The following is a 72089-nucleotide window of genomic DNA, read 5'->3' on the forward strand; positions in this document are numbered from 1 at the left end:
ATCCGTACCTAAAGATTGGAAAATTGCTCAGGTCACACCAATTTCTTAAAGTACTGCCTTTTGTGATGTTTAACAAAACTGTTGGCAAGCGTACTTGTTATACAAATGGGCACGGCAAAAGGCTAAATGTCGTAAAAAAAATTTCAGCGTTAAACTGGAAATAGTTGTAGGAGAGTATCAGAAGTAATAACCTAATGACATCTTTAATTTCTTGTACATTAGGTTTTTGTGTTGGAGAAGATTCTCATCAGTAATTTTAATAGTCTCATAAATGTGAATGTTAACAAGTAAATTAACTACGTTAAAGGATACGGAATTACCATCATCAGAAATGGAAAAGTTTTTAATTTTAGCTGTTAGTTAAAGGGAATTTTTGACAGTGTAGTTTTCTTCAAAAACATAATATTCTTTAAATGGTGTATATAATTTTTTGCCGATTTCGTAGAAGCGCCGTCTGTATAGTTAACACTGTGGACAGGAAGCGAAGGCGGCGTGCAGTCGGAGTCGATGCTGGGCACCAATTGTCGGCTACGACGGGACTTCCCGGGAGGCACACTTACACTCCAGAGGCCGCACGAGTCACGGTGGATGCAGCGAAAGGTCCGCAGCAGCAGTGATACTGTCGCGGTTGTGTGCACCACCTGTTCTAGTGTCTCGTGTGCACCAAGGACCTCTGCAGACCGAGTTGCAACTTTCTTAGCTCGCTGGACTGTGCAGTTGCTAATTTACAGGGGCTGTGCCCGATGCAGCCCGCCTGGCAGTAGTGTGTTGCAGCGTGGCGTCAGCGCCTGACAGCTTCCGCAACTGGACGAATGAACTGGCGGTAAAAAAAAGTCACAACTACTTTCGTTTTCTGACAAAGGCTATAGCCAAAAATTTAGTTATAGAGTTTGATGGTCATTTCTATGTGCCTGAGCGATCATCCTTACGGTGAGTTGCTGACTACTCTCAGAGTATTTGCTCGAGTTACCCGTTGCGTGTGTTATCGCCGCGGTCTCATTTCATCGATGTGGTGACTGTGACATGTGAATGGCTGGCCACATGAATGGACTTTCGTGGCGGGCCAAAATTGCAGGCCATTTCTGTGGGTCTCTCTAACGGATCGGGCCTGCCGATCCAAAGCCCATAGTTTGCCACTAATGTGCGGGTACTACCATGGACCTAGGACTGTGGTGCCCCTCCTCGGCCCCAGGCGATGTATTTCGGGCATCGTGACTGTCTCACAGCAAGTACATTGTACAGTGCGGCGTTTGATACAAAATTTATTTATTATAGTATATTTTGGCACTTCGAAAGTAGTTTATATATTTGAAAGAATGGACGATAAGAAAAAAAAATTTGTGGCAATCGCAGGCAGTTTGTACACTATGAGGTCATGTATTTATTGAAAGAAAAAGAATCACACAATACCTGTAGATAATAGACATAACTCAGTGAGTAATAACCGACAATTACGAACATAGAAGCATAATTTTATTAGCAGTCACCTACAGTGTTGGTTGACACACCTCTTCCCCACCTTGTACATTTATTTCGAGAGGCCTACTTTTTTTCTGAGATTATTTTAAATACCATCACTGCTTTCAGGAATGTGTCTCGCAACTCCAAGAAAATGCATATTTTCGTCACCAAATAGGTTTCGCTTTATGAAAATAAAATCAGTGATCTTAATTAAACATATCTACCATTGGGCTTCCTTTCTCCATCTACAAGCAGTTCATTACACAACATTTTGATGTTAGTACTTAAGATTTTTGTTCACACGTTCAGAAACACAGAGGTCATTACTTTTTTTTTTTTTTACAATTTAGGTCTTTCACTTGGGGGAAAGTTGTGGCAACCCTGTAATAGGTTTCAATTTTCAGTCTCATTGCAGCATTGTTATTTAATACAAGGCATAAGAATGTAATGGGTTTGAATCATTGCATGTCAGTCATCCATGAACTGCCAAATCTTACACGTCATTAAGACACATTTTCAAAAGAGAAAAAAGGTACATTGCATAATATACAAAAAAAAAACGAAAAAATGGACTCGCTCGGTGAGGATGTTATACAAACTTAATTATGTATGTAGACAGTTCATACGTTCTGGGAGTAGAGAATCTCGACTATTTTCACCCGTTATCGACATTGATCCTGGCAAGATACCGATCCCACGGATTAAAAGATTTTCGAGAATGTTTTCATTTTAATAGTATAAATGTGACAAAGTCATGCAGGAAGCAGGCGACCAGTATTATTATTTTAATAATGAACAGCCTCTGTTGCACCGCTTACCTAGACTTTACCCAGGTTTCAGTAGGGATAACTCAACCTTCTTCAGAATAACAGTGTTTACTATGTGTTCATAGTGGAGATCCAGTACAGCACTCGTGGCTGCCGTATCGCGGTCGCGAAGTGGGGCCGAGGCAGTGCCAGATAAGTTTTACAGTCTGGCGATAGTTTATGAATTAGTAGTATTAACTTGGCGATGTCCACTATGGACAGACAGTAGATATGTTATTGTGAAGAAGGTTGGGTTATCCCGACTGAAACACAGGTAAATTCTAGATAAACGGTGCAACTGAGACTGTTCATTATTAAAATTAATGTTTACACAGTTGGTGACAGGACCGCGAAATGTTGAAGATATTTAAGTATTACTGTTATTAGAGTAATTAGAAGTTTTGCATTGAGGCTAACTGCGTCTATTCTGCGAAATTTTGCTTCACATGCAACTTTGAACGACATATGCATATGGATATCTGATGACGGCTACATTCCGAAACACAATACTGCCATTCCTTGCGCGATATTTGACGTTTAGTATTGGGACCCAGTCAACATGAACGCAGAACTACTGATGTTGTAATTTGAAGTTCGATGTTGGATAACAATTTCCGTGTGATATAATAACAAATTGCCAGTTTTCGGATTTTTCCTTTACGTGTACTGTAAAACCTTGCTCCTTGCTAATTTTCATTAGTGTAGGTCAACAGAAAGTGCCCTCTAGGTCTGTATATTTTACACCGTGAAGGGAACACGACCTCTGTATGTGAAAAAAATTTCAACTTGATACATCTCCCCATTCCCGAAGCAAAGGATCTGCAACAGACAGACGAAAACGAGGGTAAAAGATTAAGTGGTATATTTAGCCAAAAACATGGCACACTGCACTTAAAAATACAAAAAAGAAAGGCACCGAGATTCGAACTAGCGACTTCTACTGTTCCTGCACGCTCATTATCGCTAGACTACCAAGCCCGACATTTGCTTTTTTATGCTTATGGGGGGGGGGGGGGGGGGAGGATTTATTTTAATTGGTTGTGATGCCCAGATAACATACACGTAAACGCGATCCTGTTGCCAGTTACAGAGCAGTAAAACGCCCAACTCGCATCAGTATATTGCTTTATTTGTATCACATATTCGAGCACAATTTCCATCTGTACTTGTGTAAACTTTTAAGAAGCGAATCGCCATAACTACGCTTACGTCTTTGGTCACGAGATATTTTTTGTACGCCTACTGTCAAACTCTGTATTACCTTTTGCGTCAGTAATCACGTGCTGATTACCAAGTAGCAGCCGACAGTTAATAAATGTTTTACTTTTTATCAGCGCACCTTGTATTCACGCATACGACTGTGTACAGTTCTCAGAGATTATCAGCATTAACTTCCAAGCTATCCACAAGGAATCAAGAGTGGCATTAGAGCCACCCTGAAGTCTAGGCTGGTCTTCACGGTGGCACGAAATCTTGGTCAAGCAGAAAATTTATAATTCTGAACTCAGGCGTAACGAGTTACCTCAGACTGAATGAGCTCCCCCCTGCTAAGCAGCATGGATTCCGAAAACATCGACTACGTGCAACCCGACTCGAACGACAGTCTGAAAACCAGAGATCAAGGCAGACAGGGGAAAACGGTGTTTACTGATTTCCGAAACGCATTTCACTCACCAGGACAACTGTGCTTTTTAAGTGAATTGGGTTTTGCATGATTTATATTCTCGAAATTCATGCTGGCTCGCGTTGAGGTCGTTCTGTTTGACCTCAGAATATGTTCTAAGGTACTACAGCAAATCGATAGCGAAAAATAAAACTGTGCAGTTAAACAGGCGAAAAAATGCCGTACCCTATTACCGTGATGCCAAAGAGTCGCAGTTGTAACAGCTGAAATCATACAAATACATTGTTGCAACACTTAATAGGTACAAGAAATGTCACGACCACAATAGTCTGAGTTGTAGGTAAAGCAGCAAAACAGTGCAGCTGACAATCCCCGCGAATTTCCGCTAGCCCCTTGTAACTCAGGGCAGGCTGCCGCTTCTTGTGGTCGAACAGCCAACCCCTTACTGCATTCCACGGTTACGCCGATGGCGAAGGCTGTGGTACTGAGATGAGAAGAATTTAGTGCACGAAGGCTGAGGGCTTAGACATCCACACTATGTTCGTTTAGGACTTAAGCTCACGTTCTCTAAACACTTCCATAGTGGAAAATGATGAAAGGTTTCTGTTCCAGTAGTGTGCTGCAGCGTTGGCTCTTGCTATACCGTGCCCAGTTGGCTGTGTTTTGCCTTGCAATGCATAACACACTCATCCACTCGCCACTTTTATTTATCATCATCCCAATGAACCATGAACCATGGACCTTGCCGTTGGTGGGGAGGCTTGCTTGCCTCAGTGATACAGATAGACGTACCATAGGGCAACCAAAACGGAGGAGTATCTGTTGAGAGGCCAGACAAAGGTGTGATTCCTAAAGAGGGGCAGCAGCCTTTTTAGTAGTTGCAGGGCAACATTATGGATGATTGACTGATCTGCCCTTGTAACACGAACCGAAACGGCCCTGCTGTGCTGGGACTGCGAATGGCTGAAAGCGAGGGGAAACTATGGCAGAAATTTTTCCCGAGGGCATGCACATTTACTGTATGGTTAAATGATGATGGCGTCCTCTTCGGTAAAACATTTCGGGGGTTAAATAATCCCCCATTCGGATCTCTGGGCGAGCTCTACTCAGTAGGATGTCGTTATCAGGAGAAAGAAAACTGACGTTCTACGGAACGGAGCGTGGAATTTCAGATCCCTTAATCGGGCAGGTAGGTTAGAAAATTTAAAAAGGGAAATGGATAAGTTAAAGTAAGATATAGCGGGAATTGGTGAAGTTCGGTGGCAGGAGGAACAAGACTTTTGGTCAGGTGACTACAGGGTTATAAACACAAAATCAATGAGGGGTAACCAGGAGTAGGTTAAATAATGAATAAAAAAAAATAGGAGTGTGGGTAAGCTACTACAAACAGCATAGTAAACGCATTATTGTGGCCAAGATAGACACGAAGCCCACGCCTACCACAGTAGTAGAACTTTATATGCCAACTAGCTCTGCAGATGACGAAGAAATGTATGATGAAGTAAAAGAAATTATTCAGATAGTGAAAGGAGACGAAAATTTAATAGTCATTGGTGACTGCAATTCGGTAGCATGAAAAGGGAAATAAGGAAACGTGGTAGGTGAATATGGATTTGGGGGGGGGGGGGGGGGGAGAAATGAAAGAGGAAGCCATCTGGTAGAATTTTGCTCAGAGCATAATTTAGCTATGATTAACACTGGGTTCAAGAATCATGAAAGAAGGTTGTATATGTGGAAGAGACCTGGAGATACTGCAATATTTCACATTATATAATGGTAAGACAGAGATTTAGGAAACAGGTTTTAAATTGTAAGACATTTCCAGGGGCAAATGTGGACTCTGGCCACAATCTATTGGTTATGACCTGTAGAAACTGCAAAAAGGTGGGAATTTAAGGAGATGGGACCTGGATAAACTGAAAGAACCAGTGGTTGTACAGAGCTTCAAGGAGACCGTAAGGGAACAAATGACAGGAAAGGGGGAAAGTAATACAGTAGAAGAAGAATGGGTAGCTTTGAGAAATGAAGTAGTGAAGGCAGCAGAGGATAAAGTAGGAAAAAAGATGAGGGCTGCTAGAAATCCTTGGGTAACAGAAGAGTTATTGAACCTAACTGATGAAAGGAGAAAATATAAAAATGCAGTAAATGAAGCAGGCAAAAGGGTATACAAATGTCTCAAAAATGAGAACGACAGGATGTGCAAAATGGCTAAGCAGGGATGGGTAAAAGACAAATGTAAGGATGTAGAGGCTTGTCTCACCAGGGGTAATATAGATACTGCCTACAGGAAAATTAAAGAGAACCACTTGTATGAATATCAAGAGCTCAGATGGAAACTCAGTTCTAAGCAAAGAAGGGAAAGCTGAAAGTTGGAAGGAGTATATAGAGGGTCTATACAAGGGTGTTGTACTTGAGGACAATATTGTGGAAATGGAAGAGATGTAGATGTAGATGAAGATGAAATGGGAGATATGATACTGCATGAAGAGTTTGACAGAGCAGTGAAAGACCTGAGTCGAAAACCTTCCATTAGAACTACTGACAGCCTTGGGAGAGCCAGTCCTGACAAAACTCTACCATCTGGTGAGCAAGGTGTATGAGACAGGCGAAATACCCTCAGACCTCAAGAAGAGTATAATAATTCCAATCCCAAAGAGAGCAAGCGTTGACAGATGAGAAAATTACCAAACTATAAGTTTAATAAGTCACAGCTGCAAAGTACTAACGCAAATTCTTTACAGATGAATGGAAAAACTAGAAGCCAACCTCGGGGAAGATCAGTATGGATTCCGTAGAAATATTGGAACACATGAGGCAATACTGACCCTACGACTTACCTTATAAAGTAGATTAAGGAAAGGCAAACCTACGTTTCTAACATTTGTAGACTTACAGAAAGCTTTTGACAATGTTGACTGGAATACTTGCTTTCAAATTCTAAAGGTGGCAGGGGTAAAATACAGGGAGCGAAAGGCTATTTACAATTTGTACAGAAACAAGATGGCAGTTATAAGATTCGAGGGACATGAAAGGGAAGCAGTGGTTGGGAAGGGAATGAGACAGGGTTGTAGCCTCTCCTCGATGTTATTCAATCTGTATATTGTGCAAGCAGTAAAGGAAACAAAAGAAAAGTTCGGAGTAGGTATTAAAAGCCATGGAGAAGAAATAAAAACTTTGAGGTTCGCCAGTGACAGCAAATGACCTGGAAGAGCAGTTGAACGGAATGAATAGTGTCTTGAAAGGAGGATATAAGGTGAACATCAACAAAAGCAAAACAAGGATAATGGAATGTAGTCGAATTAAGTCAGGTGATACTGAGGGAATTATATTAGGAAATGAGACACTTAAAGTAGTAAATGAGTTTTGCTATTTGGGGAGCAAAATAACTGATGAGAAGTAGAGAGGATATAAAATGTAGACTGGCAATGGCAAGGAAAGCGTTTCTGAAGAAGACAAATTTGTTCACATCGAGTATAGATTTATGTGTCAGGAAGTCGTTCCTAAAAGTATTTGTATGGAGTGTATCCTGGTATGGAAGTGAAACATGGACAATAAGAGAATAGAAGGTTTCGAAATGTGGTGCTACAGAAGAATGCTGAAGATTAGATGGGTAGATCATATAACTAATGAGGAGGTATTGGATACTATTCGGGAGAAGGCGAGTTTGTGGCACAACTTGAGTAGAAGAAGGGATCGGTTGGTAGGACATGTTCTCAGACATCACCAATTTAGTATAGGAGGGCAGCAGGGAAGGTAAAAACGTAGAGGAAGACCAAGAGAGGAATACAGTAAACAGATTCAGAAGGATGTAGTTTGCAGTAGGTACTGGGAGATGAAGCAGCTTGCACAGGATAGAGTAGCATGGAGAGCTGCATCAAACCAGTATCAGGACTTAAGACCACAACATCCCAATGATCAAATTTGTGCTGTATTCATATTAATTTATCTCATTTTTAATACAAAATACAACAAATAACTGTTTTTATGACACAAGAAATTATGTGCTGGACAGACCTATTCCTTGAAGTTGTGATTTCATTTGCCACATCATATATTTTTCTACAGTTGAGCAGAGCTATTCACTTATACTTTAGTGACATTTGTTAAGCATGTGGTTATTGATCTTCTTATGGGCTTGCCAGACACATTCACTGATGAAATTTTGTTCATCACATGAAATTAAATCCTTATACATTTGTGCACAGCTATTCACTTATGCTGTAATAACATTTGTCAAGCATGTTGTTCTTTATAACAGTTTTAAATTTATCCTAATTTTCCAGCTCTTTGATATGTTTTGGTAGTGCATTAAAAATTTTGATGCCTTGATTACATACATGTTTCTGACTTTGGGTCCTTATTACAGCCTGTAAGTGGAGATTTTTACATTGCCGTGTATGGTAACCTGTATTGGTTTTTCATTTTGTCGCGATTTTGTTTGATCACCGACAGACATTTCAGAATGTATAATGATGGAATTGCAAAAATTTCCAATGCTTTAAAAAGGGGCCTACAACGTGTTTGATGTGGGCTCTGGGTGATTATCTGAATAGGGTGTTTTTGTAATTTGAAAATCTCATTTAAACAACAATTTGTTTTTCCTCAAGGATACTATCCCATAGGCCTCAATTGACTGGAAATAGCGAAAATATACTAATCTGGTACAGTCATTACTACAAACTCTTGAAATTATTCCAAGTACAAAACATGCTGAATTGGGTTTTAGTGCTAAGCTCACCACATGGTCCTTCCAGTTTATCTTCTCATCAATGTGCATACCCAGGAATTTTGCTCACTGAACTCTTTCAAGTTTTTTTCCTCCATAGTGAGATGTAGGTCGTCATGTTCACTTATTCTTCCATATTGCACATAATTAGTTTTTTTTTTTTTTGCATTCAGTGTTAGCTTGTTGGCACAGAGCCATTTTTGTGTATCTTGTAGGACATGGTCCACAATAGTGTGCAATGACTGCTTCATAAAACAAACAATTAAACTAGTATCATCAGCAAAACAACTTGATTCTAGCTTTTCTATCTGGCACATGAATATAATTAATGTAAACGGGGAACAGCAAGGGGCCTAATAGACTTCTTTTGGTGCTGTAATTCCAACCACCTGCATCCTCTTTTTCAGATACCACTCAAGCCACTTTTTGGTCCGGTCCTCTGATACCTATAGCTTCAAGCTTTCCAAACATATGCTGTGGTCAACAGTGTCAAAGGCTTTTGAAAGCTCTAGATTTATCCTGACAACACTTTTTCCCCTCTCCCAATTTACTAATTATTTCCTTTGGGTTTTTTCCAGTACAGCTGTTTCGCTACTACTCCCAGCTAGAAATCCATGCTGATTACTGTTTATCAGATTCCATAATTAAGATAATGTGTCACTCTATATTTGATTAGTATCGCCAAAACCTTAGAGAAAGTTGGGAGAAGTGAGACAGGTCTGCAGTTTTCTGTTTCAAGATTATCACTCTTTTTCAACAGGGGAACGAATTTAGAAATTTTCCGTTTCTGTGGAAAAAACTTGCATATTTTTTGACAAAATACAGTTGATATGCTACACTGGGTTTTTTCTTTATTGTGTAGATACACGGTCTGGTCCATAATATTAATGTGACCACTGCCTGCAATCAAAATCGACATGCAGTAATCACTCACAGACAACACCACTAGCAGTGAAGGGTATACAAAGCATGTTGGGAGCCAGAGAAAATAGTGCAGTTGTCACTGTAAGGAGGAGACAAAATGTGCACTGTCATTGGCTTTTGGGGAAAGGGTGGAAGCATTTGGGAATGAGTAAGTCTGTAAACTGTTCGCATGTCAGTGTGGTTAAAGTATACTGTGCTCAGCAAAATGGTGCTATTCAGAATTGGTGCCGTGGATACTGTTGTGTAGTCATGGGCCACAGATGACAGGGGTGAGTGTCAGCTGCAGAGACGTGCATCTGTTAAACAACTGACCACCCAGATGAACTGAGAGGCATTTCAAATGACAGATGGCTATTGGAATGCACATTGTTAAATGTCTGAAAGCAAAACACACTGCAACAACTGTCAGAATGGAGCACGACAGGGGAGGGAGTCTGTGGCATTCCCTGGGTGGTGATGATATTCTGGGAGGCACAAAGGATCAACAGATGTATCCGTCTGTCCTCGAGGGTCGTGTCCACCCGTACACACAGTTTGTTTTTATTCAGCATAGTGACATTTACCAGCAGTACAATGCAACACAGCTCGCAGCTCATGTGTGGTTCAAACAGCAACAGGACGAGTTTATCACATGCCTCTAACCACCAAAGACTCGGATATAAACCAACTGAGAATCTGTGGGAACCCCCCTGCCAGGGTGTATTGTCCGTGGATCCTCACATGAGAAACCTAGAACACCTGGACTTGGCAATGAAATCGTAATGGCTCCACACCCCTGTTAATACAGAACCTCACAGCCACGTGGGGGAGCCCAGTTTGATACGGGATTTTTGTGTCCTTGGAAAGTGGGCATTGTGTTGTTCTTGTCATCAACAAGCATGTCTCAAAAGCAGCATAAAATGAAAAGAATTGCAGTAGGCAACTGATCGAGCCTGGATGGGGTCTGCCAGTCATTAATGCCATATGATCATTTCCATGAATCTCTTCCTGCATGTCTCGCAATGGTGTGCACTGCAAAAAGAGGTTATTCGAGGTCTTGACGGGTAGTCACATTAACGTGTCTGCTGGACAGTGTATTTTCAGAAGAAATGAAGGTAACAAACTAAATAAATCATAATTACATTATTACTTTGCAGTGAGCCACAGGAGACCAAGGTCCATTGTACCAAAATACTCATAAAACATCTTTGAACCACCAACTGAATTTGATAAGTGGAGTTCATCTCACCCTTTATGTAGGAGAAAGTAAAAAACCTCCATAGACAATTTCAGAGGAGCCTCATATCTGATAGTACACTGATAAGATATCTTTTTTCGGTTGCTACTTTGGACTTCTGATCACTGTATGTTTCTGAGGAAAGGCCATAATGTTCAGACTTTGGTGACCAAGGTAGACAAAAGCTTTTAAATTTTGAAATAGTATCCTTGTTTGTTTATAGCCCAACACATTTAGCATATTTGGTCACTGTTCCTCTTTGGTACGTTTCCCTTTCTAATGCTCTAGGTGGAATGAAGTGGTCATATGGACATTGATACCTGGGAGTCACTTGCTGGGTAAGTTTGGCTGACAAGTTGCAGGTCTTTTCTGTTGACACCACGGTGGGTGACTTTCATGCTGGCGATGATGAATCAATAATAAGGACAACATATCACCCACTCCCTGAGCAGAGAGAAGGTGCGACATGACTGGAAATGAACTGCATGGCAGTCAGATATGCTGACCACTCAGTGAAGTGGGTCGATAGATGCTACTCAACGTTATTTGCCTCCCCTCATCACATATTTTATAATGTGCGTTTTACATGCTCTTTCCTCAATCCTCCTCGTATGGGATTATTCTCTCCCAAATGCTTGTCTACAAGGAATGTTGTACCACACAATGTGGCCACATTAAGATCCTAACTCGTAGTTAGTCATCGAGATGAACATTGTAAGTTGCCATTGACAGTCAGTCTCAAACACAACAGGAATCACTGCAGACCCATGTCTACTATTTTTCAACCAAATATTGTGATGGCAAGTTGCATGCAGTAGGACCCTTGCTGAAGACTATTGAGGCATAAAAATGTATATGTTGTCAGTGGAGCAAACACCACATAAACTGGACAGCAGGTGACTTGAAATGTGTGGTGGTTTAGCCTCTTTCTGAGAACATATCAAGGGCTCTGAGAGCACAATAAGGTTTTTAACCTGCCATGGGCAGAGGATAAGCAGAGTGTCTCAAAAGTTACAGAACACTTATGTTGTGTAACAGAATGCAAACAAATTAGACCTAAGGTATTGTCACAAAGTTTTATGCAGTTTAATCAATTTCAACATGTGTGCACCAGTGGTGGTGGGCACAATTTCCAGTCTGTTATCAGGATCGATCCACATTCAGCACATTATATCTGCATCACCTGTGGCAAGGACAGAAATGATTTTGTTCATTAAATTTTTGATGTGGTTGACAGCTGCTTGTTAGACTCTGTCCTTGGTATGTGCTCATAGAAACAAGCCCAAGTTTCTAATGCCTGTTGGCCTAGAACACCAGGGAATAGGACCACCCCTGCCATTTCAGCATACCTCGTAACACCTGGTCCGCAACATCTGCCACAGTGCACCATATTGCTGGAAAAAGACTGTGTCTCGGGAGTCAGCCAGTCATAGTAACAGCCTGAGCATATCAAGGTAACTGTTTCTTTTCTGAGGATAAAATGGTCCCAGAATACCATCAACCATCAAACAACACAACACATTCCCTGTCATGTACCTCTTCCATCACAGTATGTGGATTGGTAACATATCATTATCTTCTCACAGGATATGTATATACTCTGAATTGCCAACAAAACTGGCTTACGCATGCGTATTCAAATACAGGGATTTGTAAACATACAGATTATGGCACTGCAGTCGGCAATGCCTATATAAGACAACATTTAACTGGCACAGATGCTAGATTGCTTAGTGCTGCTACAATTGCAGCTTATCAAGATTTACGTGAATTTGAATGTGGTGTTATAGTTGGCATATGAGCAATGGGACAAAGCATCTCCAACGTAAGAATGAAGTGGTTATTTTCATGAGCATTCAGTGAATATCCGGAATCTAGTAAAACATAAGATCTCCGACATCATTGCAGCCGAAGAAAGATCCTGCAAAAACAGGACCAACAACTGAAGAGAATCATTCAAAGTGACAGAAGTGCAACCCTTCTGCATATTTCAATGCTGGGCCATGGACAAGTGTGAACCATCACCGATATGAACTTTTGTAGCGGAAGGTCCACTTGTGTACCCTTGATGACTGAACGACACAAAGCTTTATGCCTCACCTGGGTCCATCAACACCGATATTTGACTGTTGATGAGTGGAAATGCATTGCCTGGTCGGACAAGTCTCATTTCAAACTGTGTTGTGCAGTTGGACACGTACAGGCATGGAGACAACCTCTTGAATCTATGGACACTGCATGTCAGTAGGGGACAGTTGTAGCTGGTGGAGGCTCTGTAATGATGTAGGAGGCATGCAGTTGGAGTATATGGCTAGGTATGACCCTGAAAGGTGACACATACATAAGCATCCTGTCCATTGGGAATTCTGATGGACTCGGTCAATTCCAGCAGGACAATGATACAGTTGGCAGGTCCAGAATTGCTACAAAGTGGTTCCTGGAAAACTCTTCTAAATTTAAACACTTCCACTGGCCACTAAACTCCCCAGATTTGAACATTGAGCTTATCTGGTATGATTTGCAATGTGCTGCTCAGAAAAGACACTCACATAGCCCTCTATGCAGCATTCAAAGTGTCAATTCCTTCCATCACTACTTCAGACAATAGTCATGCCCATGAGGCACAATTGATTACTAAACTTAGCCAGCACTGTACAACTGATGCGTGTTATGAAGATATAACATAGTTTGCTCAGAGACAATAAAAGTGTGTGGGTAAATACTTTTATCAAAACTGAACATGAATGCCCAAAAATAGAGTTAAGTTCCAATATTTGCAGCTCTTGCTATGTAGATGAAGTTTACTTTTAAAAACAAGAGTAGAAGGCTTAGATATATCATGCAAGATTATTTATAGTGATATTAATGTAGGTAAGATGTAAAGAGAGATTGAGGGGGGGCAGGGTTTTTTTTATTTAATTATTTTTGAAATAGGAAGTCTTCATAGTTGTGAAGGCAAGATTTGTCATTTAGCAAGTAGACTGGTGCTGTATCTGTGTTGAAAGATATTTCAGTTCCTTCAAGAAAGTCAGATATCTTGCCTGGTTCTTTTCTACACTGTTTGCCACAATTCTTGCCCAGTAACTCATTCTGAAAAGTCGGATTTGTTCTGGATGTTAGGACAGAGTGAATCCCTGTGCTTCTACCAGTTTGTTTATTGCAGAAGTTTGGACATACCTGACTTGTGATATTCTTGCTTAGTGCTTTCAGTATTGTGTTGCTTGTGAAGAAGCTTATTTTTATGTCATACAATTTGAAGAGGTTGGCATGAAATCTTCCTTGAGGAAGGTCAGCTTATTACAAAGATGGTCTTTCTGTTTGTGGGTGGTTGTCCAGAAACTGGTTGGTTTAATTTATGTATTACAGCGGGAATGTATTCATAACTGGAGGCAGCTGATTTTACAATTTGTGTTTCTTTTTGTCTTTCACTTGTATCCATTGGATCTTTACGCATGTGATTAAACATTCTTCTGAAGAACACATTTTTATATTGATATGGATGGTAACCCTGGTAATTGTTGGCTTCCTGGAAATTTCAGAATTTTATATAAAAAGTTTTGTTAATGTTTCATTCCTACAGTGACATGAAATGAATTGAATTTTGTGGTGTAATTTATTAATTTCTTCAGCTAGATTTTCCATTTCCTTTGGTTGTTCTGTTGAAAATAACGAAATGAGAGTGTCGCAATTTTCTGTATTCTCAATGAATAAACTTATTCTAGGTCCCTACAGCTGTTGTGTGATAATCTAGTGTAAATTCCTGCAGATAAGAAAGGGATTTTGAACTCATGTCCATAAGCTGCACTCATATGCGATACTTATAGAAATGATTCTGGTTGTTATTGAGTACAGTGGTTCTACCTGACAGCAGTTTCTAGTGATTTAATGCATTTGCTGTCCCAATAGTAATTTTTGCCACACTGTGTGTGTTTCAGGACCTGCCAAGAATAACACTGCTGCCTTCCGACAGTTCTCTCAAAACCCGGTGATGTAAGCACGGGCATTAGAATGCTTTTGAGTCTCACAGCGAGACCACTAACAAGGTTTTGCCCCCTGCTGAACACCAAACCCACAGACAGTCTGGTTTTCTTTTTGTGAAAGTGAAAATTGAACCATTGTGGGTGCTATGATTGTCAGTTTCCATTAACATGACACAAGCAGAGTGGCAGGTATTATAAAAAATGGTGCCTTATCTTGGCTAACTTCTTTGATTTGTTAAGCACTGCCCTAAAAACAGCAGAATGCCAAAGTTATGAGATATTATGCTTGATATCATTACAGCCCACTATAAACTAGAGATTGCTTCTCCCAAGTGATCAAAATGTGGTCCATAAAGATACTTTGTTATTCCAGTAGGCAGCGGGTCATTGATGTTTAGTATGCTTGAGAGCTGTTCTTTGTTCACACAGTGTTACTCATGAAAAATGACATCTTAGGCATGTATTGACCTAACCAATGACAACTGGCTTTGGCGAAACTTATTACTAGTCAATACCTGTTATGTGTTCAGTTAATGAATTTACACATTTGTCTATCTGGCATAGCAGTTCACAATATTTTTCCCTTTCTTCTGTGGTGGTTTGTTCTCTCACACCCCTAGTCAAGAGGACCAACTGTCATGGTCTTAAATAGTCCTTGATTGGCATTTATATCAGAAAAGGAACACAGTTCAAATCTAGACATGACCTCAGTACAGTAAGTGAAGACAAACACATTGAAATATCAGCTATTGAATTATCAGGGCTCGATATCACCAAGAAATTAATCATTTTGTGTGTGTATAGATCTCCCAGTGGTAGTGTGGACACTTTTTTCAATAAATTAACAGAAGTTCTAGATAAAGTCTCAAGTACAAAGGTCAACATAATTCTGTGTGGGGACATAAACATCAACACTAATATCATAAATGAATCCAGCAGCACCTTCATAAATATCCTTCAAAGTTTTGGCATGTCCCTATTGGTCAATAGTGCAACAAGGGTTACTACAATGACTGCATCAGTAATTGACCATGTGGCCACAAATATAGACAGGGAAAAATGTGATGTAGCTGTAAAAGATCTCGGAATATCAGACCATCTCTGTCAAATAACAACAGTAAAATCAGGCATCGAATCATTCCCTAAACTACAAGCCTATAAACGACATCTATCAGAAATCAAAATAAAAGATTTTTCAAAAGAACTAGAAAAACAAAGCTGGGATGAAGTGTATAAGGAAACCAATGTGAATATGAAATTCTCCAAATTCTCCACATTGTTTAAATTGAACTTTGAAACAGCATTTCCAAAAGTATGCATGACTGTATCAACATCTCACAAAAACAGATGGATAACAGCAGGTATTAAGAAGTCCTCCCAAACACTTAAACAACTCAGTTCCATGAAAAAGATTCACAATGATCCAGAATTTTTAAATTTCTATCATAGATACAAAAAGATTTATAGGAAGGTGCTGATTGCTGCAAAAAAGTCATTTAATGACAAAATAATATATAATGCAGAGAATAAAAGCAAAGCAGTCTGGGATGTTATAAAAAAGGAAACGGGGAGAGGCAAACAAACGCAGAATAACATACTGCTAAGGGAGGGGGATAAGGTAATAAATGATCCACAACACTTAGCAAACTATGTAAACGAGCATTTTTCAAGTATTGCAGAGAAGTTACAGCAAAAATTCCCCAAAACAAATATAACACCTGCAAAAATTGTTGCACTAGATACAATGATGTTACTTCCAACCACAGAGAATGAAGTCAATAAAACTGTTCAAAAGCTAAAAAATAAAAAGTCAGAAGGCTTAGATGATGTACCAATGTGTGTACTGAAACAATGCATAGGGATTATACAAGGCCCATTAACAAATATAATAAATGAATCCTTCACATCAGGGACATTTCCAGAGCAGCTAAAACAGGCAAGAGTTGTACCTTTGCTTAAGAAAGGTAATGCAGAAGACATAGAAAATTACCGGCCCATTTCCCTGCTGTCAGCATTCTCAAAAATAATAGAAGCAATTATGAAAGACAGATTAATGAATTATCTGAATAAATACAATCTTTTAAGCAAATCACAGTTTGGTTTTCGAAGTGGCAAAAATACGGAGTCAGCCATAGTAGAATTCACAAAAGTTGTACTTAATGCTCTTGATAAAGATGAGTGTGTCACAGGCATATTTTTGGATCTTTCTAAGGCTTTTGATACAGTCGACCACAAGATTCTATTAAATAAATTAGAAGCATTAGGAATAAGAGGGGTAGCTAATGACTGTTTTCGATCATACCTAACAGATAGGGTACAAAGAGTAGAGATAACACATACTTCAAATAGATCTAAACATTTAGTAAAATACTTATCAGAACCAAAACATATTAATATAGGGGTTCCACAAGGTAGCATATTAGGACCAATACTATTCCTGATATACATCAATGACTTTCCCAGTAGTGTTACTCATGGTGAGAAAATTCTCTTCGCTGATGACAGCAATATTATAGTCACTGAGAGAACAAGAGAACTCCTTACCGAGATAGCAAATGAAACTCTTAAGGAAGTTTACGATTGGTCAATAAGCAACAAATTGACATTAAACATAAAGAAAACTAATGCCATGAACTTCAGTTTGAAGAGGAAAAATGACAATGTTAAATTAAATGTAGATGGCACCTCTATAGACTGTGTAACAAATGCAAAATTTCTAGGAATGAATATTGACTCTCAGCTGAAGTGGTGCGAACACACAAAGGTACTTGCAAACAGAATGTCATCAGCATGTTATGCCCTTAGAATTCTATCATCTGTGTGTAACATGCAGTGTCTTTTAGTTACATATTATTCATATGTACACTCAATTCTTAGCTATGGCATTCTTTTTTGGGGAACAAATCCACAAAATATGAACACAATTTTCAAACTCCAGAAAAGAGCCATAAGAATAATAACCAGAAATAGTAGTCGAGCTCATTGTAAAGATCTGTTCAAAACACTGGGAATTTTAACTGCTCCATGTGAACACATTTACCAGTCAGTTGTACACATCAAAAGTAACATTGGCAATTACTGCACAAACAGCTCTGTCCATGACCATGCAACAAGAGATAGACTCGACTTACATTTACCAAGAAAAAATAAACATAAAACGCAAAACAGCATTTTCTACCAAGGAATAAAACTGTACAATAAATTACCAAAAGAGATTAAAGAAATTTCAAAAATACACTTATTTAAGAAGGCAGCTAAAAAGTACCTGTTATGCAATACATTTTATACATTGAAGGATTACTTAGATAAAGCAGAGTAGGGGTTTGATAAAAAAAATGTTATACAAACAAATAATAATAATAATAATGATTATAAAATATCCAATATTCCACATAACACCTTCACTTTATTATTTTTCTTCTTTTTTCCTTTCTAGAGACACTCTCCCCTCAAGCTATGCATAGCACAATACTAACACCTCTTCCTCTTTCTGAGCTCAACATCTCACTCATTATGAAGGGATGCTGACTCAGTTTTTCAGGATAGCAAATGGGAACTTGCAGTACAGAAAATGGCCCAAGGATCACCTGTGTGTGTGTGTGTGTGTGTGTGTGTGTGTGTGTGTGTGTGCATGTAGTGAGTGAAGTGTTATGAAACAATGTGTGTATAGTGTGTGCAGTGACTGATAGTGAAATATGAGTGAATAGTGTGGCATTACATTATTTAATGAGTTATTTGTAAATAAATTATTGTATACCAGGAGTAAAATCTAATGATTGTCTCTAACTAGAAGTCTGTAAATATATGTGTATACGAATTAGCTTATTGTAAATTGATCTAAGCTTGTAAATACTTTGACATGTCATATATCCTTGTAAAAAGAGATCTACGGATGAATAAAACTACTACTACTACTACATAATCCTTCCTAGTGTCTCTAGATCTTTCAAAGGAACATAAACATCTCACTTCATTTTTCTGTCTCTTCTCAGCCTTGAGAACCCAGTTCCGTGCACCACCAAGATTATATAGCCACTGGCCTAATTGGAGTGATTCTCACACATTCTAATTTCTCATTTCATTTCCTTTTAGTTTTTTCTTTGCTTTCTGCTAAATCACAAGTTCTAGAAAACTTGTCTATTAAGTAAAACGTATGCTCCCAACATAAAGAAACTTGCAGACCACACAGAAGACCTGAAAATTTAGTTTGATTTTGGAGCAGAACAACTGATGTTGGCAGTAAAAAATTTTATAATTTTGGTGTGCAGCAACCTTACTTACCTTCTATTGTTGTGACAGAAATACTAATAAACATTTAACATGTATTTGGTCCAAAGAAGTTTATTTCTACAGTGTCTGCTAGGATGCCATTGTTTATCAGTGAACAATGTAAACCACAAAAAAGTAAATGAGAATAATAGGGTTTAGGAGCATACTTGTCACAACCATTGTAGTGGAAGTGCTTCTGCTGTGACTAACATTGTGTGAATGTTTCTAACTGGATGATAGTAAGACCATGGTCAGTACTGGAACCTGAAAGTACCTTATCTTGCTCCTGCCCTTCTGCAGTAATATAAAAATGAAACAGAGTGTCTTCCAGTGTAGAATTTTAAAGTAGTTCCTAGAACATGTTTCAGTGTTCAGGTTGCAAAAGAACTTTTTGGAGCATCTGTCAACGTTTTCAATTGCATAACTGTGTCGAAATGTATGTACGTCTTGTTCAGCAGTATTCAGTTTGTAAATATTTCAAGAGAGATGCTGTTTTTAATTTATTAAATGCCACATCAGTAAAGTGGCAATCTATGGGATCAAATTGAGGCAGTTTTAATATTGGAACTGGTATGGCCTACAGATGCACCATTGGTTATTTATACTAAACACAAGCCTTAGAACAAAATGAATAGCACTGAATGTAAACAAAATTTGAAAAAGGTAAGTGCTGGCACAGATTGCATTGACTTGTTTATCGAGTTTTGTATTGTTATCAGAGCTAGTAAAGTTATTGCCAATAACAATGAACATGAAGGAGTTATAAGTCTGTCTTGTATTAATTGGCCAAAATTGAAAACTAATCGGTTAATGTGAGAACAAGGGGACATAAGTGATAACATAATCTGGATCTTGGTGAAACAAACTCAAATGAATACAGATATTATTTAGTTACATTTACTAGCTGTTCTAGTTCCCCTCAACAATGTACAACTGCCTTTGGCTATGAGATTTAGCTTTATTGCAGCAAGAGAGAATGGATGCAAGGTATTTCAGTGTGTACTACAAGTATTTTGATGAATTTTCATTTTCAACAAGTAGTACATTCTGGCTGTAGGCATACAATTTTAAATGTATTGGGCCTAATTATTGTTTCTATTGTAAACATGACTAGCATTAGTGGTCATGTAAAAACAGTAGCACATATTATGTAGCTCTATTTGCTGAAGAGCTACTCAGGTCAGAATATTACAATCTATTTGTAGCCCACCTTATTGGTGAAATTACTGTAGCTGTGAAGTTGTCATTTGGAACAGAAGCGCACAATAAAGTATTTTGAGACCAGCAGAAGTGCTTTTTACCAATGTATGTAGGTAGTTCTAACAATTTTTCGTCCAGTGAGTCTTCCACCTAGCTTATGGTTTAACACTATGTAGCAGTGAGATAACAGGTGACCATCGGCATGATTAAATGTTTCTTAAACTAACTGTTTCTGTAAGTTGATAAAATTAACCCATAAGTAATAAAAATAGTCATGTATATAGTTGCACACTGAAGTCCCAAATTATATTTATAATGCAGTGTTTCTTAATGTTGTAATGTGCCTACGAAACATTTATGGCTGAAATTTACTGTAAAAGATAGATGAATTAAAAAAAGATGCTAATGGTCTTCTTAATTTTGTTGGTTCCATTGTTCCCATTACGTATGTGAGAAATATTAGCAGTGAGGCTGTTTTGTTTTTTCGTATGGCATCGAGTAATTACTTCATAGCAAATCCCAGAGGTTAAAAATGTTGTACTGCATGAAAGGCATGGTAATTCTACAGAGCTGCAGTTGCACTACCTTTGAGCTGTGTACATTTTTTAAAATACAAGCAGGTATCAGTTTTATGCTGTAAATGTCTTGGTAAGCTTTCCAGTGGAACAACCAGAAATCTGTGTGCAAATTAACACCATGCAAGCAGTGTAGGTAATGGTGACAGCTCTTTTAATACACCCTGTATATGAAAACAAACTACATACACACAATTTTCGAGTGTTTAGGGGAGGAAAAGAAGCTTTTTTTTTATGTGACTGCCTCTAAATTTCTTTTTTTATAGGGGGAGACGATGTTGGTATATGAAGCACTGGTTACCAGTTCAGCTGAATGCATTGTCACTATTTGAGCAAGCATATTCCAGTTGTGCCATAATGTAGACAGGTGATATTTTCTGAATTGCCCCTATACCAATAGTCACATCATATCTTGAGCATTACTAACATGTCTGGCCCCACAAATTCTTTGTAAATGTAGATTTTTGTACACAATGTATGCAACTTTTTTAGGAGCACCTGCTGACCAGAGAGTAACAACCTCAGGATGAAAGCAAGTAGCTGTACAGGACAGAAGGGTTGGAGCTTGACTAAGGTAACTCAGAAAGTACCTTTGTCCTTGATTCACATTACCTGTCATGACTAGAGAGAGATAAACAAAACAAAGATAGTTCAACTGTTAATTACCCCCTTGCCACACAGACACACTGCTTAAACATAGTTACCATCATAAGCAAAAATTTACATTAAAAGGCGACAGGCACTTCCATTGAAGTCCTAAGTATGAGGTGCATCCTGAAAGTAATTGCCAAATCATTCTACTGCCACTGCAGCACTTGTGTTGTAGTTTCACACATTTCTCTGGTTCATTGTCTTGACACTGCAGCTCAATTTTGTGGTATTTATATTTGTTAGTGATCAGTCAAAATCTTTAGGACAACCTCTGAGCCCAGTGACTGTGAAGTGTGCTCTGTTATGTTTAGTTCCAACACACAGAACATTAAGCCAGCTGAAATTCATCAACTTGTAGACATTTACGGTGAGAAAGTGGATGAGACAGTTGAAGAAACACTCATGACGAAGCATGTGTTGGACAGCCTTCTGTTGTCACTGATGGTATGGGTGAGAAAACACATGGTTCACAATAAGAATGTATTTCAAAAACTGTTTTGCATAACTCAGTCATAAATTGCGTTTGAAAAATGCTTTCAAAATTATGTACCTTGGCAGAGTTTTGACATTTCAGCACTGAATACAGTGATAAGGAAGATGAGTTCTTAAATAGAATCGTGACTGGTGATGAAACTTGGGGTCTTCATGACACTCCAAAATAAAATCAACAATCTATGGAGTGAAGGAACTGACAGTCCGACAATCCTCCACCACCCCCAAAAAAGAAATCATAATGAAGTTGCAAGTGCAAAAAGTCAGGTGAAATGGATTCTGCGACCAACAAGGCATTCTGCTTGTTGAGTTCCTTCTCAGAGCTGAAACCATGAAAGCGGTATGATACTGCAAAACACCGAGAGAACTCCATCACACTATTCAAAACAAACGATGCAAAACTCTCAATCGAATCATTATGATGCTTCATTTCTGCTGGTGGCACTGAAATCCTTACTAAACAATTCACTTGGGAACAGTGAGACCACACCACCTGCCAATCAGTGCTGATCTCACATCTTCGGACTACCACTTTTACTTCATCATCAGTCAGGATGAAGGTGCTTGAACACCTATGATGATGTAAGCAAGTGTGATCAGTATTGGAGGTCTTAACTGGTATTATCTTTCTATGAAAAGGGCATAGAAAAGTTGGATTACTGCTATGACAAATGTCTGAACAGTGGTGGCTGTTACGGTCTGAAGAAATGTTTTCATGAGTCCTTTCCCACAATGGTACTTACTTTTCTGGCATGCCTTGTATATTTTAATGCCTTTTGGCATACCAGTGTGGGTATAAAAGCTGACGGAGAACACCCCACATCCTCTTCTTTACAGCAGTCACATAATGGGGATACTCAAGCCAATATGAACCACCTATTTTCTATCAGCAGCCATGTTTGACCAGCATGTTGTTGAATCTTGTGGATCATACACAGGGTTATTCAGCTGCCCCTGCCATAAAGTTTTATGGAACCTGCAACATCTTCAAGAACCACACCCATGATTTTAATCTTCTCTCCTCCCTACATGCTCACTGTTAGTCCTGCAAAAACAATGAACAGAACCTTTTTGTATCAAAATTAACTACATTACATTTTGTACTTTGTTGGACACCACACTTTCTGTGGCATTCAAGAAAAAAGGCATTTGAATGCCTGTCTTGTACTTTTTGTTAAATAATTCAAAAACTATGGCTTCTAGTAAAAATGTATCCCCTCCCCTCCCAAAAAGAAATGACTACATTAAATTTCCCACAAAAAGATCCTGTTCATTTTTTTATGTAGGACTAGTAATTTGCATGTAGTGGGTGAGAGAAATGAAAATCTTGCCCATGACATTTGTAGGCATTGCAAGTTGCATAAAACCCATGGGTAGGTGTAGTTTAATCATCGTGTACAGGTTTATCATGCCAAAAGAACTAATATAAGATTTCTCTGGCTTCATAAACAGCTCAAGAAACATTTTACACCACATTAATGTATAGTGTTTGCACTTTTCTTAATCAGAAAATCATTTCTCATTGCTTTCCTGACCACAGAAAATTCCTACACACAGCCAACTGTTTTTGTTGTTGTGGTCTTCAGTCCAAAGACTGGTTTGATGCAGCTCTCTATGCAAGCCTACATCTATTTGAACCTGCTTACTGTATTTCCCCTTAAAACAGTTTTTCCTCCTCTCACTCAAATCCCACCAACACCAAATTGATGATTCCTCGATGCATCAGGGTATGTCTTATCAACCAGTTCCTTCTTTTACTCATGTTGTGCTGAAAATTTCTTTCAATACTATGTCCCTGGTAATTTGATTTGCAACTGCATAATTATTCCATTAGCCACCTCTAGGTGCAGTGCAGAGGGTGTCGAGTGCCAGTAGTAGTCATCTATCCACTTATTGACTACCTCTGTAACTTAGTGTTCACTGCTGCTGCCTATCATGGCGAGGACGCAGGTTTAGATTCCCTGTACTGCCAGGGATTTTTCTGGGTGAGAGGATTGGGAAAGTGTACATTCACCCTTGTGATGCCAACTGAGGAACTCGAGGACAAGAAAACTGACACAGGCAGGATAGTGGTGTGCTGGACGTCATTGGTAAACGATGACACGGTGGTCGGCCAGTACCGATGGACAGAGTTTACCTTATGTTTTATCCACGAAATCATCAAAATTTCTTCCTAGAAACACATTTTTAAAGATACCATCCTTTTCTAGCTTCAACTGCTTGTTGTTCACATCTCGTTTCGGAGCAAGGCTACACTTCACGCAGATACCTCCAGAAAAGACTCCGTAACATTTACATCCACTCCTAACATATTCCTCTTTCTCAGATATACAGTGAAGCCTGCATTTTATATCCTCTCTGTGTCAGCCAAAATCAATTATTTTGTTACCCAAATAACAAAACACTTCTATTATCTTCAGTGTCTCATTTCCTAATCTGCGAGGTTTGTCCGAAAAATACATATAAAAGTTGCATAATAACTTTATTTTACAATTATTCAGGTATTACAATATGGTCTCCTTCAAAGTGCTCACCCTGAGACGTGATACACTTCTGCCAACGCCATTTCCACTGTTGATAACATTGCTGAAGGTCTTCAGTTGTGATGTTGTTTAGTTGCCATGTCGTTTCCACATCTCCCAATGCCACACCATTACGCATTTTTGGGAACATGAAGAACTCACACGGGACTAAATCCAGTGGTGATTGAGCTTCGGGCCAAAAACACAATGAGCGACATGTGTGCGGGCACATTCTTGTGATGAAGGGTCAAACTCTTGCCACAAGAGCTCCGAGACGTGTCAGAACTTCAACGTAAAAATTTCCGTTCACTCTCTTGCTGGGAGGGACAAATTTCTTGTGAACAATGCTCCAAGAATCAACACTGTCATCACATTGGACCTTGATTTTCGTGACTCTATTGTTCTCGGTTCTCCTGCTAGTTTCCATTCCTTGCTTTGAGCTCCACATCGAATTTCTAATACCAGGACACGTCTTCAGTGATGACTCGGTTGAGAAAGTCACCTCATTCCTCTGCTTCCAACCAATCGCTACAGCACTCAACCCTCTTTGCTTTCTGTTCTGGTGTCAAGAGCTTCGGTACAATTTCTTCATTTCAAGTTTTTGTGAACAATTGTTTTGAGGGTTGACAGCTTGTCAGCAATCATTCTGTCAATCCACGGTCTTTAAGAACACAATCTGCTGCACACTCCCACCTTCACGCAGAGTGCTCTGACTCGAACTGAGCATTGATTTGATTGATTACAGCAGTAGTCTCACCTGATGGTGACTGCAACCTGTAACATAAAGACATTATTCAACCTTTATACGTATTTTCCGGACAAACCTCGTATAATGGACAATGAAAAACTTCCAATTCTAGTTAGTTATATTAGTTGTTCCATGGATCATGAACACGATTCTTTCATAATGATGTGGAACGTGTCACCTGCCATATTCTCCAGATCTGACTGGGTCAGACTTTTTCCTTGTCCCAAACCGAAAAAAAATACCTCAAAGGATGATGATGATGCAGTGACTGATGCTTTGTTGCAATTGAAATCAAAGATCTTTTCTTTGAATGGTTTGCAGAAGTTATCTGAGCATGCCTCCAAGTGTATTGGTGTACACAGGTATTATATATACAAATAAATTTATATTATGAAATTTCTTTCACTCTTTATTTGTTAGGGTAGAAGCTTTTTCACCCCTCCTCGTACAGCTTTCAAATGCAAACTCGCTGATCATCCCTCGTTATTCATTCCGCATCTCCTGATTCAACTTGACTACATTCCATTATTCTTGTCTTATGTTCATCTTAGAACTGCTCTTTAACACACTACCCATTCCACTGTCTGCCTCCTTAGCTGTGCCATTCGACTAACTGCAGCGATTTTTCCTCGGGGGGGGGACTGTGACTGGTACAAAATGCAGTCAGTCTTGTGAGGAGCTGCTTGACCAAGTAGTAGTGGTTTCACAGTAAAAAAAATCCTAGGACAGAGGTGTGCTGACCAGCTGCCCCTCCATGTTGCATCACATCACACCACTGGCAGGGGGCAATATGTCGGTTGGTGGAATTTTAGCATTTTTAAAACAACCAACGGAAATTCCAGGTAGGAATGTCAAAAATTTATGATTTTTATCCCTTTCATTCCATTCAACTTATCTTCCAAGACCCTTCCTGCCTCTGATATCAAGAGCTTTATTTCTTCTCTCTTCCTGTGTCTTATAAGAGTCCCGTTACTCACTCCAAACAACAAGAAAATATTGAAATGATGTAACATTTGTTTGTCAGAACTGTCTGAAGTGTAATGTTGGGATATGACACTGTAGGATAGAGTTCCAATGACATTTGTTGCATAACCTAGAAAACAGTATCAACAATCATCGACATGATTTGAAGTATTTTGTGGCTCAGCTCACCATCCATATATATTTAGAAGTACAATTCATGTGGGCTCTAGGTCATATAGTTTCAGTTAATATCTTGACTTGCTGATGAAACAACATTGTAGCTTTTGATAAGCCCAATTCTCCAAATGTAATCAACAGCTAAAACCACATTTCTAAAGCTTTGGCAACTGGCTAAAAAAGAGTCACTGATTTCAAAGTTGCAGAAGTATAAAAGCAAATTACAGTTCATGATTTACACTGAGTTCACGTTACTCAGTCCAACAGATAAAACTGCACTTGGTTTCATGTGACATCAAGTCCAAGACAACTACTCTCATTCAGTAACCTCACTAAAACTATTGAGAAAGTTAACAACGATAGCACAACTCAACTCACGGGTGCAAAGCATCAAAGGTACATTTTTCCAATATTAACTTCAGGAACTGTTCTAGTGGTTATGAAAAATTATAACAGTTTCTCTTAGACACAGAAGTGCTATGAGGCATTTTCATAACCAAATAATTTGAAACACATGAAATTTATAATCTCAAACAAAATATCAATCCAAAAGGCTTCCATTTTTGAACAGCAGATTTGCAATTATTGAAAAAACATAGCTGAAAATTTAATGGAATCAGATACTTTGTTGGCCAGAATATTTATCATAATCTAATATTGAACAGAAGTCTCTGTGAGACAGATTCATTAAAATCTTCAACCGTGTTGTCTGTAAACATGCTCTGAAGGATCATTTCAGGCTTATCTACATTGTGAGTGTATAGCAGCATGATAAGTTGCCTGTCAATTTGTCATACACCACAGTGACATCATTCAAACAGAGAACCACTACTGTGAGACAAACCATCTTCCAGTGGTAGCCTGGAGTCGACAACCTGTTTAGAGCATAAGAGTTGTGGCTCATAGGCACCCACAAGAAAATGCAAAAGAGCTGTGCACTGCCCATTTAGAAGGCAGCTGTATTAGTACAGACCAGACACCAAGTTTTTTCTGAACTAAATCGGGATATTTTTTAAAAAACCAAGACTAAACACACACAGGCTACAATTCAATGTTTTTTTTTTTTTTTTTTTACCTTATTGAGATTTTTGCTCACTTTTCAATCTCCTTCATAGAATCTTCTCTTCTTCCTCAATAAAACTGGAGACATGTAAATCACTAAACCATCTTCATTATTATTATTATTATTTCAGCTTCTAATGTTGCTGCTGGGAAAAGGTTCCTCTCAGCTCACCAAGTGTTCACCATCATCTGAAACAAGACGGAAAAGTTTTAAGAAGTTGTCATAGTTTTCATAACAATGAAAAAAAATTCCTTCCACTAATCTGATTTCAGCTTGAAAAGTTCTTCTCTTCATCCTTGAGAAAGTTCTTTAACTGCACACATTCTTCAAACATCAAATCCCCATCTGCAAGAAATAACTTCTAGATATTCTGAAACTGAGCTCTGTTTCACTGTCAGTGAAAATGGTTTGAAAGTCCTGTAGACACTTTCTTCAAAGTCAAATCATTTTTCAACATAGTTTAGACTGTGCTGCAAGTAAACTGCCATTTTGTTGTGGTTTGCCTACTTTGTTCCTTTGTTGTCCTCGGTGTCTACATACTGGCTGAAAACATAGGGGTTGGATGTGCAGTACTGTCTACTGTAAATGATGTAGCCGACAGATGCACAGTCTTCTACTTTCACATCCTCCCAATAATACACAGTTATGTATGGCCAGTGCACAACTTCCCATTTATAAGTCCACATCGGAATTAAAGTTACATAAAAATGACTGATTTTGCCCTATAATAAAAGATACTAACTAGGAATACTCAATATAAATTAGAAAATCAATTACACAGACAAAATTCAACCTGAGGGGGCTGCCTTTCTCTTTTATGAAAATGCAGATTACAATTCACATATGTTAATGGTAATTAGTTGAAAGTGAAGAAACAAATTTGAAGGAGGCATATTGCAAAACAAGGGGGAAGTAAAAATTAAAAAATTATCCCAGCTTCCTTCGTCACAATTTCTCTTTTGAATGTTTTGATAAGATCATCATGATGACTAAGGCTGCCACAGGGGAAGGAAACTGCACAACCCTATTCAATTTTTTCAGCAGAGAATTACAAAGCACTGTCACGATTGACCTCTGATGCACTACTCGAAAACAATGGATATTTAGTCAAGTATGACCACTTAGCACTGTTAATAAAAGGAGGAGTTTAAGTCAGTAACTCATACAAGACTGCCCCTCATTAGAAATTGGTAATGAGCAATTTGAAGTGAAGACCACATCATTTTATATAATGTTGTCCATTTTTATGTAACCAGGAATTTTATCTATCCCAACAAAGTACAGTTCGGTTTCCAACCAGATATCTGGGATATCAGGCAACTATGGTCAAGACAAAATCCAAGTCTCCACATTATCAATGTGGCCTCAGATAGCACTAGCATCCCTCCCCCAAAGCATTGGTCTGTGGAGTTGGGTACGGGAAAACACAGAATGGGTACTCAGTCAGCAGAGTAGGATTCCATTCACTGATGCATCCAGGAGTAACCTGACATCTGATGATTGTCAAGGAAAGGTGTGAAAGCAGCAGGAAACTATGAGACTTCAGAAAGAAAGTTACCTGTTACTATGGCAGACTGAGTAACTTTTACTGTATGCTGCAATACAATTCAAAGTGATGCAGATACTACTTTTCACTACAGTCACTAAAACCTGTAAACAACAATTGTAACATCCCACAAACTGTTCAGTTTCTTGAAAATATAAACGTGCGCCTCAGTCATGGAACAATTTGATGATTGCTGTGTGAATTTCCTCTTTGATGGAAAATCTCTTTCCTGTCAAATATGCACTGAGCTTGCTGGAAAGACTGAATGGTCTTCATCAAATTGTTGGCACTGTTTCACTACGACTGGATGCTACATTGCATTGCACCATACACTGCAAGAATTCCATGGCGAATTTGTGTGCAATTTGTATGTTTGGCTAACAAGAAACTTACTGTTCCTTGTACCTCAACTTTGGAGAGCCATTTCACTCCCACAATGTGATGAACCTGTTGTCCGTACTGCAGCAGAATTGTCTCTCAGGAAATTGGTAACATGCCCACTCTTCTGAAAGGGTGCCGTGCCTGTTGCGTAACTTAATTTCAGAAGTCCCTATACCTCAAGTATGTCTCTTGAATGAATCAATAACCATCCAAGACCATTTCTTCAGCAATTCCTTTGGATCAGTGCTCATTGTGTAGAAGCAGAAGAAGATACATTCATGTGTGTGAGTCATGAGGCAACGGTTCAAATCTGTGTTCTGTAACTAGTGCAACATTATTTAATAATTCTCCTGATACTGTGTTACTATCACATTTTTACTGTTAAATGTTTGTTTGCTGATGGGGTGGTAGGGTCAACCAATAACCCTCTGGAAATTTATACAGTGAGATAATCACAAGCCTATTTGGGGCCCACCCAAACAGAACCCTGCTAGCCCCAGTACAGCATATTCCATAGCAGTTACTCAGTAATGATTGTTTCACTCCCCTCAACCCTTATTGACAAATGGTGCATTTTCAAAATTATTTTTCTCCTACAATGTTCACAGTTCAGCCAATAAGATCAAAATCCCGTGCACTATGGCGTACAATGTTCCATTACTGTGTCATTGGATGGTAGGCAAAAGTATGTCCAGAGCTTAGAGTAGCAATCGACTGTTCGTGTTAACAAGTCCCCAGCTCATGAAATCCATGTTTGACAAATGTGCACCCAGTCAATGAGACTGATCTCATCAGGATGGTCAACATTTGTCATGACCCAAAAACCAAAAGTAGCGTGTTTTCTGGAAGATGAGGAAGGCAATTGTAAACTGAGAGCTTTTATCATCTGCTTTTCTGGGGTTCCCATTGCACAGAATTAGTTCATGCTGACTATTTACTGAACTTTGTTGCTGCCTTAATCCTCAACAAAATTTTATATGAGGAGCTTACATGCAAAAGCAAGCATGTCAGGAATTTAAAATAAATGAGACACAGAATGGAACAAAACAAACAGGATAGGCAGAACCTAGATAATCATACAATTTAAGTGAAATCAAACATTTGCCAAGATACAAGCCTAGGAAAATAAATGTGTGTCCACATACACATTTTGTGTGAAGGATAACTAATCCATTACATCCAGTCGAGTGATTTCCATTCCAGTCACACTGTTTCTCTAATGCAGAGCAACTGTTTGTGCTTCCGTGCTCCCTCATAATATGTTGCATAGCACTAATAATTACTATTGTTAAAAGGACACAGTTACTTATGCACTGACTCCACTTTTGATAGAATAGGAAAACTTCTAAGAAAAAGGCCAACAATTGTAACAAAAGAGGAATACAATGAGATCTACAATCAGTGACTCAGCTAAGAAACCTTGCTCACCAATGTACATCTTGTAGGTCCTTAGATAGGGATTTCACATTAAATGTGTGAAATAAAATGCATTTCCATACACAAGTACAAAGCTATGGGAAACACTCATACTCATGTTGAGACAAATGCATTCTAGAATTCCCAACTAGATGTAAAAGAGCAGATGAACGACTACAAAACCCTTTCCTTGGACAAAAGCAAAAGTACTTTTCAGCCATCCAGTCTAAGATAATAGGAAAAAAGATGTTGATGGTTTACAGTAAACTATTTTTTAAGAAGCCTGCCAAAATCACTAGTACTTAAGTTGGAACACAACCATCACCGATGATATTTCCATGTTGCTTGTGACTGTTAAGAAAATTATTCTTTTTTGCATGTAACACTTACGTCAAAGAATACTTCTAAAGATAGTTAATGCCACAGTTACGTCATTTTATTCTGGCATGGTGATCTGAAACATTTTAAATAATTGTGAAGTAATAATAAACCTGAAATTTGAATAAAATATTGAAAACGAATATTAGTACTATAGTGGCCACTTTACAGTTTTTTCTATGGTATCACATACTACACTATAAAAATGTGTGAAATGATATGGTATAACAAGCATTATACAATAAGAGGTAAGTTATTTTGAAAGAAAGAAGAAGATTTTTAGTTTTGAAAATCGCTCATGGTTCATGTAATGAGAACATGTCCATATTTAAATGTGCTTTTTAAAGGAATATTTTCATTGTAGATTTGATTTACAGATATGAACTGCCTTTTGGCCTAAAAGTAAAAGGCATTCACACTGCAGTATGCTATTTTCATTCTTATGTATGCCCAAAATAAGTTTCATGTTGACTGTGATAAATTGCATTTAGTAGATATGTTCATTTTTGGATGTCACCTTCTCATAATTTGCTTGGGCCTTTGCCCCGCTTCAACACGGGGTTGACCCTGTTACTATAGAGTTGGCAATGTTAGTGTCACAGAGTGTTGTTGCCAGATGCCCTTCTTGTCACCATCATGTACCCCCCAGGACAGAAGTAATGTACCCTAGCTGTCTGCGTCTAGTGTAAGCCATGAAATAGTGCCAATGTTTTTCAGATGTCTGTAAGTTGTGTAACTGAGGTGGTACATGGGGACCAGCCCAGTATTTACCATGTGGGATGTGGAAAACTGCCTAAAAACCACATTCAGGCATGCCGTCCCTCGTTGTTAACCTGCTGGGCTGATTCAGTCCGGGGCCGGCACGCCTACCCAAGTCCAGGAAGCAGCACATCAGTGCTCGTGGGTAACCTGTTGTTTCCTTCTCAGAAATTCATCTATGGAATAGCACTTGTCAACTTTCATTATCAGCCAGCACCTTGTTAATTAAAGGGAGGTGATCAAATATTTTTATGGCTGCATGATATGCTTCTTTCTGTGCTACAACAAGATTAAGTCCCACTGTTTTCCTCCTAGTATTGTATTTATGAATGCTAGTATTATTTTCAAATTGTGCTGATCCTTCAAAACAAACTTTGTAAGAGTGTATGTGTTGTGAGGCTACCTAATTTCTTTATCTATGTGAAGTTTGAGGATAGGCACTGTGCGTGTGTGTGTAGGGGGATGGGGAGGGGGAGGGGTCAGAGGCCCCCATTCTAAATATGACATCAATGAAAGAAGGAAGTTAAATTTTCTAGTGATGTCATTGCCACTTATGGCAATCAAATTTAGAGCAAATGTTGCTGCACTCAGTTTTATAATTCTTGTTCTCATCACTATGTACCCCCAAGTATTTTTAACAATCAGTCTTCACATATTTCTTTTCCGTAATGCTTCATTATTAGTGATGATTTGTCTTTCCTTGTGCAAAACTGAATAAGATGCCTTTTCTTTGTAAATGATGTGCTAGACCATTTATTGAGAACCAATGAATGACACTTTCGAATATTTCATTTATTGCTCCATCTGATATCGAGGTCGGTTATCGTGCTTTTGAGGTGAATTAAGAGAACTATTTTGCCTTTATCAGTAAAGTTTCAGGCAATTACCCTTCATCAAATTCATGTTGAGACCTAGAGAAGACAATTCTGGTCTATAAAGTGTGTCACAATTCAGAAATGTTAACTGTGTTCTTTAATGCTTCAACAGATTGTTATCCATAATAAAGGCCTGCAAGTAAGTGCATTTGCCTTGCAACCATTCCAGAAAATGGGAATGGTGTGTCCTTTTTAGTCACAATGCCTTGTTGCTCCAGTGATATACAATTAACTGCCACAAGAGGAGGGGATCTCAGACTAGATTACATTAATTATTTATTCCACAGACCCACAAAAGAGGGTATCCTCCTGGGTGTGGAACATGTCCAACAGTATTGGAATAGTACCTCAGAATCAAACGAAACAGGAGGTCCTGCCTGAGACCCAGGTATAGCTGCTTTCATTAAATGAAACTATATGGTTCCAGAGAGGAATCCCCATTTCATTCAAAACTGAGGTGCTATTCCATGACAGTTTGACATCCTCTGTGGTGCTCTTTGTGTTTTGGGGAAATAAGTGGACTGAGTTGTGAACAGGATTTTGGACTGAGGAGGGAGGCATGCTGGGGCAAACAGTGCAGAGCCACTGTGCCAGGGTGGTGTAGTGGTTTGTGCATCTGCCCAGTGAGCAGAGGATCTGGGTTCAAATTTTCATTCATCTCTTCAGTCTACATGTATACTGCATAGTTGGTTGAGACTTGTAAAGGTCCATGGAACCATAAAGTTTCTTTTCTTTTTGATGATCATTCATATCAATGTTATTTTCAGTTTCAAGTGACAACTGAAAGAACAAACTAATAGTCTTATCTCCCTTAATAATACACTTTTTGGCGACAGAGAGAATACAGGCAAATGATTTAATAGTGATGCATCATCATCTAATCCAATTTAGTTAGTAGGATACATGTTCTATGGATCATAATGATGAGGAATGAGTCATTTTACATTCATTTGCAAATTAATTTATGCATATGGTTACATTATGAACATTTCTAATGTTGAGAATATCATGATTTTGCCATGTATAAAAAAATATGAGGCGTACATAAAGACCACAAACACTTTCAATTATTTATTGCACAAGAACCAAACAGTGTGCACCTATCATACATGTGTCATTTCAAAGAGACACTGAAAGTTTTTTTTTAATGTATACCACCACAGTGTAGTTTCGTAACTTGAGGATAGTCACCAAAAGTCACAAACGTGGTGTGTTGGCGTCCAACAAAAACTAGTGTGGTAAGGAGCCACCAACAAGGAAGGCCATTTACCACTGGCACAACAAATTTGTTATGATGGGTTGCTTGTGCCCGGGAAAGAGAAGCAGACGTCCCAGTGTGAGTGAAGTGAATGAGGAGTGCATACGAGAGTCATCTATAAGGAGTCCGAGAAAATCTGTGCGTCGTGCATCCCATGATCTCAAAATAGCTCCAATGACATAGTGAAAAGTCCTGCTACAGAAGGTGTCAATGAAATCATTGAAACTGGAGCTAGTGCAGGAACTCAATGATGATGACAAAGAGAAGCGTTTTGAGTTTTGTTCAGACTTGCAAAAACTGAATGGGGATGGTAATGGCTTTGATTACATAATATTTAGCAGGGAAGCCACTTTTCACACTAATGGGAAAGTGAACAGGCATAATTGTCATATCTGGGGGTACAAAGCATCCACACGAATGCATTGAATTTGAGCATGAGTCCCCAAAAGTAAATGTTTTTTGTGCCTTGTCGTACCAAAAACAGTACAGGCAATTCTTCTTCACTGAGAGCACTGTTACTGGATATTCCTACTTGGATGTGTTGCAGCAATGGCTGATACCTCAAATGCAACTGGACCCTTCATTCATTTTTCAGCAGGATGGAGCTCCAACCCATTTTCATCGTGAAGTTTGTGGGTGTCTGAACACAGAGCTGCTGCATCGATGGATCGGCCTTGCTACAGAAGAGGACAGGTGTTTCACTAAATGGTTCCCCAATCACCACATCTCACTCCATGTGACTTTTTTCTGTGGGGACGCATTAAAGATCTGGTGTATGTACTGCCTCTACCACATGATGAAGCAGTGCCCCGTTTGTTTGGAAGTTTTTTTACAGTTTCGCTTCAAATTGCAATATGTATGATATCTGTACAATGTTTAGTTCTTGTGCAGTAATTACTTGAAAGTGTTCCTGGAGTTTATATAGGGTGTACATAAAGTATGATAGGAGTGGCAGGCTTGTTAACATGGTGCTGAAACATACAATGGTAGCTAACGAAAAGCTCTGTTTGATGTGTTGCAGACACTACTGGCTATAACAACTCCCAAATTTAGGTATTTAAATATTATTCTAATGTTATCGTAAGATAAGGCATAGTATTCATTATACTATTGTTAAAAACAGCATTGTTTATTAAACATGTTATCTTCTATATGAACCGTAAAAATTGTATACATTTCGTTTAAATTTGTTGCCAATTTGTTTCAGCTATTGCCACATGATGTACAGTCACTTCAACTTAAAAAATATACGAAAAAGGAGACATAAACATTTTTTTCAAGGCACTTTCTTGATCCTAAATTACCACAGCATTACATTTAAATGTTTAGCAGCCAATACCATTTTTCACAGCACCTGATAATTCTTGTAACTGTACCCAAGATGTAGTCTGGAATGTCTGAAACACCATTATCATTAGTTACCTTTATAATTCAGTCAATATATGTATTATTTTTTACTTTTAAACACATTTGGCAAAATAAAATGGATTTTTTCTTTAGCAACAGTCCTTCTCACACAGGCAAGCAAAGCCACAAACATTTCATCCTGGTTACTGTAAATGCACTCCAAGAACTAGCACCTCTACTTTGAGCAGTACTGTACTCTGTTTCACCCATAGCAGTTCACTATACCAGACTGCAGACAGAATGTTCACCACATCTTGTACTTTTTCTGTAAAATGTATGTGTTTCTGACCCTGCACAATTTGTCAGATACTCCAAGCAGTACACACTTTTAGTATTAATCAATTCCCAGGGTAGCTTGCTTGGAATCATTTCAGTTCAGACACTCATTCCATGTTCCATGTGATCTTCACTGTCTTGGGGTGATTTCCATGCTTCAATGTAGCAAGCTGTACAATGATAACTGTAACTGAATGCAGAAAATTAAGAATTGGAAATATAACAATAACAGACACAGTGTAATCCAATGAGCAATTGTACGTTCACTCACTCATTTATATATCAGCTTTGTATTCAATTGGAGGCTTTTTCCCCCATCATTTGTAATGAATAACCATGTCTCTGAGCTGGCACACTTCTAGGGATACGAGTTGTGACATTTCACACCTTCCAAAAGCACATGAAAATATTCTGAATTCAAATTTTGAAGATGGAACATTTTGGTGCTACATAGGCACTGTAATACACAGATGGAACACGATTCAACAGCAGAAACATATTACAAAATTAGATACTGTTATAAAGAGAAGATCCCTGATTTTGTTGTAGCAACTCAATATCTGTCCTGTGTTTAGTCACTTCTCTGCCAATTCAGTTACAGTTACCTTGACAGAGAGAACACTTAAAATAGCAGTATGTCTGTGCTAGTAGTAAGTGGCATACATTCTAATCTCTTACAAAGGTTGAATTTCAATCACAGAATTCCATTTCTGAGGTTTGGAAGCAGTTTATGTTGGGATCACTATAAAACCACGTACATGCTACTTGGGCCCTTGAGATGTGCCAATGACTCGGATGGCTTGCTGTCAGATGCATTTTGATCTTTTTGGGTGTCCAAGGGCTGTGGTCCAGATGATCACACACATTGTCTGCGAATTTTAGATGCTAAAGTGAAGAAAAGTTTTCAGTCACAGCTATTGATTTGCGTTAACACAGGGATTTAACTTTGAGTATTGCACCATAAACCTGTTTTGATAGTAAAACATGCAAAAACTAAGCTCATTCTTCACCCAGAGAGGTGCTGGTGAGTCTCCACAACACTGGTGGCCTTTACCTAAGAGGGTTCCATTTAAATAGGTCTCATTTCTTTTGCTGCCTTTGTACACTGTGTGTACCTAGAAGTGAGTTTCTATACTTGTTCAAGTTCATGCTGTATTGCATCCTAACAAGATGGAAGGAGGAGGTCGGAATTGAAAAAAGTGCTGTAATTGTAGCTCTGCATCACAAAGGCTATTCTAGCAAGGCAATAGTAACAAATTTTGGCCTAACCAAGCCTACAGTAGTGTATACATTGCTCTAGTGCCAGCTCAAGTGTTTGACAATCTGGAAGACCCTAAGTAACACGGTAAAGCAAAGATTAGTTCCTATGTGTACAGAGTAAATGTGAAGAATCCTCCTGCACCTATAATTAATAATAAAGTAAACAATATGTGAGAAGCTCCAACCTTTGACTTACATGGATGGATAGAGAGAAGTTGAATTGATTGCAATGGGCACAGCAATGGTTCAAGGATTAATCGAGTTTTAAATTTGTAAGCCTTCACAGAATGTTTACTCATTGACATCGTGGAGAACGTATGAAGTCAGTACTGATAAACAATTCAGTTCAATCTGCCAAGAGGCATATTAGTTGTGGGTTGATCTGCAGCAAGACAATGATCTCAGACAGACTTCTAAATTGTGCCAATAGTAAGTCAATAGAGGAAAGAAATTTGGGAAACTGAAGAATATGGTCTGGTGAAGTCAGCCGCCTCACTTAAATCCCATCGAATACTTACGGGATGAACTTGAGGAAGGGAGATTAAACACTAATGTCCCATTGAAAACAAGGTTATTAGAGACGGAGCACAAGCTTGGATTAGGGAAGGATGGGGAGGGAAGTCCACTCTGCCCTTTCACAAGAACCATCACGGCATTGGCCTGAAGTGATTTAGGGATATCACAGAAAACCTAAATCAAGATGGCTGGACATGGGTTTGAACCGTTGTCCTCCCGAATGCAAGTCCAGTGTGCTAACCACTGCTCCACCTCACCCACTGGGATGAACATGGCAGAGAGATCAGAGAACTGGCGTCATCTAATGTTGAAAATCTATGGATTACAGATGCATGGGACTGTAATCTCTGCAAAAATATTATCTCCATAATGCCAACAGTCTGCGCAGCTGTTCTTAGCACGAAGGGTACTTAATGACAGAGAGAGAGAAAATATTTGTATTGTTAGCCTATTTAGTTTGAAGAGTGTAGTTGTCTATTAAAATAAAGTGCACAGCTTTTTTCATAGGTGATCGAATAATTTTGACCTGTAGTATATACTTAGTAACAACAATAAACAGATATTGAGATCCTTGTCAAGGAAGGTGATTTATTTACTAAACTAGAAAGGTTACAATGAAATGCATACCATTTACTCTGCTGAAAGAAGAAACTGCAACACCCTCAAGGAAATGGTCATTTTTGTCATACGATGTGACATCGCTGTAATTCAGGTCAAATGGAACATGTGTCACAGTGAAGGGTGTCCTGTCACACCACTACAATGCATACCACTCTCTGATGGCAATGCAGGTGTATATTCTGACACATATAGGTGCCAAATGCCATCCTGTGATACATTGCCCCATAGCATCTTGGGCTGTTTGTTGGCACAATCTTTCATTAACTCACGATATATAGCGAAGTTTTGCTAAAGTTAAAAAGTGATTTTTACTGCTGAGTGTATATTTTTTGTTTTTTTCAAAGTACGACAACAATTACTGCAAAATGGCCGATACACAGCTCAGTGGAGACAACATGGCGTGTAGAGACATTGTCAATAATAGATCAACTCTATGCATTGTTTGAATAACATTACATACAAGCTAAACATTGTAGAGACGAGTTTAAAAAAAAAAATCTTATTACTATTGATACGGTCATGACTCACAGAATGGATAACATAAACAGTTTGCCTACTGCAAGTTCCATATCCAATGAAGCAGCATAGAATTAAATTACACTTGCTCAAACAAGTGAAACAGTAAATGAAATACAGAACCTAAATAATCTAGCCGTAGGAACCGACAGCAACATAGAGTTGCAAGATATGGAAAGTGGATCACAAGCAGTAAATTCTCACGATTTACCGGGAGCAGATAATGTTCAAACAGTAAATTTCTCACAATTTATCAGTGCAGTCATGCAACAATTTCAGCAGATGAATACAAGTTTACAGAACAATGAGAAACTGTTTACGGAATGATTTCAGGAAATAAAGAAAAAACTTGACAGTAATGACGCTAAATTAACCAAAATTGGTACTGACTTGAACAAAAGGATCACTCAAATGGCCACCTACTTTTCAAAACTAACAGTTTTAGCAAAACATAATGAAATCAATGTCAAACCTTTAAGTAGCACATGATGACAAAAGTAGGAAAGTGCGTTACCCCTCATGATGACATCATGAGGCGTGTCACACAAGTAGAGGCAGATTTAGAAACCATGGCCAAGACAATCAAATCAGAGACAGACAGATGTTTTTCTAAAATGAATGAAAATAAACAAACTAATTAATTTCACACCACTTTGGCGAATTGTGCTTGGATGGGGATGAATAGGTGATTATCTGGACAACACAACACCCAGTCCCTGAGTGGAGAAAATCTCTTATCCAGCTGGGGATCAAATGCAGGCCCTTAAGATCGACAGTATGTCACACTCACCACTCAGCTAACGTGGGTGGACAATGATTTAATAGAAACAAGCAGACTGCAAACTGACTTATTCAACAACCTTGGACACTGGAGCCAATAATCAGTCTGTATTTATATGTCCAAAAGTATGTGATCCGTTTGTTTTGTTTACACAATCAATGAGAAACATCAGCTTAAAAAAGTAAAATTGCATCATAGTGTTGTCAGAATTTATTCTCAGTAACTATTCCTTTTCTTTGCTCCCCTTTCATTTTGCAGTCCGTCTATCCCCCCCCCCCCACGCACACACATCTCCACCATCTTCCCCCTCCCCATATATGCCTATCATGTACAATGCAGTTAGCTTTCAGCTCATATTGACTCCAAATGACCTTTTTTTTCCAGTAAATTGTGTCTTGCTGATTACCGCATCTTCCATCGTTAAGCACTCAGGTTTTCAAATCTCATCCAGCGCAGGCACCAAGGATCAGTCTTTCCTTCTCATCCTGTCTGGTAAGTCTCCTCTGACCTATGGTTTTGGGCAACTTTTCCATAACTCTCTCCCTTTCTTAAGTCTTGCCAGTCTTCTTTCTTTCCCTTCAAATCTTCTGCTAGAAGGAAGAGCCATTGGCTCTGAAAGCTTCCACGTTTCTATATCCTTTGCATATAGTTTCTGCTGCCACCAGTGTGGTGAGTAGATCATCTTATTTATCCAATTATACTGCAGCCATCTTCATGATAGTGCTGGCAACATGGCTGTGGATGAGGTCGTGTTTGGTATGAGAGTCAGCTACCATCTGACATCGGTTTACGAGTACTCAACAAAAAGCTTGTGAGAATTCAATTCCATACAGCTGGAACCAAAAGAAAATTGGTAGTTCATACCAGCACAAGACCATAAATGAAAAAGTTGTTATTAATAATCTGTGTCCCTGACACTCTGTCTACAAGTGTGTTAAGTAAGTTTCAATATACCATTTCACACTTAGCACTTATTCTGCTTTTAACACTATTTTACTCAACTCCAGTTGCTTGTGACATATGGACTGATGCATCAAACAGGCTACAGTACATTTTATTACATGATACATTATTCTCTTTTTCGCAGTTTTGGGAAAATGGTGTACACTGACACTTAAGTAAAATGCTAATCCGTGTGCATGCATAGAACTTTATTGCAGGTTTCCTAATACAAACTACTCTATCAATTATGTATTGGACTGAGTGTAATGGAGCAGCTTGTCTTTTATTGTTAGCCAAAATTAGCAGCAATGGCTTTGTGTACATGGTAGCTCCAAACTGTGACAAGCTTTGAGAGCACTTGCCTGCTAAAGGCAAAGGATCTGAGTTTGAGTCTCAGTTTTAATCTGCCAGGAAGTTTCACATCAGCACACATTCCACTGCAGAGTGAAAATTTCATTCTGTAAACATCCCCCACGCTGTGACAAGCCATGTCTTTGCTATTTCCTTTCTTCCAGCATTGCAGGACAGCTTCTCTGAAGTTTGGATGGTAGGAGATGAGGTACTGGAGGAAGTAAAGCTGTGAGGATGGGTCATGAGTCATGCTTAGGTGGCTCAGTTGGTAGAGCACTTTCCCACAGAAGGCAAAGGTACTGAGATAGAGTCTCAGTACAGCACATAGTTTTAAATCTGTGTACACTTTACTGCAGAGAGAAAATTTCACTCTGGAAGCTTTGAGAGGTTGTGTGTTTGGGTGGGAAGGAGTGTTTTACGACTGTGGAACATGTATTGTGATTAGTTGGTTTATGAGCACAGAATAGAACTACTGAAACTAATAAGTTATTGGAGGTAATTTGTCACACTTTTTGTGGATTTTAGAAGCAGAGTGTTAACGACTTTGCAATACAAATATTCCGAATGAATCTCTGAGATTGTATTTAGAAGATGACTTGAAGTTCCCTTGATACCATTCAGTAGCAGCAGACCACTTCTGTGGCTGGCCAAATATTTGACAAGTCTCCTTACACATCAGTGTAGCAACTGTGAGGAGAGAAACCTCAAATTGCCAAATTTTTCTATATGTGCTTAATTTTACTGGCTGTGCTCTGGATCTTCCAAGCTCTGACTGGGAAAAATGCTCCTCAGAGAGCACAACTCCCCTTCCCTGGGCTATGTTTTACTCGGGCAACCATTGCTTCCATTTCTGCTATACCCCTTGGAAAAAGTCATGCCTCACTATTCGTATCTCTCTCCTGTGTCAGTGAGGCAGCTTCCTTTTAGCTCTCTGTCACTCTGAAAAACATCAAGATGAACCACTGTCCAAAGGTCTTAAATCCCTAAACAAAATTTTTGTAAGAGTTATGTGTTTGGTGGCATTTAAAAGGCCTAGCTGGGAGTTCACCTGTAAGACAGCAATCTCTGGCACACATCCCAAAGCCAGATTTTCTGCATTTGGCAGGCAATTGCATCTTTCACAAACATTACTTCTCACTCCAACACGTAAAATATTTGTGTGAGTGAACAATGCAGAATGTCTTGACTCTTGTCCATCTGCACGGTGGTGCCATTAGGGATCACAAAGACACTTACTGGGCCAGGCTGCCACAGTGAAAGTTTCCCCTCACCGCCGCTTTCCAGATGAGCTCAGCCAGATCCCCTTATTCCCAGCTAATGTACAAATCTGTTTTAAATTACTCTCTAAACTGACTATCACTTAGACATTTAATATCAATACCGTGCTTCATTCGTAATTAATTGCATGGCTCAAGGTGGACCTCTACTATGAACTCACAAGAACTTGTGTATGTTATATGACAGTGTTGAAAAGTTGTCCTGTAACGAATATAATAGCTTCATAGTTAGGTCTACATCATTTTATGGCCACAGAAAGAAAGTTCCTGTTTCAATTGAAATTTTAGCTTGGAATGTGAAATATTTTAAAATGTTGTGTAAATGCCCCATTCCATCACACGAGTCAGTTTAGGTGGTTGTTGGTCACAGTTTGGAAGAGTCCATTCAGGATAGCAGACAGCTGGTCATACGTCGTACCATGCACGAATAGAGTGTAAGGAGATTTGCTAGCTGATTCTCAAGGGAATGAAATATATGGTGGGAACTTGGTATCAGGATGACATACAAATGTACTAGCATATGGTTTAAGTTAAGTGATTAATAGCATACTGTTATTGGAAGCAAACACAAAATTTTGACCACAATATTCTTACTCCTCACATCAAGCTATGATGAAGTGGGCAAGTTCTGTTGAAAGATGTAGCCAATTTTCACAAAGCCTGTAAGTGAAGTATTCATTTGTTAGCGAGCAATTTAGTCAAATACATTGGGACTGTAATAAAAAACTATGGTTGTGGGATTAGACATGTCTGTTATCCAGCTTGGCAGCAAAATTCTGAGCCCTGTAAGAAACCACGTGTGATTTTAACCGACGCACATCTCGATGAAACATTGTGAGTGAAGCTCTCTGGACTGTGCTGTGTGGGCAAGGTTCAATAAGGGTGCACGCAGTCCTTGTAAGGCCAACTGAGGAGCTACTCGACTGAGAAGTAGCATCGCCGTTGCCAAAAACTGGCAAGGTCCGGGACAGAGGTGTGCTGACCACGTGCCCCTCCAATTAATTTGGTTAGCTGAGGATGACACAGTTGTCAGTCATCACTGTTGAGACGTCCGATGCCTCTTCGCATATATCTTTTTTTGGGGGGGTTCTAGACATGGCTGAAAAGTACTGATTGTTATTTAAATTTTTTTTTTATGGAAGAGTAAAATATATGATTATTAAGCTGTTGTTATAAAAGTGTGCTTGTAGTCCATCATATGTACAAAGACTCTCTAAAAGAAGGAGGCTAAAAGACTGACAGTATGCACAGGTTCCTAATATATCTAAACTTCAGCTAATGCTCAGTATTGCTGCATTATTCAGCTTTTCCGTAAATTCACAATGGGGCACTGACTGGCTTATGAAATTTTGAACTTTATTTATAACGACAAAAATAAATATAGATCAACCCAGAGCACAATCTTTTTTAAATCTTGTCTTGACAAGAAACAAGTAAAGCTGAGTTACACACTGGTTCCAGATGTGGACAACAGCTAGTTATGTCTTTAGATTTTTCTGTTTTCTTCATAGATTAATTCTTAAATTCCATGAGTTTTCTTGTATTTAAGAGGTGTAGTCTCACATTTTTGTAACTTTAAAGTGGAAATTCAAGTAGTGTGTAGCACAGTTGTCATTTCTCTTGAACGACTAACTGCACTGCTAGGTTAGGCATGTGGAGGCTGGATGTCCAGCCACGCCCACTCGTCTGTGTGTCACTCCTCCGACGGCATCTGAGCGAGCTCACCGGAGGAGGGGTTCACAAGTGTTGGACACATTAGGGAAATATTGTTCAGAGCCAGAAAGATAGCCAATATGCACTCAGTAGGTCTGTCAGGGAGCCTCATCCGAGATGGGGCATCTTTGCCTGTGGCTATTGAGCTTGCAGGGTGCAGTCATCTCCGAGGAGTGGCATCAGTTCTGACAGTGCCTTTTGCGAGGTTTCCGAGGTCATCCTCAGTTCATTCAGATGACTGGTGGAGGCTGCTGGCCTCTCATATCGAGTGCAAGAACAGCTCACGATTTGCAGCACAGTTTCCAGAGTTGACTGGGGTCCCAAGGTCTGGAGCCGAGTGGACAATCTCGGCCAGAGGCTTTGTTGAGTCTGACAGTCTTGGCTGGACCTCCATTATTGGGTGGATAATTGTAGGACTCTCCTAGACAGGTCAGGGTACACTACACAAAGGAAGCAGCTACTCAGTTAGGTAAGTACTTGCGGGGTGCACATGGTGGTTTTTAGCCTACATGGTAGTCTGAGATACTCTGATGAACACAAAGCAGTTGACATACAGATAACAAAATCAGACAGCATTCAGAGTGAAGAAACTTATAAAATTTGTCAAAGTTAACTGTTGTAGTTTTTGCAACAAAATTCCCAAACTTATTTATTTATGGCTTATTTACCCTGACTAGATTAGATGCTTCAGGCGCTAACTTACACATGACCAGGAACAATATTACACAGAAAACAAAATAATAATAACACTAACATTAATAATGTATTATAATAATACATTAAGACACAACAATCTCATTGCTAATAATTTGGATTATTAATGAAAAGTACAACCCCCCCCCCCCCCCCCACCCCAAGAAACATGGACCTTGCCATTGGTGTGGAGGCTTGCGTGCCTCAGCGATACAGATAGCCGTACTGTAGGAGCAACCACAATGGAGGGGTATCTGTTGAGAGGCCCGACAAACGTGTGGTTCCTGAAGAGGGGCAGCAGCCTTTTCAATAGTTGCAGGAGCAACAGTCTGGATGATTGACTGATCTGGTCTTGAAACACTAATCAAAATGGCCCTGCTGTGCTAGTACTGCGAACGGTTGAAAGCAAGGGGAAACTACAGCCATAATTTTTCCTGAGGGCATGCAGCTTTACTGTATGGTTAAATGATGGTGTCTTCTTGGGTAAAATAGTCCCCCATTATAATCTCCAGGAGGGGCCTACTCGAGGATGTCATTATCAGGAGAAAGAAAACTGGCATTCTACGGATCGCAGCGTGTAATGTCAGATCCCTTAATCGGGCAGGTATGTAAGAAAATTTAAAAAGAGAAATGGATAGGTTAAAGTTAGATATAGTGAGAATTAGTAAAGTTCGGTGGCAAGAGGAACAAGACTTTTGGTGAGTTGAATACAGGGTTATAAACACAAAATCAAATAGGGGTAATGCAGGAGTAGGTTTAATAATGAATAGGAAAATAGGAATGCGGGTAAGCTACTACAAACAGCATAGTGAACGCTACTACAGTAGTACAAGTTTATATGCCAACTAGCTCTGCACATGATGAAGAAATTGATAAAATGTATGATGAGGTAAAAGAAATTATTCAGGTAGTGAAGGGAGACGAAAATTTAATAGTCATGGGTGAATGGAATTCGGTAGGGAGGAAAGGAAACATTGTAAGACATTTCCAGGGGCAGATGTGGACTCTGACCACAATCGATTGGTTAGGACCTGTAGATTAAAACTGAAGAAACTGCAAAAAGGTGGGAATTTAAGGAGATGGGACCTGGATAAACTGAAAGAACCAGAGGTGGTACAGAGTTTCAGGGAGAGCATAAGGGAACCAATGGGGGAAGGAAATACAGTAGAAGAAGAATGGGTAGCATTGAGGGATGAAACAGTAAAGGCAGCAGAAGATCAAATATGTAAAAAGAAGAGGTCTAGTAGAAACCGTTGGGTAACAGAAGAAATATTGAATTTAATTGATGAAAGGAAAAAACATAAAAATGCAGGCAAAAAGGAATACAAACGTCTCAAAAATGTGATTGACAGGAAGTGCAAGATGGCTAGAGGACAAATGTAAGGCTGTAGGGGCTGATATCACTAGGGGTAAGATAGATACTGCCTACAGGAAAATTTGAGAGACCTTTGAAGAAAAGAGAACCACTTGTATGAACATCAAGAGCTCAGATGGAAACCCAGTTCTAAGCAAAGAAGGGAAAGCAGAAAGGTGGAAGGAGTATATAGAGGGTCTATACAAGGCCAATATTATGGAAATGGAAGAGAACGTAGATGAAAATGAAGTGGGAGATATGATACTATGTGAAGAGTTTGACAGAGCACTGAAAGACCTGAGTCGAACCAAGGCCCCAGGAGTAGACAACATTACATTAGAACTACTGACGGCCTTGGGAGAGCCAGTCCTGACAAAACTCTACCATCTGGTGAGACAGGCGGAATACCCTCAGACCTCAAGAAGAGTATAATAATTCCAATCCCAAAGAGAGCAAGCGTTGACAGATGAGAAAATTACCAAACTATCAGTTTAATAAGTCACTGCTGCAAAATACTAATGTGAATTCTTTACAGACAAATGGAAAAACTAGTTGAAGCCGACCTTGGGGAAGGTCAGTTTGGATTCCGTAGAAATATTGGAACACGTGAGGCAATACTGACAGTCTGTGGAGATTTCAATTTGAATTTTCAGTTGTCCACTATCTGTAACTCATATGCAAATAATTTATTAAATTCATTTGGTCTTTATATTACAACCACTGAAATAACAAGGCTTCATTATAAAGGTACTGGTACATGTATTGACAATATATTTGTATCAAATGAGTTAGTGCATCTGAAGTCAGACGTAATTAAGACCTGGGTATCTGGCCACAGACTCAGTGCACATGGCAGGAAAGAGTGTATGTGTGGTCAATTATGATAATCTAAATATGTTTAAGTCTAATATTGATAAAAGTTATTGGTTGCTAGTTTATCGAGAACATGCAATAGGTAGAAAGGTGGAAGAACTCATATCTACTCTTTCTGTATATGCTAAGATGTCGTTTCCCATTAACGTACCAAATAATAAAAAGGCACTAAGAGTAAATAAGGTCAAGGGTGAAAAGGTGTTGGAGATCAAGAGGGAGTGTGATCAATATTATGCCTGTACAAAAGTACAGGTTCTCAAGTATTTAAAGACATGCTCACAGTGAAAAAGGAAAGATTAAGACAGGCCTTAAAGGAAGCTAGGTGTATGAAAAAATGAAGATATAATACTAACATCAGAAAATAATATCATTAACAGTCAATGCAACAGGAAAATGACTTCACAAGCTGAAGGCAGCAATCTGAATGCTGCACAGTTAAATACATCCTTCACTGAGAAGGTGATTGGCACTTACAATATAGTCACTGACCATAAATACTGCCTGAGAAACACCACAAAACCTGGAAGTACATTTAGCTTTAAATTTGTCAAGGTACAGGATGTTACCTATATACTGAGGAAAATGAAGAACAGTTTTACTGATGACGTTTATGGTTTAAGTTCAGCCATGTTAAATGTGATTCAGTTCAGCTGCCAGAATTGATAACACATGTAGTAAATACATGTATTTTGGAGGCTCAGTTCCCCAGGGCAGTAAAGTCACTCGAAAACACAAAAAAGGCAGCCTCCAAAGTTGTGATAATTTTAGGCCTGTTTCAATTGTGCCAGTCTTGTCTAAAGTGATAGAAGCTATATTAAATAGTAAAATACTTTGAAGGAAACTATATCTTCAGTGATAGACAATTTGGCTTCAGATCAGGGTTAGGAACTGTTAAATCTGCCTTATCACTTTTAACACAGTGTGTGAAGCAACTAGAAAGCAAGCTCATGGTTCATAATAAACTCTGTGATTTATGAAAAGCTTTTGACACTGTGTCTCATGAAATCTTATTGAACAAAATGCAATTCTATGGCTTTACACGAAGTGCTCGGGAATTGATAAAATCCTATCTAAGTAATAGAGTGCAGAAGGTGGTTTTTAATGGTACAGAATCAGATTACTTACTTGTGGGCATGTTCTGTACTTGGCCCAATTCTATTTATTATTTATATATATGACTTATCATGTAACATAGTTGGGCCATCAGCTAGGAGTTACTTTCTTGCAGTCTGTATAACTGCAGAAACAGCACAGAAGGTCAAATATTAAGCAGACCAGTGCACTGTCAAAGTTGAAAACTGGTGTAAAGCTAATTCCCTTTGTGTCAAAAAAAAAAAAAAAAAAAAAAAAAATCAAGACCTGTATGTATCGTGGAATAATAACACTGAACTTGAGCAGAGCTCAAATGCTGTTGATTTCCTAGGAATCTCAATTGATTCAAAAAGGTGGGAAGCAGCATTAGCAAAGGAATATTTTCTCCAAGGAAGCTGTGTCTTTGTCTAAATGTGCCAGTACTTAAAGCAAAAGAAACCACAGTCACATTTACTGTGGGGACATCAAAGCAAGGCAGCTGATGTCTTCAAACTACAAAATAAGGCAATAAGACAGATATGTAGCTTGGCACCCAGAGCTCACTGTAGACCAAGCTTTAAAAAATTACAGATTATGACCCTGCTGTCAATATTTATACCATAGTGTGTAATGCATACCAAGGAAATCTATCCGAAGTATCAACAGTATGACATGCGGCATAATTATAACACAAGAAACAAGCAAGACCTAGTTTCTTTCTGATGTAACTATAAAAAAACACAAAAGTGCTCTTTATACAAGCCCATAAAATTTTTTAATGCCATACCCCAACATATCACAGATCTTCCAATAAAAAAAAAAGTAAAAGAATTTCTTCTTGAACTCAACATTTATGAAACGGATGAATTTTGAAGGGTGGCAAAGAATATGGTATGACCACACTTTGTGATCAGTTTTTACATGCTTCTATATATGAGTACGTCTGTAATTGGCTAAATTTACTATGCAATATCAATTTGTACCAGAAGTTTCTCTGTTTTGTAATGCCTCTGAGGTCTCTACAACAATAAAAATCAATCAATTGTAGACTTCCTTGAGAGTTTCATTTGCTTTCTCTTAGAGGAGTTCTCTTGTTTTCTCACTGACTGTAATATTGCTGTCATCAGTGAAAAGAATTTTTACACCATGAGTAACACTACTGGGAAAGTCATTGATGTACATCAGGAATACTATTGGTCCTAATTTGATACCTTGCGGAAACCCCATATTAATGTATTTTTCGCCGGCCGTGGTGGCCGAGCAGTTCAGTCCAGAACTGCACGACTGCTACGGTCGCAGGTTGAAATCCTGCCTCGAGCATGGATGTGTGTAATGTGCTTACATTTGTTTGGGTAAGTGTTTTACTAAATGTTAAGCTCTATTTGAAGTATGTGTTATCACTATTCTTTGTACCCTATCTGCTAGGTATGATCAAAACCAGTCCTTAGCTACCACTCTTTCTCCTAATGCTTCTAATTGATTTAATTGAATCTTGTGGTCGACTGCATCAAAGGGCTTAGAAAGATCATAAAGGAACCCTCTGACAGACTCTTCTTTATCAAGAGCATCAAGTACAACTTTTGTGCATTCTACAACAGCTGACTCCGTATTTTTGCCACATCACAAACAAAACTGTGATTCACTTAAAAGATTGTATTTATGCAGGTAATTCATTAATCTGTTTTTCATAATTGCTTCTATTATTTTTGAGAATGGTGACAGCTTGTAATTTTCTGCATTACCTTTCTTAAACGAAGGCACAACTCTTGCCTGTTTTAACTGCTGTGGAAATGTCCCTGGTGTAAAGGATTCATTTATTATGTGTGTTAAGGGACCTTGTATAACTTCTATGCATTGTTTTAGTACACGCATTGGTACTTCATTTAAGCCTACTGGCTTTTTAGTTTTTCAACAGTTTTACTGGCTCCATTATCTGTGATTTGAAGTAACATCATTGTATTTAGTGCAACATTTTTTACAGGGGTTATATTTGTTTTGGGGAATTCTTGCCGTAACTTCCCTAAAATACTTGAAAAATGCTCATTTACATACTTTGATAAGTGTTGTGGCTTATTTATTACCTTATCCTCCTCCCTTAGGAATATGTTATTCTGTCTGTCTTTCTTTGCCTCTCCCTGTTCCCGTTCCCGTTTTTATAACATCCCAGACTGCTTTGCTTTTATTCCCTGCATTATATATTACTGTGTCATTAAACGATTTTGTTGCAGCTATCAGCACCTTCCTATGGATCATTGTGACTCTTTTCCATGGAAGTGAGGTATTTAATTGTTTGGGAGGACTTCTTAGTACCTGCTGTTATCCATCTACTTTTGTGTGACGTTGATACAGACATGCATACTTTTGGAAATGCCTTTTCAAAGTTCAATTTAAATAATGTGGATTCTTATTCACATTGGTTTCCCTATACACTTCATCCCAGCGTTTTTTTTTTTTTTTTTTTTTTTGCTAGTTCCTTTGAAAAATCTTTTATTTTCATTTCCAATGGATGTCATTTGTAGGCTTGTAGTTTATGGGATGATTTCATGTCTCATATTACTGTTGTTGTTTGACAGAGATGGTCTGATAATCCGAGATCTTTTACAGCTACATCACATTTTTCCCTGCCCATATTTGTGGCAACATGGTCAATTACTGATGAAGTCATTGTAGCAACCCTTGTTGCACTATTGACCAATAGGGAGAGGCCAAAACTTTGAAGTATATTTATGAAGGTGCTGCTGGATTCATTTATGATATTCATGTTGATTTTAATGTCCCCACACAGAATTGTGCTGAGCTTTGTACTTGAGACTTTATATAGAAATTCTGTTAATTTATTGAAAAACAGTGTCCACACTATCTCTGGGAGATCCATAAAAACACAAAATTATTAATATCTTGGTGATATCAAGCCCTGTTAATTCAAACTCCTGGAGACACTCTTTAGGCAGGGGAACCTGTTGTCTGGATTTATCCTAAAAAAGACCTACTTCTCATACTGATGACAACAGGTATTTGACCATGTGTGGCCCGAGATCCACCCCCTATACTTTCACGAATCAGCTGTACCAATCTTCCTTTGCCAGTCCTGTTTAGGTCTAGGTCACACCCAGTGAAACCCCATCTGTCGATAGTCCCGACGGGCATGTGAGCAAAGTTGGCTTCCCTAACCCCAAATTGATTCGCCTCACATCTCCATCAAGGTTTGGCCAATCGTGACACCGGAACAGCTCAACAAAGTGTACTGCCACAAGTCAGGGAAGCTATCTTGCCCAGGTCACCACCTATGTCATGTACCCTATCCCTGTGCAAACTGTTTCCTGCCCCACCCACTATCACTACATGGTCTTCTTTTGTAAAGACCTTAAGTCCTCTATCACATGACTTTGCCCTGCATTTGGCTGGAACATACTGGTGGCCTGGTATGTTGCCCCTAAACATTCCTGTAACTCGGGGCCTACAACTCACCCATGCCTAATACCTAGCAGCAGCACTTTCTTCTTCCTAACATTTTGTATATTTCTAAGCTTCTTGGCCTCAGTTGAAGTGTGCTGCACATTTCTTGCTCCGTGTTCTACCAGAGGCTCTGGCAGTGGTAGACACACAGTTTTATCATCAACCCCAAAAACATCAGATCATGTTCTCTTTCTTCCTACCCTCCTACAAGCTGCCAGTTCACAACCTCCCTATCTCTCTTGATCCTTATCAGTTCCTTCCTTGCTTCCTTCAACTGTGCCCCAAGGGCACAGATTTTCCTTTCCTGTACCCCAACCAAAATGTTCCTACTGCATACTCTGCAGTTCCAGGAGAGAGCCTCTTCTGTTCTCCCATGATTCTCCCTCCCCCAGTGAAAATATTTCCTACAAGGTTAGCAACAAATCCCTCTACTCACAATGCTATAACAGCTTCCACATTTCCCACTCATGATCAGTTTCAAAAGAATAATTAAGTTTTAAATTTGTCCAGGACACGAGATTGGCTATATGTATGCAAAAATGACATGGAGGTCTTACATGCCATTGTTGTTGTTTTTGTACTGATTTAGAGATACAATGACAGGAGAGTGAATTAGTAATTACTTTGCTTTTAGAGAATTTACTTTAGTGTTTGGTCAGGTTTTAAATTTATGCCTAGATCGCCTCTAACTAGTGAACAATATGAAATGTGTTAGTTAAATACAATTTAAAAAACTTTTAATTATACTTTTATTGTAACAATAGGCACTGATGAAACTAGTAGGTGCCTTTCTTAAACGAATTTTCCGCTATCAAGAAAATTTTAATACAATTTTTTGTGTTTTGGAATGCAAAATTTCGCATTATGTCACAATTATCGTGACTTCAGATTACACAAAGTTTTTTTTTTTTTTTTCAAGAATAATCTCTATGGGGACGCAAATATTCAGTTTTGTGACAAGAATGGACACTACAGCAAATATATAAAACAAAGGAAATTTAAATTTGACACTATTTCCTCTCAAATAAGTTCTTTTAGTGGACGAAGAAAACACCTGTGATCTCACTCGCTGGACATCTTGTCTTCCTGTCTGTTTACTTACTGGGCGTGAAGGGTAAGCTTTTGGCTTAAAAAAGGTAACTGGAGATTCCACACAGCACACCAGGTATGAGATTAATTATGTAATATGCACTATACTGAAATGCCTTGTGAGACGTCTATAAATTCAAATATGCTCAATGTTACTTTCCTGTTTCAATACACAATGCCTGCATTCTGATTTAGTGTTTACTTATTTGCTTACAGGACCTGTCATTGGGTGTGAGGGATAAGCTTTTGGCATACCATGGCAGCAAGAGCATCCAAACAGCACACCATATATGCAACTGATTGTGTGTAAGCACAATACTGCAATGCCTTGTGAGTCATCCCTATATTCATATGCCCAATGTTGCTTTCCTCTTCCGATACACAATGCCTTACAGGACTGTCAGTAAATGAGTGTGTTGGAGGCCAGCTCTGTCCATCGCTGTGGCTGTCGGTTAGAGAAACCAACAGCTATGCAGGGGCTCCAGGTGCAATTCCTGGCCAATTTGAGAATTTATCCTCTCAGAGTTTGGGTGTTGTGTTGTGCTTATCACCATTTTACCATTTCTTTAGATGCAAAAATAAGCAGTATCAACTGATGTAGACTTGCAGTAGGCAGCCGATTTCTCCTGCATACGATCTCCCGGCCAGAAATGCCATACTGTCATTTCATTTCACGCTAGGTATGAAACTGATTCTCTGATATGCACATTATTGAATTGTGAGTCATCTGTTAATTTGTATATGCTCAGTCGGTTTAATATTAATTTGCAGGGCTCTAGAGTAAGCAGTGTGTAGTTGTGTGCACTATGGTGAGTTGTCGTGTCACCTAGCATGGCAATACAACATGTGACTGCAACAGTGCCAACAGCACTGGGTAGTGTTGTCTACTTCACTGCATGAGAAATAGAGCTGTCACGATGGCCAGTCTGACCTCAGTACTACATGTTTGCATGTTGGCCAGTGGATACTTGGAGCAAATCCAGTAATACTCACATATGAAGATTCGTTTATCTTTAACATCACAGAATCATGTTTCTATATCTGCTCCATCCCCATTCCCCAGTGGAAGGGGGGTAACAATTATTTTGTGCACATGAGTCTGCTAGTAATTGGATCCTTTCTACTTTTCAAAACTGCATTAACTTTCCCGTGCTCATCCATCCCTGTCCTCAATCCTTTCCCTTGCTTACATTGGCCTGGCTATCTTTTTTTGTTGATATCCCTTACAGTATTATTCCTCTTGCTTTACAATTCCCTTTTTGGAAATTTTGGTCCCTCTTTGGGGATTGAACTACTCTAAATTTTGTCTCCATGGTGTGAGCCAGCTGTGGAACAACACCATACATGAAGTCTTTGGCATGTGGGCTTACCATCTCTTCCATTTTTTACCGGAAGCCATTGCCCTTTTTGTGCTGTACAGCTAGCACAGTAGTCATTTCGTGTGCTTGGGGTGTTATGTACTCTTTTGATGGAGTCCTCTGAAAACAGGGATGACAGTTCTGATACACGAGCTGCTACCTCCCTGTGTATGCCTAGGAGTAGTGGCTTGTCATTCTGAAGCATTGGAACTCCCAGCAACAGCCCCTATGGCATTGGCCCTTGGTGTGCCTGAGTAGTGCACAAGGGGAGAGCCCCTGATTGGTTTTGGTGCTATTAGGGTCTACACTTTGTATCAAACATATCAGACTTAAAAAACCGGCCGTCTTTGGCTGACCTTTAGTCAGGAACGACTTTTCATGGTACCCCTTTTCAACTTACAACTATCCCCTCATGGGAGGAGGGTCAGACTCGCTTGCTTGGGGTCAAATCTTTTTCCCATTACCTGGTCTGCATCAAGACTGACAATGACACCTTCCCACCATGAACCCATTATTTTGGTAGAAACTATCAAAGACAAGTTTGGCAAACCATTACTCCTCACTAGCCTTTGAATATGCTTCAGGGTGTCTTTTTCATAGAGACCTCATCTTCCAAACTGGTGAAGCATGGGCCAGTCTGGAGTGGCAAGGCATTCATTTTGTTCATCATATTCAGAAAGGCACTAAGGACAACCACACTGATAATGACCACTTTATTCTGGTCTTTGAAGTGGATACCCTCAAGACAAGGTCAAGGTTATGGCTTATCACTGTGCACTGTGATGTATGTCCTGCCACTGCTAAAATGTTTTTGGTGTTTATGATTTGTACACATGTATTAATCCTGTATGCAATGAATGAGGATGCCCAGGTGTGCCTTTGTTCTACTGACCACATGTATTCATTGTCACAACTGTCGCTGGTTTGTAAGAAGGAAAGAATATATTGGGGTTTACGATCAGCTTCGCCTTGTGTCTACAAAAATCTACTATAGACTCTGTTACATCCTTTCCCCCACCTTATCCAAGTGATGCCTCACTCTTCTCTCCCTCTCCCCTGAACTTACATCTTCCTCCCCTCCAACTGTTGCTCCTTTCATCCACCAGAGAAGTGCCTCCTCTCTGGTGTCTGCTGCCATTAGGGCCTCCTCTCAGTCCAAGAGTCTGCTGGTACACATTGGCCATGGAACCGTCAGCTCTAGCATCCCCAAGGTTGCCTGGTCTCTCTTTATAGAACTAGCAGAAGCCTCTCTCCCCCCTTACCTCTCTGGCATCTAGCGTGTGTCCTCCTCTACTTATGAAAGAGAAGAAGGAACATAAGTCCTGGGATGAGGACACTCCATTGCTGAGGAGGATGGCATTCCATAGGGTTCAGTGAAGTATCCTTTTCCTCATCACTATTAAAGGACTTGTGACCTCCGTCAAACTGTTGGTCACCCCTGCTCTGCATGTGGATGACTTCTGTGTTAAATAACTCAAACACTTGGTGGCTTTTGTGAAGTGACAGTTCCAGGGTGCCATGTGGTATGCTTCTGCATGGACCTTCTCACACAGTTTTCAGTTTTCTCCTCTAAAATTGTGGGTGGTGCATTTCTGTCACCATATTGTGTACGATACCTACTGGAGCTCTATCTCGAGACCCAATTTCTGATTGTGGTCCACCACTTCCATTTCTTGGGTCGTCTTATGACATTTACTTGTGTGTGTGTGTGTGTGTGTGTGTGTGTGTGTGTGTGTGTGTGTGTGTGTGTGTGTGTGTGTGTGTGGGGAGGGGGAGGGGGGCATGGTAGCCAAATTTAGAGCTCAGTTGCTCCTTCCATACTGATCCTCTTGGAGCAGGTCCACCATTGTGGTATCTATCTGATCATCAGTACCTTTTGCACTAGCCATATTGTTTCCTGGTTGAAGCTGGGGTTGTCCCCCACTCACTGCCCTTTTGGTACAACAGTCTAAGCTTCCTGTTTCCTATGCCATCACCATCTTCTCTTTCCCCACACATCCCTTATATTTTATACTTTAGCAGCAGGAAATTGCTCGCTCTTCAGGTGAGTTTAACAGTTGGGCTCCAGCTTGCAGTCCTTTGCCATGATTTTTATCTTCCCTCTTTGTCCTGTTCCCCGTTCTCTCCAAAAACCTCCTCCCCCTTGGTTAGTTCCTTGATCCCAGATTCAGAGGGGTCTGTGTTTCATTGTTTGTTCTGCCAGCTTTTATGGGAGTTTCAGGCTGCTGTTGTGTTTTAATGGAATGGCTCTAGGCTCTAAATCTGCTAATTAGAAGGAATGTGCCTTCTGCTGGCAAGTAACACCATCTCTTACCTGCCCCATGTAGCATGTGTACTGCATAGCTAATGGCCATTTACCAGGTTCTTTAGTATGTTTAACAGTCCTCTCCCACCCACGTTATGTGCAGACTCGATAACTGCCCTTGAGGCTATCAGGCAGTGGTTTTCCCTCCCTCTTCTTGGTCTATGACATCTAAGACCACCTTACCAATCTTGACCATGCTGGTTGTTCAGTTGACTTTCTTTGGGTTCCCACTCATGTGGGTATCCCAGGTAATGAACTGCTGATCCTGTGGCTGGAGGGTGTGCCCCTTTTGTGTGACCTCTCTGGTGCTGGGTTTGCAGCCTCATGTCCAATTCCTTTTTGCTCAGCCTTGAGCTGACTCTTGGAGGCCAACCCCCTGCCTAATAAACTTATTGCGATAAGGGGACTCTTGCCACATGGCCCACTGGGGATCTACCATCCTCTGCGAACTTCGTATTGGTCATACAAGGTTGAATCTAAGCCTCTTACTCCATAATGATCTGTAACCCCCACATTTTATGAGACTCCCCTACCATTTGGCCTTTTGCACTAAACACACTCTTCCATTCTCCATTATCACAGATGGTAGCATACAACCTTACATAGTTACATCTGTCTTTGGTTTTCATCATAAAAGTGGTTTGTTCCCTAGATTTAAGTACCTGAATTCTCTTCCACAATTGAAGGCTTTCATCATTGCTTTCATGCTGGTCAGGTTTTCCTCTCCATTTTGTGCTGTTTCATCACCACCCCCTCTTCTTGTGTCATCCCCCATTGTGTCACAATCATGGTATGAAGTGGGAACTGGGGTGGGTTAGCAGTGATTCCAGCACCATGTCACACATAGCACCATTGGGGTGTCTTATGATCTCCCCCTTCCTCCCTCCAGTTCTTTAATCTTCCTGCCACCCCAGTGTTCCATCTCCATTTGCCTGTTTTGCTTCGCCATCAAATAGATTGTGCTGTTGGTTTGCTGCTCCCACAGTCTCTGCCACTTTGGATCTTGGGACAAATGATGTCACTGTTTCGTTCCTCTCCTCATTCAGACAATCAATCAACATCTGCAGCCAGCAGGCAAGCAGTGAGACTTGGTATCTGCTCTCTTAGCATCTGTGTCAGGGTGTTACTAGCATTAATGACAAGTTTATTACTTGTTTCCAAATAAAAACAGCCACTTTTGTGCCCTGGTAAATTAGAACTACAAAATTATATGCTTAAATTTAGGAAATAATGGCCCGCTAAAAACAGAAAATTCTGGAATATGAGTTATTTGGTTACAGATAACTTTTCAAAAAGGGGGATTTTTTTAAAAAGTAAAATTATACTGCAAATTGGAACGTGAAAGGCTTTCAGTTGGGTTATATTGCTAATTCATAATTACTCATTCCTAATTCCAACTGCATGTGTTTGTACTGATACTGAAATTATTATTTATTCACCAAATTTTTTTTTTTGGTAAATGAGTTACATTATCAGGAAAATTGATTGTGAACAATCAGATGTTAGTGTATTCCTTGCTAGAATATGAAAATATTTAATCTGTTTAACAGTTGCACTAGTGTTACCCATCTAGCTAGATCAAAAATAAATATATATTACAAGTTGACGATTGCAACTCACTCTGTTGTCACGTTGGGACAGTTGTCAAATGTGTGGCCATCACCAGCAGTGCGCTGAGCCTCAGTCACAGTCATCACTGCCCAGCACGGCTTGGGAGGGGGCTGACCCAGTGATGCCAGCATTCTAGGCTGCTGGCACAAGCCGCAGCAGTTTCTGGTGGTCCCATGTGTCAGCAGAACTGCCGCACCAGAGGCCAGTGAAGAAGGAAGGAATATCGACATCTGACATTCTGTCAACAGTGAGGCCGTCAGAGACAGAGCATAAGCTCTGACTGTTTCAAGGATGGGGGAGAAAATTGGCCTTGGCCTTTCAAAGGAACCATCCCAGAATTTGCCTTGATTGATCTAGGGAAATAATGGAAAACCTAAAACTGGATGGCAGGACACGGAATAAAGCCATCATGTTCCTGAATGTGAGATCAACACACTAGCTAATGTGGTGTAAACCTTCATCCAGAAGTGTTCACAGTTTCTTCTGTATCAGGAACTGCCATGAGTATGCAGCTTGAGGAATTTGTTTTCTTTGCTCAAAACAGTCTCCTCTGTACTGCAAGTTTTCTCTTGTGACTCCTTTGTGGGCTATTGAAAGAGACGCCACTACTGGCATGAACAGCACCTACACTAGCCTTCAGTGAAGTTACCATTTTGTTGGCCAGCTAAACTTCAGTAACTGAAATACCAGAAACAATTTCTGCCAGTACCTCTGTGTCACAGGAACAAACTGGCTTCAGAATTTTCCTCTCCAACATTCATAAGTAGTACATCTGGTAATTCAGAAATTTCAAACGGTTTTTCTTCTATACTCTCTACTTCATAAACATTATGTATATGCTTGCACGTATTTAACTTAATGCTATAACCAATACATGCATAGTAATATCTATTAATTCTTACTTTACAGTCAGTGCACACTAATTTGGAGTTACAGTGGATAATATTTTCTTCCACAAGGTAAACTTCAAGTGATTTTGTGGCTGGTACTTTCCAACCTCAGCCTACCATTCTAGTTGAGTCCTTATTCATCAAAATACTGGATTCGTGCTTATGGTGGATGTTTTCATTTTACTTGTTAGTTTTGCTTTTACAATGACAATGAGCCTGTCAAACAGATTTGCTGTTACAAGCAACGTGAATGCAAGTACACCTTTATCCAAATATTTCACCTGCTTTGCATTACCATGTAGAGTAAGTGGTGGTAATATGCACCCCCCCCCCCCCTTAATATCTTAATAATATTTAGCTGAACTCTAGTAGTGTATTAACATACCATTATTGGTTAATACTTAGTAGGTTGCATCTAAGTATTGGCAACAGTTTCAAATAGATTAAAAGTATGGTATTATTGCATTTTTAAGCTGTCTACACTAGTTTACAAGGTGTAAGTGTAATGTGGACCTCAGGGTCCATATTATAAGCAGACCGTAAAATGTTTTTATTTCTGTTTTCAGATGCCTAGGACTAATCTGGCACCTAAATGAACCCGTAAAAGGCAGGTGTGGGATATAAACAAAATGCGAGAGGCAGTGTCTGCTGTTGTAGTAAAAATCATGGGAGTTAAAAAAGCAAACATTGCACTGTCCCAAAAACAACTCTGTGCCAGTATGTGTATGAGGCTAATACCTGACAGATGTTGAAACTAAAAAGTTTGGAAGAAAACCAGCTGCCCTAGAAAGAGAACTAGTGGTTTACATACACTATATGGAGGCCAAATTCTATGCTTTTACTAGTATGGATGTTAGAAAAATGGCCTACCAACTTGCAGTTGGGAATGGAATTGCAACAAACTTCAGAAATGAAATTGCTGGAAGGCCTTGTCTTGACCATTTTCTTCGATATCATCAAGATAAGCTTTCAATTAGAAAGCCAACTGGAACATCATATGCTCGAGCAAAACGCTTTTCGCATGAGAGAGTTAACTCATTCTACGACTTGCTATAAGCTGAATTCTGGAAAGATAAAAATCCAGAAGATCGTGTATGGAACGTTGAGGAAACAGGCCTTAGTGTAGTTCAGACTGATACTGCAAGCAGAGGTAAACGCCAAATTTGTTCTCTGACTGCTGCTGAGTGTGGGAGTCTAGTAATGGTCGTCTGTTTGCTGAGTGCAGGAGGTTCTTATGTTGCCCTGATGTTCGTATTCCCGAGAATGGATGAGGGGAAAGACCATTGTTTCAACTGATTTGCTGTACAAAAAAGAGTTAGAAGTCATTATTAAAGAAAAGAGAGGAAAAGAACTTTGCCAAAGACCCCCTAGTGAGATAAGCTTCTACATCCTTACATTTGTCCTCTAGCCATCCATGTCTGCTTAGCCATTTTGCGCTTCCTGTCGATCTCATTTTTGAGACGTCTGTGTACCTTGTTGGCTGCTTCATTTATTGCATTTTTATATTTTCTCCCTTCATCAATTAAATTCAATATCTCTTCTGTTATCCAAGGATTTCTAATAGCCCTCGTCTTTTTACCTATTTGATCCTCTGCTGCCTTCACTACTTCATCCTTCTACTGTATTTCCTTCCCTTGCCAAAGAAACACACTATATCATAGGATCCAACAAGTTTGCTTTCATGGAGCATCCACTGCCAAATATTCTCGCTGTAGTGAGTCTTAAGTGCACCCATAAATGTACGATCTAGCAGTTGCAGGACTAGAACAATTAGCCTCAATAACTTCGTCATTCTTAGGCGGCAGTTCATAGTTACAATTCGCTGAAACCTGCCAGCTTGATCACCCAACCTGTTGGCGTCGTCTTTTTTACCTGGTGTGCTAGGTGAAGGCAACTCCAATCGTTCAGCTCCAGATACAATAACCTCTTTATCTGACGGCCTCTCAAGTCCGATGTCAGTTTTGTCTTCCGGGAGGAAATCTGCATCGGTGAATACGGACTGGTCCGTGGGCCATACTCCAGTAGCTTTCAAACCTTTAATAGCAAATAGCATTGTTGCACTTTTGATGAAAAAAGCGTTGAAATTTGAAAGACCACCGCGGCCTGCACATCCCTCGGTCCATACGCGGAGTCCATACGGAGGGGAGAGGCGACAGGTATATATACCACACCGCCCGCCGGCATTGGACGTCAGTCAACAGGAGTAATCTGATGATGATGGCACGCTACGCCGTGACTGGAACACGATAGTGGGAAAAGGAAGAGAAGGAAACGTAGTAGGTGAATATGGATTGGGGTTAAGAAATGAAAGAGGAAGCTGCCTGGTAGAATTTTGCACACAGCACAACTTAATCGTAGCTAACACTTGGTTTCAGAATCATGAAAGGAGGTTGTATACATGGAAGAACCCTGGAGATACTAAAAGGTATCAGATAGATTATATAATGATAAGGCAGAGATTAAGGAACCAGGTTTTAAATTGTAAGACATTTCCAGGGGCAAATGTGGACTCTGACCACAATCTATTGGTTATGGCCTGTAGATTAAAACTGCAAACAGGTGGGAATTTAAGGAGATGGGACCTCGATAAAGAGAAAGAACAAGAGGTTGTACAGAGTTTCAGTGAGAGCATAAAGGAACAATTGATAGTAATGGGGGAAAGAAATACAGTAGAAGAAGAATGGGTAGAGATGAAATAGTGAAGGCAGCAGAGGATCAAGTAGGTAAAAAGACGAGGGCCAGTAGAAATCCTTGGGTAACAGAAGAGATATTGAATCTAACTGATGAAAGGAGAAAATATGAAAATACAGTAAGTGAAGCAGGCAAAAAGGAATACAAACGTCTCAAAAATGAAATCGACAGGAAGTGCAAAATGGCTAAGCAGGGATGGATAGAGGACAAATGTAAGGATGTAGAGGCTTGTCTCACCAGGGGCACCCAAAGTCAGTTGCCTGTTACCTGTCTAGCGGCGTAGATCGGCGTGCAGTGGTGTACAATACGTCGTTTCTGTTCGTGAGATCCTTGTTGCCAGCATCAGTCACTGACATACTTCGGTATCTGGAAGTGCTGGATAACAGCGTTGCATTGCAAGAAAATTGCAGAAGACGAAGAGGAGCTATTTGCGGAGTACATTTCCCCATCATGTTCTAGTTCTGGGTGGAGATTTTAATTTGCCAGATACACCAGGTGACCAAGAAGTCAGTATAAATTTGAAAACTGAATAAATCACGGAATAATGTAGATAGGGAGGTACAAATTGACACACATGCTTGGAATGACATGGGATTTGATTAGAACAAAAAAAAAAAAAAAAAAAAAAATACAAAAGCTCAAAAAATGTCCGACAGGTGGCGCTTCATCAGATCAGAATAGCATGACAAAGCAAAAATGATGTTCTTTACAGGAAATGCTCAATATGTCCACCATCATTCCTCAACAGTAATTGTAATCGAGGAATAATGTTGTGAAAAGCACTGTAAAGCATGTCCGGAGTATGTGGTGAGGCATTGGCGTTGGATGTTGTCTTTCAGCATCCCTAGAGATGTCGCTCGATCACGATACACTTGCGACTTCAGGTAACCCCAAAGCCAACAATAGCACGGACTGAGGTCTGGGGACCTAGGAGGCCAAGTGTGACGAAAGTGGCGGCTCAGCACACGATCATCACCAAACGACGCGCATAAGAGATCTGTCAGACATTTTGTGAATTTGTTTTTTCTAATAAATCCCCATGTCATTCCAAGCATGTGTCTCAATTTTTAACTCTCTATCTACATTATTCCATGGTTTATCACTTTTTCCAATTTATACTGACTTTTTGATCACCCGTTAGACTGGGAGACTCAAACGTTTATAACGGGTGGCAGGGACAAAGAATCCAGTGAAATTTTTTTAAAGTGCTTTACCTGAAAAACTACCTTGAGCAGTTAAACAGAGAACCGACTCGTGGCGATAACATATTGGACATTCTGGCGACAAACAGACCCGAAACAGTTAACGCGGAACACGGAATCAGCGATCATAAAGCGGTTACTGCATCACTGATTTCAGCCATAAGTAGAAATATTAAAGAAGGTAGGAAGATTTTTCTGTTTAGCAAAAGTGACAAAAAGCAGATTACAGAGTACCTGACGGCTCAACACAAAAGTTTTGTCTCAAGTACAGATAGTGTTGAGGATCAGTGGACAAAGTTCAAAACCATCGTACAATATGCGTTAGATGAGTACGTGCCAAGCAAGATCGTAAGAAATGGAAAAGAGCCACCGTGGTACAACAACCGAGTTTGAAAACTGCTGCGGAAGCAAAGGGAACTTCACAGCAAACATGAACATAGCCAAAGCCTTGCAGACAAACAAAAATTACGCGAAGCGAAATGTAATGTGAGGAGGGCTATGCGAGAGGCATTCAATGAATTCGAAAGTAAAGCTCTATGTACTGATTGGCAGAAAACCCTAAGAAATTTTGGTCTTATGTCAAAGCAGTAGGTGGAGCAAAACGAAATGTTCAGACACTCTGTGACCAAAATGGTACTGAAACAGACTGAAGGCCGAACTACTAAATGGCTAATTCACAGAGGAAGACTGCACTGTAGTTCCTTCTCTACACTGTCGCACATATGACAAAATAGTAGATGTCGAAAGAGATGGCAGAGGGATAGAGAAACAATTAAAATCGCTCAAAAGAGGAAAGGCCGCTGGACCTTATGGGATACCAGTTCGATTTTACACAGAGTACGCGAAGGAACTTGCCCCCCTTCTTGCAGCGGTGTAGCGTTCCGAAAGATTGGAAAAGGGCACAGGTCATCCACGTTTTCAAGAAGGGACTTCAAACAAATGTGCAGAACTATAGACCTATATCTCTAACGTCAATCAGTTGTAGAATTTTGGAACACGTATTATGTTCGAGTATAATGACGTTTCTGGAGACTAGAAATCTACTCTGTAGGAATCAGCACGGGTTTCGGAAAAGACGGTCGTGTGATACCCAGCTCTCGCTATTCGTCCATGAGACTCAGAGGGGCATAGACACGGGTTCACAGGTAGATGCCGTGTTTCTTGACTTCCGCAAGGCTTTTGATACAGTTCCCCACAATCGTTTAATGAACAAAGTAAGAGCATACGGACTATCAGACCAATTGTGTGATTGGATTGAAGAGTTCCTACATGACAGAACGCAGCATGTCGTTCTCAATGGAGAGAAGTCTTCCGAAGTAAGAGTGATTTCAGGTGTGCCGCAGGGGAGTGTCATAGGACCGTTGCTATTCACAATATACATAAATGACCTTGAGGATATCATCGGAAGATCACTGAGGCTTTTTGCGGATGACGCTGTAGTATATCCAGAGGTTGTAACAATGGAAAATTGTACCGAAATGAAGAAGGATCTGCAACGAATTGACGCATGTTGCAGGGAATGGCAATTGAATCTCAATGTGGACAAGTGTAATGTGCTGCGAATACATAGAAAGATAAATCCCTTATCATTTAGCTACAATATAGCAGGTCAGCAACTGGGAGAACGCATTAGGAGTGATTTAAAATGGAATGATCATATGAAGTTGATCGTCGGTAAAGCAGATGCCAGACTGAAATTCATTGGAAGAATCCTAAGGAAATGCAATCCGACAACAAAGGAAGTAGGTTACAGTACCCTTGTTCGCCCACTGCTTCAATACTGCTCAGCAGTGTGGGATCCGCACCAGATAGGGTTGATAGAAGAGATAGAGAAGATCCAACGGAGAGCCGCGCGCTTCGTTACAGGACGATTTAGTAATCGCGAAAGCGTTACAGAGATGACAGATAAACTCGAAGACTCTGCACGGAGACGCTCAGTAGCTCTGTATGGGCTTCTGTTGAAGTATCTAGAACATACCTTCACCGAGGAGTCAAGCAGTATATTGCTCCCTCCTACGTAGGTCTCGCGAAGAGACATGAGGATAAAATCAGAGAGATTAGAGGTCACACAGAGGCATACCGACAATCCTTCTTTCCACGAACAATACGAGACTGGAATAGAAGGGACAACTGATAGAGATACTCAAGGTACCCTCCGCCACACACCGTCAGGTAGCTTGCAGAGAATGGATGTAGATGTAGATGTAACGAGCGTGTGTTAAGGAGGTGACACGAAAAGAACTGTTACCCGTTCCAAGCAAAGGGCTCCAATTTATGCAAACGTCTGTCACGCCTAAGGAAGGAAAGCAAAAATAAACCGCGTGGTTTACAGGGATCGCCACGAAGGAAAACTAGTAATTTTGGGAGGAAACCCGTCGTCGTAGACAATTTCATAAAATCGATCCTTCCACAAACGATGGAGGGCTTTTACATCAATCTAAAAATAGTGCCGACATTACGGAAACTACAAATTGTCGTGAAACAAAAAACTCCAGTTTTACTCGTAACAGGCTCGCCAAAACGAATATTTAACTTTTCTAAAATTCCATACTCTTTATGTAAGAAAGATTCTCTAATCTGTTTTTACACAAAACAAATAATCGTTGATGCTACCAAAACACATGTATCCTTTTTGACAGCTGACAATAGAGCAAATAGCCAATGGATATAACATTGTCCACATACTTTTCACGTACGTTTACGAAGGCAGTGACAAAAAATGTAGTGCAAATCGGACTAGTACAACACAAGAAATTGTAAATTTCTTGTTACTTTTTAAACACTCATCGTGTTGCAAGACCTGTTAAGTTTCAACGCAATCCTTCAAAGAAAACTATCCTTTAGTAGAAACACAAAGTGAGAATAATTCTTAAATTCTACAGTTTCATTGCGCTTTATGGGGTAGAAGTAGAGGAACGTACATTCACATGAACAGGCATTCGGTTCCATGTTTGTAGTAAAATCCCGACTTACGTTCATATGTTAATATTATTTACTCTATAGCGTTATGTTTCGGAAGAAGCTATCGTCTTTTGTATTCTTTACGGTACTAAAACACTCGTCTAAAAATTAACGCTGCCGGGCCGTGTATGCAGACGGCGTCGCCGCCGACTTAAAGCGCGCGCCGCGGCAGGGCGGTACTGCGTCGTGAGACAGCCTGTGGAGGCGCCCGGTGACGTGGCTGGGTAGCCAGAGTGGGGACAGACTGTAAACGGGCACAGTGAGGATCCATAAGAAACGCATTGTCGTTGATACAATCTGTCATATTTCAGTGTCAGTTAATAACGTATCTACCATTAAAACTTTCAGTAGGTCAGATTCAATGTATGGCCATTCGACAGTCACAGTCGGTAGAGCGAAATGATGAGGTAGCTGGCAATGTGATTCTTGTTTGCGCCTCAGTGGATCCGAATATTTTTATTACTAGTCTTCGCTTTTTCTGTTAGGATCTGATACTTTCTTTTCAGTGCAATAAAAGTATATTCTCTAATATTCGATGTTACATATGTACGTTCCATCTGAGGATGGAGTTTGTTCGAATGGTTTAATCTACAAGACAGATTGCACTACATGCAGTAAGATATAACAAGAAAGTGTAAAACAATTCTTTTTTATTTCACATGTTGTGAAGATTCTGCTGCTGAATAGGAACAAATATAAAGTAAGACTTTGAATCGCGCTATTTGTTACGGAGCTTCTCTTTCTGCCTTATAACATGTCCGTGGACACTACACGCAGAACAACGTGACTCTCACGTGGACAAGAGAGGAAAGGCGCGTTTTAATAGCGCTAGCTTAAGAATTTTACGCCCATGCATTTTGTAAAGTGGGTGATAGAGAGAAACGTGTGACGAGGGCCTCCCGACCGCTCGCCTGGTGCAGGTCTTTCGACTTGACGCCACTTGCGCGTCCTTGGAGATGAAATGATGACGATTAGGACAACACGACACCCAGTCCCTGAGCAGAGAAAATCTCCAACCCAGCCAGGAATCGAACCCGTCTGTCACGCTGACCACTCAGCTACCGGGGCGGACAACCGGGTGATGTGTGACCCAGATGCTGCCGCTGCGGTCGCGTGTACCACGTTGACACGCACATGCTTTACGCACAAGTCAGAGCGTTCGGCAGCACTTTCAACTTGGCACGCTCAAGACTGATGTTCACAACACCGTCCGTGTAGTGACGGCATTACACTTTCCTAAAACAGTGCACGGAGATCGGCGCAAATACTGTTGAGTGGTACTTAAGATAGGGAAATAAATTAGTGAAATCAAGGTGAAGTGAAGTAGAAATTTAAAATTAATGAGAAACTTCGTTTAGCTTAGAAGAGTTACACTCTGGCAAACAACGGGCAGAGCAGAAGAGGCAATGACCGCGAAGTCAGCACATTCAGGAGAAGCTATCGTCCTCCCCCACGTAAGCAGAAGCTGTCGATTCAGCCGTCAGGGCATCGCCCGTCCGGCTCACGTGTTTCTCAATTGTCACACGTGATCAAAGGCTCTCGCCTACATTCCGAGAGCCAATGACCGACGTTAAGAAGATTCTTCGCGAAGCTTTTCGACGTGACAAAAGAGGCAACGACAGCGATGTTGTTCACCTCCAGTTAAGTGAAGTGAATAAGTACGCGAGACGCAGTGGGCCCGACAGGAGTAGCTTTCATTTCAGTTCCGGTACAGTCGGTGCTCAAGACCGTCATGCAGGAAGATACTACATCGTACACAGAAGCACCGAGTCCGCCGCTGTAATGGAATAGCAAGCAGCAGCCTCGGCGCCAGAAGACAGAAGGTATTTGAGGCCAGATTTTTATGTACCCGAGTGACTCGTGAGGACGGGAAGGAGACAGCGCACATCCGAGTCGTCACCGTCCGATTCACGACTTCTTCCTCAATAATTAAACGGACCACCTCGCGATGCGCGTCTCCAGTCAACTGGGCGAAACGGCGACACGAGATACACGCCGCCGCTCACGCAAGCAGAAGGCTTCGCAAACGACACAGTTGCCAGTATCCCAGCCAGAAACCCTTGTACAAAACTTTCAATAAAAGTTATCTTATGTAAAACTGCTGTTTCATTCTACCTCATACCTGAGGCAAGGATGAACCCACCCTGCAAAAATGTTGTTAAGAGAGAAAAAGTAATTTATTTAGTGTTTTTCACCCTGACATAATGCTTTAGAATCAAATGCCCTTTGCAGTAGTGCTCATCCTGACAGATGACCATCACAAACAGAGAAAACCCAGTTACAGTACGGAGTAGAGAGGAGCGGAGAGTATTCGTTGTGAAGGGGTGCCGTCGAGAATAGATACGATGTGTCAGGGGACGAAAAGCAGTTCGCTATAAAATTAACGAAGAATGCCAACAAGTTAGGAATTACTACAATATTAGTGATTGCGATATTTCTCTCGGCAGTTTAAACCGAGTAGGTGAGCGAGTAAGGTAACCAGGAAAATAACAATAGCTACAGTTGTATGCTATAGCATACAATGTAAAGAATTTCAGGCAAATAGTTTCAGATCAAGTAATACTACAGTTAACGGTAACAGTCGAAGACACTAGCAGGAAGATAATTACGGAGTTACAGTTACAAGAACAATAGGTAAAGGCACAGAAACAGAGATAGTTGGAGAGTAGATGCAATTTCAAGATAGCATTCAGAGAAGGAGAGATGTTGCAAAAGATTAGTATTAAATTAAGGTGAGAGGTGCTAGGTTTTCGCTTTGGCTCACATAGTTTCTCTTGATGCTGTTCAGTTCTGACACGTTTCTAAACGCATTCTTTTCAGGGGGGGGGGGGGGGGGCGGTCTTAATTATGCTGCCGCCCAGAGTACATACATTCTGAAGGCCGAAATGGGGTGTGGCGTTGTTTTAAATCCTTAGATGGTCCTTTGTACACTGCTGGAAATGGAAAAAAAAACACATTGACACCGGTGTGTCAGACCCACCATACTTGCTCCGGACACTGCGAGAGGGCTGTACAAGCAATGATCACACGCACGGCACAGCGGACACACCAGGAACCGCGGTGTTGGCCATCGAATGGCGCTAGCTGCGCAGCATTTGTGCACCGCCGCCTTCAGTGTCAGTCAGTTTGCCGTGGGATACGGAGCTCCATCGCAGTGTTTAACACTGGTAGCATGCCGCGACAGCGTGGACGTGAACCGTATGTGCAGTTGACGGACTTTGAGCGAGGGCGTATAGTGGGCATGCGGGAGGCCGGGTGGACGCACCGCCGAATTGCTCAACACGTGGGGCGTGAGGTCTCTACAGTACATCGATGTTGTCGCCAGTGGTCGGCGGAAGGTGCACGTGCCCGTCGACCTGGGACCGGACCGCAGCGACGCACAGATGCACGCCAAGACCGTAGGATCCTACGCAGTGCCGTAGGGGACCGCACCACCACTTCCCAGCAAATTAGGGACACTGTTGCTCCTGGGGTATCGGCGAGGACCATTCGCAACCGTCTCCATGAAGCTGGGCTACGGTCCCGCACACCGTTAGGCCGTCTTCCGCTCACGCCCCAACATCGTGCAGCCCGCCTCCAGTGGTGTCGCGACAGGCGTGAATGGAGGGACGAATGGGGACGTGTCGTCTTCAGCGATGAGAGTCGCTTCTGCCTTGGTGCCAATGATGGTCGTATGCGTGTTTGGCGCCGTGCAGGTGAGCGCCACAATCAGGTCTGCATACGACCGAGGCACACAGGGCCAACACCCAGCATCATGGTGTGGGGAGCGATCTCCTACACTCGTCGTACACCTCTGGTGATCGTCGAGGGGACACTGAATAGTGCATGGTACATCCAAACCGTCATCGAACCCATCGTTCTACCATTCCTAGACCGGCAAGGGAACTTGCTGTTCCAACAGAACAATGCACGTCCGCATGTATCACGTGCTCTAGAAGGTGTAAATCAACTACCCTGGCCAGCAAGATCTCTGGATCTGTCCCCCATTGAGCATGTTTGGGACTGGATGAAGCGTCGTCTCACGCAGTCTGCACGTCCAGCACGAACGCTGGTCCAACTGAGGCGCCAGGTGGAAATGGCATGGCAAGCCGTTCCACAGGACTACATCCAGCATCTCTACGATCGTCTCCATGGGAGAATAGCAGCCTGCATTGCTGCGAAAGGTGGATATACACTGTACTAGTGCCGACATTGTGCATGCTCTGTTGCCTGTGTCTATGTGCCTGTGGTTCTGTCAGTGTGATCATGTGATGTATCTGACCCCAGGAATGTGTCAATAAAGTTTCCCCTTCCTGGGACAATGAATTCACGGTGTTCTTATTTCAATTTCCAGGAGTGTAAGATCTTGTCTTATTGTAAGCCCTGCCCTTGCTAACTATTTTTTCTCGTGGCTGAAGATCTGCGTCCTTTTTCGGTGTGAGACAAATTTGACAATTATTGGATGAGATTTCGAAGCACCTTATAATCCACGTACCATCCAGTGTCTACCTTACCTATGTCAATGCCTAATATTTCTCGTGCAACCTGTATAATGAGGTCTTCCGGCTCATCTTCGCCGCCGGCTATTTTGCCTTTTTATGTAGACTGAAGCGAGGAGAAAGGAAACGGAAGGAACTATTAAGGTAAGCTGCACTGAGACCTTGCGCGGAATCAGCGGCAATGAGAAAAAATGTATGCATCCCTGGAACTCGAACCCGGGGTCCGCTGCTACATGATTCATTGCTCGTAGAGGCGAATCAGTTATATGAAAGCGTGCTGTCCGTTTATTCAAACATGTCACAAAGAACAGACATTGCGTATCCCTAATATTTCGCCTTTACTGCCCTCTCTGAAATTCGTCTCACACAAATTATTCTCGGGACCGAGAGCTGTATAAAGCTCTGAAATGTTTAGCGATTCGTGAAACGTGTAACGAAAAGACATGTTAAACGCCACTGATGGGGAAGCGTTTACCGAGGGCGACAAAAATGTTGTTTCTACTCAAGTCGGATTTCAGTGTGGCTGTGAAGTTATCTGGTAACGCACAACAGGTCTAGGTGAAAAGAAGGTAATTGTTGGATGTTATTAACGGCCTCCCGATTCCGTCGAGACAGAGTTATTCAAAGAAAGTCTACGCTCAGTAGTGCGGAAGTACCCAAATCGTGCAGTATTAGTTCCGAGCATAGACAAGGACACCGATGGATTCATTACAAGGTTTCCACATAAGTAGCCTTGCAGAGTACTGTTGAACATGTTTTTTCGAAAACTGTCTTGAGCACCTAGTTCGAGAGAGCACATACAATGGAAATACACACATAAAAAAAATTGCGTGACCCCGGTTACCAGAACTCGGGAAGATAAACGCTGGCTGTGGATATCGTATCAGATACACAGTCCCTTTGACTTTTTAAAGATGTCACTAAGCCCGACCACAGATGTGAGCAACCGCGTATGAGCAGCGCCTATTAGACAGACGGGGCCGACAGCCGATCCGTTCCAGTCATTCCACCACGAAGGAGGTACACGGCTCGTGTTGTCTGTAGTTCAACCGTGCCTACACCGTCAATACAGCGGTCCGCATTGTTCGTTTGTGCCAGGAAGGGCTCTCAACAAGTGAATTGTCAAGGCGAGTCGGAGTAAACGAAAGCGATGTCGATGACATGTCTCGCTCAGGATGCCCGGGGGCGACTACGGCAATCGATGACCGCTGCTTGCGGATTATGGCTCGGAGGTACCCCGACAGCAAAGCCAACATGTTGAATAATGCCTTTCGTGCAGCCACAGGACGTCGTGTTAAGACTCAAACAGTGCACAGTAACCTGCACGATGCACGTCTTCACTCCCGACGTCCGTGGCGAGGTCCATCTTCGCAACTACGACACAGTGCAGCGCGGTACCGATGGGCCCAACAACATGCCGGATGGACCTCTCAGCATTGGCATCACGTTCTCTGCACCGATGAGTCTCATATATACCTTCAACCAGACAATCGTCGGAGATGTGCTTGGAGGCAACCCGGTCAGGCTGAAAGCTTTAAATACACTGTCCAGCGCGTGCAGCAACATAGAGGTTCCCTGCTGTTTTGGGGTGGCATTATGTGGGGCCGATGTACTCTCTCGTGGTCATGGAAGGCGACGCAACGGCTGTACAATACGTGAATGCCATCCTCCGACCGATTTTTTAATTTCGTTTTTAGTGCAACGAGATCGGCAGTATACAGTATATGGCCGAGGCATTCGTCTTCATGGACGACAATTCGCGGCCCCATCGTGCACATCTTGTGGCTGACTTCCTTCAGGATAACGACATCGCCCGACTAGTGTGGCCAGCATATTCTCCAGACATGTGGCGGCCGGAGTGGCAGAGCGGTTCTAGGCGCTACAGTCTGGAGCCGGGCGACAGCTACGGTCTCAGGTTCGAATGCTGCCATGGGCATGGATGTGTGTGATGTCCTTAGGCTAGTTAGGTTTAATTAGTTCTAAGTTCTAGGCGACTCATGACCTCGTAAGTCAATTTGCATAGTGCTCAGAGCCATTTGAACCATTTTTCTCCAGACATGTACCCTATCGAACATACCTGGGACAGACTGAAGAGGGCTGTTTATGGCCGACGTGACCCTCCAACCACACTGAGTGATCTACGCCGAATCACCGTTAGGAATGGGACAATCTGCCTTGATGAACTTGTGGATCGTATTCCACGACGAATACAGGCGTGCATTAATTCAAGAGGACGTGGTAGTGGGTATTACAGGTTCCGGTGTGTACACCAATCTGGGCAACCGACTCTGAAGGTCTCGCTATACGGTGGTACAACATGCCATGTGCCATTTTTATGAGCAATAATAAGGGCGGAAACGATGTTTATATCGATCTCTGTACAAAAA

Source organism: Schistocerca gregaria, unplaced genomic scaffold (assembly GCF_023897955.1).
Source record: "Schistocerca gregaria isolate iqSchGreg1 unplaced genomic scaffold, iqSchGreg1.2 ptg000159l, whole genome shotgun sequence".
Taxonomy (NCBI): Eukaryota; Metazoa; Arthropoda; class Insecta; order Orthoptera; family Acrididae; genus Schistocerca; species Schistocerca gregaria.